At 38.7% G+C, this 72,089-nt stretch overlaps 1 protein-coding gene across 1 annotated transcript; it reads left to right on the top strand.

Annotated features, from left to right (window-relative positions):
* Window positions 1–62,354: 62,354 nt before the first annotated feature.
* On the top strand, window positions 62,355–67,260 carry LOC127104750 (glycerol-3-phosphate dehydrogenase [NAD(+)] GPDHC1, cytosolic). Its single transcript, XM_051041914.1, has 5 exons — window positions 62,355–63,456; window positions 63,573–63,794; window positions 65,591–65,838; window positions 65,931–66,070; window positions 66,595–67,260. Exons 1-5 carry the CDS (start codon window positions 62,787–62,789, stop codon window positions 66,719–66,721), a joined length of 1,407 nt encoding a protein of 468 aa, XP_050897871.1. The 5' UTR covers window positions 62,355–62,786; the 3' UTR covers window positions 66,722–67,260.
* Window positions 67,261–72,089: the final 4,829 nt, after the last annotated feature.

Below are 72,089 nucleotides of genomic sequence, written 5' to 3'. Positions count from 1 at the left end.
CATGAGCACACGTAATGAAGGAATCTCAACCTCTACGGGGAGCACTGCTTCCATACCATAAACAAGAGAGAAAGGGGTTGCCCCTGTTGAGGTGCAGATGGATGTACGATACCCATGCAAAGCAAAAGGGAGCATCTCATGCCAATCCTTATATGTGACAACCATCTTCTAGATAATCTTCTTGATGTTCTTGTGCGCAGCTTCAACAACCCCATTCATCTTGGGTCTATAGGGAGAAGAATTATGATGTGCAATCTTGAAGTCCTTGCAAAGAGCTTCCACCATATTATTATTCAAGTTTGATCCATTGTCAGTAATGATCTTACTTGGCACACCATAACGGCATATGATCTGATTCTTGATAGACCTTACAACAACTTGCTTGGTCACATTTGCATACGATGTCGCTTCAACCCATTTTGTGAAGTAGTCAATTGCCACTAAAATGAAACAATGTCCATTCGAAGCTTTAGGCTAAATCATCCCAATCATATCAATTCCCCACATGGAGAAGGGCCATGGGGAAGAGATAACATTCAATAGTGTCAGAGGAACATGAATCTTATCAGCATAGATTTGACATTTGTGGCACTTCTTCACAAATTTGCAACAGTCAGATTCCATTGTCAGCCAATAGTAACCTGCTCGCAACATTTTCTTCGCCATTGCATGTCCATTGGAATGAGTACCAAAGGAACCTTCATGCACTTCAGTCATCAACAAGTTTGCTTCATGTCTATACACGCATCTGAGAAAAACCATGTCAAAGTTTCTCTTGTATAGTATATCACCATTCAAGTAGAAATTACCGGCTAATATTATCAAAGTCTTCTTATCTTTCAAAGATGCCCCAGGCGGGTAAATCTGACTTTCGAGGAAACATTTGATGCTGTAATACCACGGCTTCTCATCTTTGATTTATTCAACGGCAAACACATGAGCTGGCCTATTGTAACACCTCAAAATTTGCACTCGAATCATGCAGGGGAAAAATGATTTCACTAAGGAAATGCAGACTCAACTCAACTGGGGAAGATAAACTTAACACACAGGAGGAGCGGAAATCTATTATCCACTACCTGTTACCGGGTAAGGAGATAATAAAGATCTTACAGAGAGAACATTTGTCATCAGTTAGGATGAACATATCAAGGATGACTCGTTGAGGACCGCCAGGAGGGGAAATTCATTACCGGTTACTGGGTAAGAATAACCTTGCTGGGGAAACTGCAGAAAAGATAGGATTTACAACTACCAATTATTGGGCAGAAGACCAAGGGTGAGAGTATCTGTCATCGGTTATGATGAACATATAAAGGATAAACTCGACAGGGAAGAAAATCCGTCACCGGCTAAGATGAACATATCAAGGATAGACTTGCTTGGAAATGTCAAGGAGGATACCCGTCATCGGTTAAGATGAACATATCAAGGATATACCAACTGAATAAAAAGGGTAGGAATTACATCTATCGAAAGTTGGATAGAAAACCGTCGGAGAGAAAACCCGTCACCGGTTAGGATAAACATATCAAGGATAGACTCTACGAAGGGAGAAAAATAGGATTTACGACTACCGGCTATTGGGCAGAAAACTAATCGAAGAGAAAATCTGTCACCGGTTAGGATGAACATATCAAGGATAAACTCTGAAATAGGGGACAAAGTAGGATTTATAACTACCGGTTACTGGATAGAAAACCAACCAAAGAGAAGACCCGTCATCGGTTAGGATGAACATGTCAAGGATCGACTCTGATAAGGAGCAAAAATAGGGATTATATCTATCAGTTACTGGATAGAATACCATAGAAGAGAAAATTCGTCACCGGTTAGGATGAACATATCAAGGATAGACTCCGCACAGGGGAAAAGTAGGATTTACAACTACCGGTTACTGGGTAGAAAACCACAAGGAGAAGAAAACCCGTCATCGGTTAAGATGAACATATCAAGGATTAACTCTCTGGGGAACAAAATAGGGATTACAACTACCTTTTTACTGGGTAGAATACCAAAAGAATGAGAATACCCATCACCGGTTAAAGTGAACATATCAAGGATACACTCAAGCAGGGGAAAGAAAGATATCTGTCACCGGTTAGGATGAACATATCAAGGATATACTTCCTGGGGAATAGATCCATTGGGGACTCTACTGAGGGGAAAAAGGGTACTTTTACCGGGTATTGGGCAAGAAGTAACAAACTGCAAACTAAGAAGAATATTACCAGTTACTGGGTAATAGACTCTCAGGGGACCAAAGCATCTATCTAGGTAAGAGCTAGAAAGAAAACGGTCAATCAAGACTCAACCCAATGAGGACATTACTCAAGGGGAGTAATTCCATCCAGATAATCAATTGGGGAGGAAACTGAAATAACAATCATCCACAAGGAAACAAACTTAGTGGGGAAAAAGGAGAAAGGTTAAAGTCTTTCTGCTTAAGGGGATGACACTCTACAATTGAAGGAGGACAGACACCAGATTTAGTATGGGGATAAAATACCGCCATAACAGAGAATAAGAATCTCAAACAAATCAAATATGAAGATGCAGGATATGCAATTATGAAATTATATGATTGTATATGTATATGTATATATGATGATTATGCTGACAAAATGATCACAAAGGATACAAAGGTGTCGCAAAGAATTTGAACCAACGGTACAACCCTCGGTCAATCCACAAAATATGGAGACAACTGTTGGAGAACAAAGAGATCAACATCCCAAAGGTTCAAACCTAGCTAGGGAAGGCAGATCTACTGAGGACAAAACATCCAATCTGTGGGGAATTTTAGGCCAACACCATAAAAATGGAAGACAACCCTACAGAGAAATAATCACAAAAAGATGCTCAGAAACCAGGAGGAAACTCTGACTGGGAGCAAGTTGAATGTGGATTGGGGGGGAAACTAATGCGATCTACTGGGGAAGATGAACCATCTCTGAAGATCAACCCTGTTGAAGAAATACGAACTTCGTTGTACAAACTCCGTTGGGGAAAGCGTAAACTCTGTCGGGGAAAACAACACGCCGTAGGGTATCTGGATCAACCAACTCAGCTGGGGACAAGGAAAGAAATTCCACTGAGGATCAAACACTCCGCCGAGGAACTGAATCAACATAAACGTCTAGGGATACCCGAAGGGTTAACTGCTTGGGGAACCTCTGATGTTTCGCACTTAAGGACTTGATATCCATTGAAATGCTGTTGATATTCCTTTTAATTGCGTTGGAAAAAATTCTTGCTTTTATATATTTAAGAAAAAAACTTGATTTTGATTTAAAAATTTAATTTCAAAATGATGATAATAAAATTTAAAACTATTGTCTGAAGTAAATAAGAGTAGAAACAATTTGGATAAAAGCTCAACTTTATTTAATGGAATGGTAGTCTGTAAATGACAAGACTCCATGGATTTTTACAAAGTTGAAAATGTTAATTTTCATGGAAAAAGGGTTACATCGAATACAAATGATCATTAATCCTTCTACCAACTATTGATATCCACTATGCTCTTGATTGCTACTAGGGATGAACTGATGTCAACCCTTGTGCTCAAACAAGCCTTCAAAACAGTGAAGATCAGCAGAATGCAGTTACTTGCCATAATCCCTAATTTTTGCATAAGTTGCCCCAAAGTGGGGTACTCAACTTATCGGGAAATTCTTTTTGTTTTATGTCTCTAATTTTTGCCTGGATCGCCCTTTCGGGTTTTCAATCCAACGAGACGCTCATTTTTTGCCTAAGCCGCCCTTTCGGGTTTTCAACTTAGCGGGTTATTCTTTTATTTTTTAGGCGAAGTATTTCTTGACTGCATCTGCATTCACAGGACGAGTGAACTCTTCACCATCCATAGTTGTAAGAATTAATGCACCGCCTGAAAAGGCTCTCTTAACAACATATGAGCCTTCATAATTAGGAGTCCATTTTCCTCTGGAATCTGGCTTGAACGTCAAAATCTTCTTGAGTACAAGGTCACCTTCTCTAAACACTCGAGGTCTGACCTTTTTATCAAAAGCTTTCTTCATCCTTTGCTGATATAACTGACCATGACACATGGCAATCAATCTCTTCTCTTCAATCGAATTCAACTAGTCAAACCTAGTCTGACACCATTCAGCCTCAATCAACTTGGCTTCCATGAGCACACGTAATGAAGGAATCTCAACCTCTACGGGGAGCACTGCTTCCATACCATAAACAAGAGAGAAAGGGGTTGCCCCTGTTGAGGTGCAGATGGATGTACGATACCCATGCAAAGCAAAAGGGAGCATCTCATGCCAATCCTTATATGTGACAACCATCTTCTAGATAATCTTCTTGATGTTCTTGTGCGCAGCTTCAACAACCCCATTCATCTTGGGTCTATAGGGAGAAGAATTATGATGTGCAATCTTGAAGTCCTTGCAAAGAGCTTCCACCATATTATTATTCAAGTTTGATCCATTGTCAGTAATGATCTTACTTGGCACACCATAACGGCATATGATCTGATTCTTGATAAACCTTACAACAACTTGCTTGGTCACATTTGCATACGATGTCGCTTCAACCCATTTTGTGAAGTAGTCAATTGCCACTAAAATGAAACAATGTCCATTCGAAGCTTTGGGCTAAATCATCCCAATCATATCAATTCCCCACATGGAGAAGGGCCATGGGGAAGAGATAACATTCAATAGTGTCAGAGGAACATGAATCTTATCAGCATAGATTTGACATTTGTGGCACTTCTTCACAAATTTGCAACAGTCAGATTCCATTGTCAGCCAATAGTAACCTGCTCGCAACATTTTCTTCGCCATTGCATGTCCATTGGAATGAGTACCAAAGGAACCTTCATGCACTTCAGTCATCAACAAGTTTGCTTCATGTCTATACACGCATCTGAGAAAAACCATGTCAAAGTTTCTCTTGTATAGTATATCACCATTCAAGTAGAAATTACCGGCTAATATTATCAAAGTCTTCTTATCTTTCAAAGATGCCCCAGGCGGGTAAATCTGACTTTCGAGGAAACATTTGATGCTGTAATACCACGGCTTCTCATCTTTGATTTATTCAACGGCAAACACATGAGCTGGCCTATTGTAACACCTCAAAATTTGCACTCGAATCATGCAGGGGAAAAATGATTTCACTAAGGAAATGCAGACTCAACTCAACTGGGGAAGATAAACTTAACACACAGGAGGAGCGGAAATCTATTATCCACTACCTGTTACCGGGTAAGGAGATAATAAAGATCTTACAGAGAGAACATTTGTCATCAGTTAGGATGAACATATCAAGGATGACTCGTTGAGGACCGCCAGGAGGGGAAATTCATTACCGGTTACTGGGTAAGAATAACCTTGCTGGGGAAACTGCAGAAAAGATAGGATTTACAACTACCAATTACTTGGCAGAAGACCAAGGGTGAGAGTATCTGTCATCGGTTATGATGAACATATAAAGGATAAACTCGACAGGGAAGAAAATTCGTCACCGGCTAAGATGAACATATCAAGGATAGACTTGCTTGGAAATGTCAAGGAGGATACCCGTCATCGGTTAAGATGAACATATCAAGGATATACCAACTGAATAAAAAGGGTAGGAATTACATCTATCGAAAGTTGGATAGAAAACCGTCGGAGAGAAAACCCGTCACCGGTTAGGATAAACATATCAAGGATAGACTCTACGAAGGGAGAAAAATAGGATTTACGACTACCGGCTACTGGGCAGAAAACTAATCGAAGAGAAAATCTGTCACCGGTTAGGATGAACATATCAAGGATAAACTCTGAAATAGGGGACAAAGTAGGATTTACAACTACCGGTTACTGGATAGAAAACCAACCAAAGAGAAGACCCGTCATCGGTTAGGATGAACATGTCAAGGATCGACTCTGATAAGGAGCAAAAATAGGGATTATATCTATCAGTTACTGGATAAAATACCATAGAAGAGAAAATTCGTCACCGGTTAGGATGAACATATCAAGGATAGACTCCGCACAGGGGAAAAGTAGGATTTACAACTACCGGTTACTGGGTAGAAAACCACAAGGAGAAGAAAACCCGTCATCGGTTAAGATGAACATATCAAGGATTAACTCTCTGGGGAACAAAATAGGGATTACAACTACCTTTTTACTGGGTAGAATACCAAAAGAATGAGAATACCCATCACCGGTTAAAGTGAACATATCAAGGATACACTCAAGCAGGGGAAAGAAAGATATCTGTCACCGGTTAGGATGAACATATCAAGGATATACTTCCTGGGGAATAGATCCATTGGGGACTCTACTGAGGGGAAAAAAGGGTACTTTTACCGGGTATTGGGCAAGAAGTAACAAACTGCAAACTAAGAAGAATATTACCAGTTACTGGGTAATAGACTCTCAGGGGACCAAAGCATCTATCTAGGTAAGAGATAGAAAGAAAACGGTCAATCAAGACTCAACCCAATGAGGATATTACTCAAGGGGAGTAATTCCATCCAGATAATCAACTGGGGAGGAAACTGAAATAACAATCATCCACAAGGAAACAAACTTAGTGGGGAAAAAGGAGAAAGGTTAAAGTCTTTCTGCTTAAGAGGATGACACTCTACAATTGAAGGAGGACAGACACCAGATTTAGTATGGGGATAAAATACCGCCATAACAGAGAATAAGAATCTCAAACAAATCAAATATGAAGATGCAGGATATGCAATTATGAAATTATATGATTGTATATGTATATGTATATATGATGATTATGCTGACAAAACGATCACAAAGGATACAAAGGTGTCGCAGAGAATTTGAACCAACGGTACAACCCTCGGTCAAATGATATGTGTCGCACCCCAAAATTTGACTTTGGCTTTGTTGACCACATCTTGATTAGTCTCGTTGTCTCGTATTCATCTCAATTTCTTAAACTTCGCGTGACAACTGGTTTGATTAGGTTTTGTGCGTTTTCGTTGTTTACCGTGTTGTATTTCGTTGTTTTAGCAAAACCTGGCCGATATCGTCGCCTCGTATTTATCTCGCTTATCTCTGTTGTGCGTGGCATCGCTTCGATTAGGTTTTGTGCGTTTTTATCTATTTAATTATTTGTTTGTCGGTATTTTGACTGTATTTCGAATATATTAGAGTTTTCGTATTGTCCGATTATTTGTGATTGTGTTTGTCAGCGTTTTCGTGATGTCGTGTTGATTTTATTATTGCCTAGGGTTGTTTATTTAATTACGTGTTGTGCCGTGTGATTTAATCGAGTCTGTTTGAGTCGTGTTGTTGATTTTACTGGTTTACCGGTTTACTGGTTTATTTGTTTTATCAATTTGTCTGTTTTGCTGTGCAAATTGTCATCGTTTTTATCGCGTTCGTGTCGCTCGATTTTATCGTATTTTAATCGTGTGCCGCTTAATCTTATTTGTGCTTAATATTAATTGTGTTTAGTTGTTAATTAGTTTATTTAATTAGGATTAATATTATATTAGTTTATTATTATTATTATTATTATATAATATATAAATATATATTATTAATTTATGTTAGATATTTTTTAGGTTTCTTATTGTTTAAGTAATCTAAATATATATTATTAATTTATGTTAGATATTTTTTAGGTTTCTTATTGTTTAAGTAATCTAAATATATATTATTAATTTATGTTAGATATTTTTTAGGTTTCTTATTGTTTAAGTAATCTAAATATATATTATTAATTTATGTTAGATATTTTTGAGGTTTCTTATTGTTTAAGTAATCTAAATATATATATATATATATATATATATAGATGTGGTTAGTAAGAAAAGAAAAAAAAAAGGTGGATCAGTAAGGAAAAAACGTGTGGTGAGAGAAACAGAGAATTGAAAAGAAATATTTTTCCAAAAGCATTACCGTATTTCACTTGTTCTTCATTTTCGGTAACCCAAAATCGTCCCGATTTATCACCGAAACACAAAACCGATTTCATATCATTGAAGTTCGTTGAGTCCAGGTCACAAATATCCAAGTTTCATTTCATTCCGGCGTCGTTTCACCGATCAAAAGCGACGTTGAAGTCAGGTACTCACGAAGGCAGCCAGCACTGCGTCGGTGACGGTTTCCAGCTTTCGGTCGATCATTTGGACGATCAGAAGTTCATCCTCTTCACACAAGTTTCAGCTCGATTAACTCCACTAACTATTCGTAATACTAACTATTCATAGCTAACTGTGTTGTAATAATTTACTTTCTCGCATTTTTTATGTTCTGTATTGTGTATTTAATCGTATTGTTCACGTTTTATGTTAAAAAATCGAAAAATCCAAAAAAAGAGAAACCCGATGCGATTCCAACGGTCGCCGTTTAAGAAACCCTTTTCACACACTCACAAGCTTACTCTTGGGCTTCCTTATAATGAGCCCATTTATTTATTGTTTCAGGGTTTAGGCTCATTCAAATCTTTTGCCAGCTTTGGCTTTTCAGTTTAAAAACATTTTCAAAAGGACGTGTCAGTCTCGAAGCCTCCCGCCTAGGTCGAGCAAGAGATGGCAAGACACGCCAATCTAAAATCAACAAAACAGACTTTCCCCTTTTCTTTTGGGAGAACTACGTGGATTCTGATTTCTCCATTGCGCCTTGGAGATACGTAGGCATGAAGTCTACGACTTTATCGAGTCCAAAAGCAATAAAATCAAGTTCTTTTCTCATCTCCCCAATCAAACGATCAAAGCGAAAAAAGCAAAGCATTCACATAAACATAAGCAAAAAGGTTCCTGTGGAGTACCACAGATGTAGAGGGTGCTAATACCTTCCCTTTGCATAACCAACCCCCGAACTCGTAACTCTAAAGGGATTTATCGTTATTTTTCCCTTCCTCTTTTTTGGATAAAATAAAAGACGGTGGCGACTCTTGCATTTAAAATATTTTTCAAACGGGTTAAGTTCAATCAATACTTAATCTCGTGAAAAATCCCGCCGCGACAATATGCAACAATTAAATTCACAACAAAGGAATACGACTAGATTCGAACACGCGCGCAAGGGATTAAAGAAACGCTCAATTAAAATTTTAACAAAATGCAAAGCATAGGGATCGAACAGAGGTTAAGGCAGTCACAAGCGCTCAAAGGAAAAAACAATTGAGAAAATGAAAAGCACATGAGCGAAGGATCGAACCTATGTGTGGACGGTCAAATGAGCGCTCAATTGAAAAATCAAATTGGAAATTAAAAGCAACAAACGCCAGGTTCGGACAGAGGTTTGTGAGGTCCATGAAGCGCCTGAAGCAAACCCTAAAACGCTGAACCAGACGGCCGGAATAGTGATTCCGGTCGTCTTCTTCGGTTGATTCACGGCGGAGGCGATGAACAAAAATTCCAGAAATTATCATACTATACATCGTTGGAAAGGTCTTTTTACGTAGAACACAGATATCACAATTATTTAGCTTAATTCCTAACAAATCAACCGGATCGAAGAGAAACATATTGCATATCAAAACTTCATATCATCATATCTCACTCAATTCTTAACTATTTCAAATTCTAAAACTATCAGTATCATCAGCATAGCAAGCTCTACAAGATTATATACATGAAAAGGCAAATAATGAGGATCGAATTCCAAGCTTACTTGATGTGCAGTGTTCAAATCCACGTGTTCAAGGCTCCAGAACTCCCAGATCCACTCCAGTAATCTTGATTTGAAGCTTTGTGCACGAATTAACCGTTGAATTCACCTAGATCCAGCTCATCTTCATGCTTCCATGTTCATGTTCAAGCTTTGAATATGCACGATTCTTGACGAAATTCCTCAATCCAATCCTTGATTCCTACTTAATAATGCTCAATGAACCAGATTATGCAAGAAAATTGATGAGTTATGTGAAGAAATTTCAAGTTTGAAGTGAGAGAATTTTTGGAGGGAAAATGGAATTCTAGATCTAGAATGTGTTCTTATGGCAAATGCAGTTAGGATTAGGCTTATATATGATGTGTTAATGATGCTGTAATTATAATTAAGCAATGGCTAATTGAAAATTAAGGAGAAATGAGGTGTATGACCAATTTGGCAAATGTGAGGTGGCATGGCAAATGAGCACGTGAACAGTGCCATGCAAGGTTCATTTTCACTCAAAATCATCCAACAAACATGATGGAATTGGAATTAGGCTTGTATGATTCACCAATTTTGAATTCTCCATTTTCCCTCCAAAATGCACTTGAATGGACATGTGATCATGCAATGCAATGGTTGATTTGGAATCTCTTGGTCACAAGGAGCATTTTGCAAAAAGAGTGGTTCAATTTGGAGTTTTGTAGCCAAAGTTATGTCATGTTGAACTTCCATGTACACATTGTGATCCTTTGCTCATAACTTCTCAACCATTCATCAGATGATCATGATCTTGGACTTTTTGAAAAAAGGAGAGAAAGATCTTAAACTTTCATGTTCACCAAAAATCCATTTGAAGCCTCTTTGATGTTGGAAAGTCAAGTTGAATGTGGTCCAAAAACTTGCCATTTTTGGAAACTTTGAATTATAGTTCACTTTCCGTTTTGGGAAACTTTTGATTTGACTTCAAAATCTTCAATATAGATGTTTGACATGATGAATATGCCTTTTATGAACATGATTAGGATGAAGAAATTCCATTCCTCACTGATAGCCCTCAATGGTCTGCACAGTTAACTTGTATGGTCCTCAGATGACCTGAAAATGCCTTGATGAACATGGGCCTCTACCACCTGGTAAAATGGCTCAGAAGTGAACCCTAGCTCATATAAGCTCAATATAATGATCATGTGGCCTTCATCTCAAGGAAATACTTGCTCTTTTGCACTGAGGATTCTCTTGATGCCAATTCTGATTGATATGGTGCAATGCAATATGGAATGATAAATGACCTAAAAAATGAAATGAATGCATGAATGGGGAGGGAAAATTTGAGGTGCTACAGCTGCCCCTATTCAATCAACTGAGAACCTGAATGGATGAAAGCAGCGGCTATCAGACTTTCAAGGTAAACAGGGATTGAATACCAAAAGAACCGTAGAATTTGCACTCTACAGGTGACGAAGTGAAGGAAAACGATGCCATATACCGATGGCGGCTTCAAAACAGAATTGATATTTGCCGAAACCAAAGAAAGCGAGACCATTTACCGATGGCGGCTTCCGCTGGGGAGGTAAAAGATATTTACAACTGGAACAAGACCAGACGTTTACCGATGACTTTACTGAGGAATTGATATTTATCAAAGAAAGGATACATGACCAGACATCTACCGATGACTGGGAAGAAAGGAACCACGACCAGACATCTACCGATGACTGGGGAGAAAGGAACCACGACCAGACATCTACCGATGACTGGGAAGAAAGAAAACACGACCAGACATCTACCGATGACTGGGAAGAAAGGAACCACGACCAGACATCTACCGATGACTGGGAAGAAAGAAACCACGACCAGACATCTACCGATGACTGGGAAGAAAGAAACCACGACCAGACATCTACCGATGACTGGGAAGAAAGAAACCACAACCAGACATTTACCGATGACTAGGAAGAAAGAAACCACGACCATACATTTATCGATGACTGGGAAGAAAGAAACCACGACCAGACATCTACCGATGACTGGGAAGAAAGAAACCACGACCAGACATCTACCGATGACTAGGAAGAAAGAAACCACGACCAGACATTTACCGATGACTGAGAAGAAAGAAACCACGACCAGACATCTACCGATGACTGGGAAGAAAGGAACCACGACCAGACATTTACCGATGACTGGGAAGAAAGAAACCACGACCAGACATCTACCGATGACTGGGAAGAAAGAAACCACGACCAGACATCTATCGATGACTGGGAAGAAAGAAACCACGACCAGACATTTACCGATGACTGGGAAGAAAGAAACCACGACCAGACATTTACCGATGACCGGGAAGAAAGGAACCACGACCAGACATTCACCGATGACTGGGAAGAAAGGAACCACGACCAGATATTTACCGATGACTGGGAAGAAAGAAACCACGACCAGACATCTACCGATGACTGGGAAGAAAGAAACCACAACCAGACATTTACCGATGACTAGGAAGAAAGAAACCACGACCAGACATTTACCGATGACTGGGAAGAAAGAAACCACGACCAGACATCTACCTATGACTGGGAAGAAAGGAACCACGACCAGACATTTACCGATGACTGGGAAGAAAGAAACCACGACCAGACATTTACCGATGACTGGGAAGAAAGAAACCACGACCAGACATCTACCGATGACTGGGAAGAAAGGAACCACGACCAGACATCTACCGATGACTGGGAAGAAAGAAACCACGACCAGACATTTACCGATGACTGGGAAGAAAGAAACCACGACCAGACATTTACCGATGACTGGGAAGAAAGAAACCACGACCAGACATTTACCGATGACTGGGAAGAAAGAAACCACGACCAGACATTTACCGATGACTGGGAAGAGAGGAACCACGACCAGACATTCACCGATGACTGGGAAGAAAGGAACCACGACCAGACATTTACCGATGACTGGGAAAGAACTCGATGTTTACCGACACCAAAGAAACAGACCTTGCGGGGATCAACACGAACTTACCGGGATCGCAAGGATGACACTACATATGTCAAAATGAGGCAAACACTTGCCGGGGACTGGGGAGTCAAGCTTTCCTTTCACGGACGGGTGAGGAAATAAATCTCTCTGGGGATTATCGATCCTGAATGCTGTCAAGAGCAACCACTGCAAATGTTCTACACCGATGTGGAAAAATGATCCACCTCTGCTGGGGAAATGATCCAAGCCTGCAAGATGCAAGGGGAGGAAAACTCTTGTTGGGAAAGCAAATGATCACTTTGCTGAGCATACAATTCTTGATTCGATCTCCCAACTCTGTGGGGAGTAGCACTGCTAGGGATACTTATTGATCTGACATTCTCGAAACGGCAGAGAAACCAACTCAACTATGGAGTCACTTGTTGGGGAAACACCAACCTCTCGACCATGCTGGAGAAACAAATTCTAAAATTGACCTAGATGACCCAAAATCGCGATGCTAAACTCCTCAGAGTAACATCTTCACCAACCAGCTAAACCAATCCTCGAACGGTAACCACGACTTGGGACTAGCTTATGCTTGCAATGCTGATGCATGAATTTTACAGCGTAATGCTCCATAACCATGGAAATGCTACGCAATTAATTATGCAATATGCTATGCTTCTCTAAATGATGAATGCATAAAAAATATCCCCCTCCGGGGACGGCACGAGCCACTCTGCTGAGGAACTCAATATCACTCCAATCTCCACCCTGCTGGGGAATAGTACTGCTGTTGGGGAAAGGATAATCCTCACTGGGGACGACCCCCACTGCACCCGATCTGCTTGGGGATTTCACTGGGGAAAAACTAACAACGCACACCTCCGTTGGGGAAACAACAACCTTCAGACTTGCTGGGGAAATAACACTCTCAACCCTGCTAGGGGAAACATCAAACTTCAGGCCTGGCTGCTGAAGCGACATCGATCTCGAATCCGCTGGAGAGATAGCAATCTCAAACCCGCTAGGGAACACCGATCTCGAATCCGCTGGGGAGGTACGGAATTTTTGACATGGAACGCCCGTTGACTCGTCGAGCACTGGTGTTCAACATCTAACCACAGTGTCAGCTTTCCACCTTTGAGAGCTCCTAGACTCATCCGGTCTCTTCTGATTCATCCCCTTGTATTCTCGACTTCTCTCTACTTCGAGACAATCGATCTCCTCATATCCGGGCCAACTCTCTAGTCCTCAGACTTTGAAGAGTCTTCTTGATTAACTCTCTAGGATCGTCGCAATCCTTTCGCCATCTTTTCACCATTCTTCTATCCCTCGTCCTTGATTGGACTTCAAAGGATTCTTTTGTCAAAAGGCTTCATATCACAACCTGCAAGTGAGTGAAAATAACCGACAGCACCTGCAAAAGAGATCGTCAGATAAAACGTGCCCCAGGCGTGCCAAAATTTCAACACCTAGGTCACTCAACCTTCCGAATAAGATTTCAAGTTCTCAATCCTATAAACATGCATTGGAAGGGACCCATATGTCTCAAAATGCAAAGATTCTTTATCAAAATAAGCGGATGTTTTTGCAATCAAAGCGGTTATGAAAACAAAAACAAAATTATTTGACTGAATATGCATTTTATTGGTTGAACAAAAGTGGCTCATAACTGAGCAATACACAGGAAGCAATCCCTGAAAAGAGGTAATTGCGCACAAAAGGAAAATCTATCCTAATGGCAATGTGAACCCGTGATCTCATCGAGTTCCAACTCGGTTACACCCCATATGTCCTCAAGACTCTCCGTGCTTTCTGCCTTCTGAACAAGACGCTTCCGATTGATCCCTGCTGGGGATTATCCAGGTGTCTTAACCAAAGTACAAACGATCACGCTAGACGCAGTTGTTCGTTTCACTCCCTCTTTTGCCTGGACCGCCCTTCCGGGTTTTCAATCCACCGGGATACCCATTTTTGCCTAAGCCGCCTTTGCAGGTTTTCGACTTACCGGGTGTACATATTATTTTTATTCTTTATCCCTAACTTTTTTCCGAACCTTTTTTTTTCTTTTTCTTTCGGTTCGCCGGGATGCCCTTTTTTACCTGGACTTTTTTTCTTTTTGTCCAGCGGGTCAGTTTATGCGAAGTATTTTTTGACTACATCTGAATTAACAGGGGACGGAAAATCTTCACCATCCATAGTTGTAAGCATCAAGGCTCCACCAGAAAAGACCTTTTTAACAACATATGGACCTTCATAATTCGGCGTCCACTTGCCCCTGTTATCTGTACCGGGAGGAAGGATCCTCTTCAAAACCAAATCGCCTATCTGATAGCTTCGAGGACGCACTTTCTGATCAAAGTCCCTCTTCATCCTTCTCTGATATAGTTGCCCATGGCACACGGCTGCCAATCGCTTTTCCTCAATAAGGCTTAACTCATTGAACCTTGTCTGAATCCATTCAGCTTCGTCCAACTTGACATCCAACAGGACTCTTAGAGAAGGAATCTCCACTTCCACAGGTAGGACTGCTTCCATACCATACACAAGGGAGTAAGGGGTTTCCCCGGTTGACGTACGTACTGAGGTACGATACCCATGCAAAGCGAAAGGCAACATCTCATGCCAATCCTTGTACGTCACGACCATCTTTTGCACAATCTTCTTAATGTTCTTGTTTGCTGCCTCTACAACACCATTCATGTTTGGTCTGTAAGGAGAAGAATTGTGGTGTTCGATCTTAAAGTCTTTGCAAAGCTCTTTCATCATCTTGTTATTGAGATTCGAACCATTATCAGTAATGATTCTCTCAGGAACCCCATAACGACAAATAATTTATTTCTTAATGAATCGGGCAACCACTTGCTTGGTAACATTGGCATAGGAAACTGCTTCCACCCACTTGGTAAAGTAATCGATATCGACTAGGATGAAGCGATGTCCATTAGAAGCAGTAGGTTCAATCTTCCCAATCATATCGATGCCCCACATCGCGAATGGGCAAGGAGAATTCATAACATTCAGAGGGTTTGGTGGTACATGCACTTTATCTGCACAGATCTGACATTTGTGGCACTTCCGAGCGTATTTGAAACAGTCAGACTCCATGGTTATCCAATAATAGCCGGCTCTTAACAACTTCTTGGACATTGCATGACCACCAGCATGGGTACCGAAAGATCCCTCGTGTACTTCCTGCATTAACATGTCTGCTTCGCGTCTATCCATGCATCTGAGCAGAACCATGTCAAAGTTCCTCTTGTGCAACACATCATCCTGGTTCAAATAAAAGCTTCCAGCTAGCCTTCTTAGTGTCTTCTTGTCATTCTTTGACGCTCCTTCAGGATACTCCTGGTTTTTGAGGAAATTCTTAATATCATAGAACCACGGCTTCTCATCAACAACAGACTCGGCTGCAAACACATACGCAGGCCTCTCGAGTCGATTCACAGCAACGTGTGGCACATGATTCTGCCAATGGACTTTGATCATGGAAGACAATGTGGCTAAGGCGTCAGCCATTTTATTTTCATCTCGGGGTACATGATACAACTTCACTGTCTTGAAGAAAGTCAGGATCCTTCTGGTGTAGTCTCTATAGGGAATCAAATGCGGCTGATGAGTATTCCAGTCTCCATTGACTTGGTTAATCACTAGAGCGGAATCTCCATAAATGTCCAGAGTTTTGATCCTGAGATCGATGGCTTCCTCAATCCCCATGATACAGGCCTCGTACTCAGCTTCATTGTTGGTTACTTCGAAAGTCAATCTGGCAGAAAAAAGGTATGTGTGCACCTTTAGGATTGATGAGTACTGCCCCAACACCATTGCCATTCACATTTACCGCCCCATCAAACATCAACGTCCACTTGTCATCGGGATCCGGTCCTTCCTCGACAAGAGGCTCTTCACAATCTTTCATCTTTAAGTACATGATATCCTCATCGGGGAATTCAAACATCATCGGCTGATAGTCATCAATTGGTTGCTCGGCAAGGTAATCAGACAGAATACTACCCTTGATGGCCTTTTGAGACGTGTACTGGATATCATACTCTGTTAAAATCATATGCCAACGTGCCACTCGTCCGGTGAGAGCCGGCTTTTCAAAGATGTACTTTACTGGGTCCATCTTAGAAATCAACAAGGTAGTATGGTTCAACATATACTGTCTTAGTCGGCGAGCAGCCCATACCAAAGCACAACAAGTTTTCTCGAGCAGTGAATATCTTGTTTCACAGTCGGTAAACTTTTTGCTAAGGTAGTAAATTGCATACTCTTTTCGACCAGACTCGTCATGCTGCCCCAGTACACACCCCATAGACCCCTCGAGGACTGTCAAGTACAGGATTAACGGTCATCCCTCCACAGGAGGCATCAGAATCGGAGGCTCCTGCAAATATTCTTTTATCTTATCAAAAGCTTTCTGACAATCATTGTTCCACCTGATTGCTTGATCTTTTCTTAGCAATTTAAATATTGGTTCGCACGTGGCTGTTAGGTGAGATACGAACCGTGCAATGTAGTTCAATCTCCCTAAAAACCCACGAACCTGCTTTTCCGTTCTTGGTTCAGGCATTTCTTGGATAGCTTTTACTTTCGCTGGATCAACCTCAATCCCTTTCTCACTGACAATGAAACCTAACAGCTTTCCAGATCTCACTCCAAACGTACACTTGTTTGGATTCAGCCTCAGTTTGAACTTTCTCAACCTTTCAAACAACTTTTGCAAGTTTACCAAGTGCTCCTCTTTTGTCTGAGACTTCGCAATCATATCATCCACGTACACTTCAATTTCTTTGTGCATCATGTCATGAAAGAGAGTCGTCATAGCCCTCTGATAGGTAGCACCGGCGTTCTTCAACCCAAATGGCATCACCTTATAACAGAACGTACCCCAAGGTGTAATGAATGTCGTCTTCTCCATGTCTTCTGGCGCCATCTTGATCTGATTATAGCCAGAAAATCCATCCATGAAAGAGAAAACCGAGGATTGAGCAGTGTTATCGACCAATACATCAATGTGAGGTAATGGGAAGTCATCTTTCGGACTGGCTCTGTTTAAATCTCGGTAATCGACACACATCCTGACTTTACCATCCTTCTTCGGCACGGGTACGATGTTGGCCACCCAAGGGGGATAATTGGTAACTGCTAGAAAACCCGCATCCAACTGTTTCTGAACCTCCTCCTTGATCTTGACAGCCATATCAGGACTAGTTCTGCGAAGCTTCTGCTTTACCGAAGGACAATCTTCTCTGAGAGGTAGCCTGTGCATCACAATATCTGTATCCAAACCAGGCATATCTTGATACGACCATGCAAATATCTCCACATATTCTCGCAGCATTTCAATCAGCCCTCTCTTGACCTTTTCTCCTAAAGCAACCCCTATCCTGATCTCTTTCTTGGCGTCCTCAGTACCAAGGTTAATGACTTCCAACTCTTCCTGATGAGGTTGAATGACCATTTCCTCCTGTTTCAATAGTCTGGCCAATTCTTTGGGGAGTTCACAATCTTCTTCACTCTCCTCTTCGGCTTGGTAAATGGGATTATCGAAATCATACTGAGCCATAACAGAACTGTTTTTAATGGAGTCCGCAAGATCGATTCTGCACGAATGATGTTTAATGCCTTTTTTAGAAAAGAGTTCAAGAAAGTCACAAAAACAAAAAACATTTCCATTTTTATTGTTTTGAAAATGAAAGTAAAAACGGAAAGACAGTGAGCACAAATTTGATTGCAAAACGTCCTTTATTAATGATAATCATTGAAAATTCAAACATGATGTGGCCCTACAATGAACCACTACGCCCCGGGCAGAGCGTAGGATTTTTGTGCAAAATGAAAAACAAAAGAAAATTACTCTGTCTGAAGAGTAACTTGGACTATTTCTTCGGCAGTCCAGTTGTTGATCCTCTCCCCTGGAGCACACGGGTGCACCTAACTATCCATATCACAATCACTGTCACCGTCTGCCTGTTGCAAAGACATCACCATGATTCATCAATCCAGCACTGGTGAAGGTACACGGCCCTTTCTGATTCTCCCCACCTTCCACACTATTCACTCTGGGCCCTCCATGCTGAGGCATAAGATTATTCACTACATTCGGAACAGGAGCAAAGTTAATCGCTTTGGCATCAATTAAATCCTGAACCTTAAGGTGAAAAGCACGACAATTCTCAATGTGATGCCCTGGTGCACCAGAATGAAAATCACAACGGATATTAGCATCATACCCAGCGGGAATCCTCGTTAACGGAGCCATGGTGCGAAGTTCGACAAACTTTAATCTGAGCAGTTCAGGGAGCAACTCAGCATAAGTCATTGGCAACGGATCAAAACGACGATCTGGCATTCTTTGTCTTGGTTGAAATTGGCGTTGTTGTTGTTGTGGTGGTGGTCCTCTTTGTTGTTGTTGGGGTTAGGTTGTTGGGATAGTCACAGTAGCAACTTGACGATATTGTTGTCCTCTGTTCATGTTTCTCCGATGGTGTACAGCATTTGTCTCACCCTCTCTCCTTCTGGGTGCCCCCTAAAATGGTTTCTTAGAACTCGAAGAACTTGAGGAACCAGGGTCTTGGATTTTTCCTGCTTTGATAAGACTTTCAGTTCTTTCTCCGCAGATCACAACATCTGAAAAGCTACCAAACGGGAAACTTCCCATACGGTCCATGAACACACCTTGCAGGGTCCCAATGAACATATCAGTCAGTTCTCTCTCCAACATCGGAGGTTGCACTCTTGCAGCTAGTTCACGCCACCTCTGGGCGTATTCCTTGAAGCTCTCACCAGTCTTCTGAAACAAACTCTGCAGTTGGGTTCTGCTCGGAGCCATGTCCATGTTGTGCTTGTACTGCCTCAGAAAAGCTTCACCCAAATCTCTCCAGCTTCTGACAGATTCTCTCCCCAAATCCATGTACCAGTCCAAAGACGCTCCAGACAAGCTGTCTTGGAAAAAGTACATCCACATCTTTTCATCATCAGTATATGCAGATATTTTCTGTAGTAAGCTTGCACATGAGTTCGAGGACAAGAAGTGCGATTGTATTTGTCAAAAGATGGCGCTTTGAACTTGTAAGGAATCCTCAATCCATCAACCAAACCCATATTAGTGACGTCAAAGCCCAAAGAATTCTGGCATTCCATGGCACGAATCTTTTCAGCTAGGGCGTCAACCTTTCTATCCCTCTCTTCCGCCTTTCCCAATTCATCATCATCACTGAGGACAGTGAATATATCTTCCTGTCTGTCAACCAAATGAGCAGGATGGCGGGCTGGAGCACGGGCCACTCGAGCATTAGTAGTCTCTGCAGTGATGGGTTGTCCATTGATTCTGATACCCCTCAATTCATCACCCACAGCATAGTTATTGACAGGGATGGTGGCAGCAACGGTGTCATTAACAGGGGCTCCTTCCGGCGAATTCCGACTGACAGGTGGAATCACGGTTTCTTGTCTCTGGGCCAAGGCTCGAAGTTCCTCTTGCCCTTATGTCGCATTACGCGAAAAACCGGCGGGAAAACAGAACAACAGAGCTGCCACCGTGCGTTATTTATCCCAAAAGAGGGAAAGGAAACGCTCGAAGTAAACCTGGAAAAAGCATGGTCTCGCGACCAAAGAGGTATGGGATCGGGAGTCGGTTATGCGAAGGGAAGGTATTAGCACCCCTACGCATCCGTCGTACTCGACGGGATCCACGCACTAAAGGAAGGAATATGGTTGCTAAAACACTGCTCAAACAAACATCTACACAGGCTGAAAGAGACACAAGAAAACAAACAAAACTGACTCGGCAGGATATCGCATCCTGGGCCCACTTAGTCTATCAAGCATAGACATCAGAGTCGAAGTAGTTCGGACGGGGAAAAACACATGCTCGCTAGGATGTCGCATCCTATGCATACGTATCTTCTCGGACGAAGAAGAATCAGAGCATCCGTAGCTCGGCTCACGCACACAAACAAAACAGACACAGGCAAACGTGGAATCCGAATGCCAATCGCTTGGCTTACATCAAATTCCGAACCAAAACACACACACACTGGAAACCAGATGCCACTTGATGGACTTATACCGGACTCCAAGCACACAACAAGAGGATACGGAATGCCAATCGCTGGGCTTACATCCATCTCCTGACACACACAAAGACAAAACAAAAAGGGCGCCCGGAGAGATCAGCTCATCTCTTGCCTACGTACCTCATCTGGTATGAGGATCAGGGCGACGTAGTTCCCCTACGCAGGGACAAAGTACTAGCCTAACCAGATAACAGAGGGAGACACAACTAGGGAGACTAACTCGAGCCTAGATGTTATCATGCATAATCATCCCTAAGTCAAGGTTGCTATCTAACTTGCACAGGAAGCAAGCTAAACCTAAGCACAGGCAATAGCAAAGCAAACAATCACAGATAGCACACACTATATACACACAGAGTGAGGCTCACACAAGGGTTAGGATGCAAAGGCAATCCAACTGTATCAGGGTGATGTTAGCTCTTAACCTTAACATTGAGAGTTAAGGTGAAGCTGATGAAAGGTGAGTGAATGTAAGACTTCACAGCTCTTATCCCTGGCCTGGGAGAGCTTCAGACAAAGAAGTGTGGGTTCAGAAAGTGGGAACCCTTCTACACTTATGACACTGACTCAACATAGATCTTGGGGTTAATGTCCACAAGGCATCAACATGTGATGTGAGCCAAGGGACGACTCAACAGAATAGCAGGAGATGGATTGCACATCTCTTGTGTCTGCCAATTGCCTTATCAAAGGTCTTTTCCTGCTTGGGGACAAAAATAAACAAGCACAAACATTGCCTCTTAAGGAGGACTTCAGACAGGTGCCTGGCCAAGTAACAGGCCAGGTCTTCCAGACTACATGGAGAAGAGATCATTATACCTCAATGCTCAAGCTAGCAAGCAAAGCAAACACAAGTTCACAAGGGAACTATAGCAACTAAGGTACCTGAAATCAATCCAACATAATCAGTATACCAGACAAACACAAGTCAAACAGAAAATTACAAGTCCACAGCACAAACAGATAACAAGTATCAATGCACAAAGGGGTAAGCCACAAGGCATAAGCACAAGTCTCAAAGCCTACAAAACAAACTCAAAGTTAGTCATAAATAAGCTATAAGCCAACTCCAATTGAGTGCACATCATCAAGCATAAGCAATTGTGCTCTTTGACCTGAAACAAAGCTCAAATGTGAGAACACTAACCACTAGTACAAGACTAGGGTCAAAATGGGAGAAATAAACCAAAACAGAACATGAAACTTATCAAAAATCAAGATCAATCAAATAAGAATCAAATCCAAGTAGTCTCACATTCATATCATCAACCATTATCATTTCATGAAGCAAAGAGTACAAAACATGCAATTTGAAGCTCATAGAACCAAACAGAAAGATTCAACTCAAATCAACTCACAAACATTTCAATAAATCCCCAAAAAAATCATGGTCAAACAGAATTCATAATATGACAATCATACCAAATTTCAAGTCATTTGGACCAAGGGAAGAAAGTCATTTAAATTCATCAAGTCAACACAAGTTCAAACAAGCTCATACAAGGCATCAAAACATGCATCAACTTCAAGCAATCATAAAACAGAAACCAAATATGATAAATGAATGAAACCAAAGCCATGGCAAACTTCAAGATGTCTATAATACACATGCCAAATTTCAAGTCCATCCAATTAACCACAAGGATTTCACAAATCAAATAAAATCATGTCTCACAAGAAGTCCACATTTGGTCAAACAGGGGAGAAATTATCAAACAAATAGGAAATGCATTCAAAAATTCCAGGAAAATTTACAAGCATTCTCAACATTCATAAGTATCAACATGCAAAAATCCAGATTATTTTGAGTTCATATGGCATGGTAACAAAAATCATCAAATTGGACAAGAATGGTGTGACACAAATTGTCACACCTCTATTCAAAAAATCATATCTCATCAACCAGCAATGATAAAATCACAAACTCTATACCAAAAAATCCTTAAAGGTGTCTAGATTGAGCAAAAAAAATTTCAGCCTCATTGGATTAAGCATCATCATTTCACAAGCAAAATGGCATGGAAGGTACAAATTGGATACACATGAACAAACCCTAGGCAAAACAGAAATCCACACGTGCATAATTTCTGGAAAAATCACCATAAAAAGCTAGAGATCATGAGGAACATCATGCAAAAAATCCCACATTATTTGGACAAATATTGAAGGAGTTATGATTTTTCTAAGATTGAAGATGAAAATGAAATTAAAATTTGAAATCAAAATGATTTAAAATGGATTAAATGGAAAATGGCAAAAGCGTAATTCAGGAGCCACTTAAGTGAAACGCCGCGTTTCACTTAAGTGTGTGGCGCAACGCGATTGGCTTCATGGCTTATAAACAATGAAAACATGCAGACAGGCGGCAAGGCGGATCAAACACGCATTTGGATTGAAAACCTAATGAAGTTCATCGTGTTCTTCCCTAAATTTCCAGCTGATGAACAATTGTTCCAGAAATCATCAAACAATATACCATTGCAATCGTCTTCTAGTGCACAACAACAATCTAACAATAATTCATCCTAATTCTTACTCATGTGAACAGATCGAACAGAATAAGATTTAACAACCAAACTTCAAATCGCTCTAACTTCCTGGTTTCTTGATGAAATTCAAATCCACAAAGTGCATGCTACTCTACAATCCAAGATCTACAAGAAGCATAGCACAATTTCAACAATTATAAAGATCGAATTTCTAACCTTCAAGTGATGGCAGAGTTGAATTCGTGGCTTTCAAGCTTGGATAAGCAAAAACAGATGTTACACAACTCTTCAATGGATGAATGGATGAGGATTTGATGCTCAACAATGCTTGAATTCAATGGAATCTCCAACTGCCATAGCTATGCACATGCTCCAACAGTTTTTAATCCAGCTTTGAAATGGCGATTCCTTGCTTACAGAAGCTCAATAATGATTGTAGATGATGAAACAATGAAGAACCAATGCAATGTTCTTGGAGAATTTGCAGAAAAAGTGAAATGAAAAGTTGAGAGAATTGTGCAATTCTTGATCTAGATCTGTTTGAAATGAATGTTAATCCCAAATTCAGTTAGCATTAACATTATATACCATGGATTAGTGAATTTCTTAATCTCAATTAGCCAAATGTAATGGCAATTAGTGAAATCAAGTTTATGTGCAAAATGGCCAAAGTGACCTCATGTGTGGAATGAGCTGCTACAGTGCACGAGTTTCTTGCCAAACACACTCCAAATTTCATTTAAGACTAAATTCAAGTGGAATTATGTGTGGAAAATGCATTCTTTTGAAAGTCACTTTTTTCCCTCTCTTTTTTAAATTCAAATCACTTGAAAAATGCCATTTTGATGTGATGACTTTTGATGAAATGCAATGAATGTTTTGGATAGAGCATGTCAAATGGAGATTGTAGCAAGAAACCCCACTCAATTTGGCCAAATGGTGTGAAAGTTATCCCACTTTGAAGTTCAAAAATTATTGACAATGATTTGATCATAACTTGCCAACCACACATGAGAAATGGATGTTCTTGGACTTTTTGGAAAGGTGAGAGCAAGATATTCAACTTTCGTGTTGGACAAAATTCCATTTGAAGCTTGTATGATGATGTAAATTTGAGGAGAAGACCTTTCCATTTTTGGCAGTTTGAAATTACAGGTCACTTACTATTTTTGGAAACTTTTCATCTGACCTCAAATTCTTCAATCTTGATCTTTGAAATGTCAAATGAGACTTGTATGGACATGAATGAAGCCTTTCAAACCATCTCCCACCTTCAAATCCATGAATTCAGGCACAGTTGACCACAGTTGACTTTCTAGGGTTTTAGATGAAATTCAACTTGAGTGTTGAGCTTTGATCATCCAATCCTTGGTCAAACCACTTCAAAATGATCCTTGAATCATGTGAACTTGTTGAACCAACCCTAGGGCTTTGTCTCAATAAGAATTGCACTTGCTTGCTTGCTTGACTGATTCTCCTGACCAATTGACCTAATCTTGTCTGATGACTTGCACTTGGGCAAAGGACAATGCAATGCTATGCAGTGGACTATGTAATGTTAATGACCTAATATGAAAATGTATGTACAAAATGGGAGGTGCAAATTTGAGGTGCTACACCTTGCACGACCCCTTGCATCATATTCATTAATTGAGCCATGTTGGCCCTCATCTCTGCTAATTCTGCCTGAACTTGATCCATGATCCTCTGTTGATTCAACCTTGTCGCGTAACGGTGCGGACGATGCTCAACAATCCTGCCTAGGATAGGAACCAGAATGAGAAATCTTCTTCCAGAATGCCTATAATGCAAGAATGATATGTGTATGATGCGTATGATGTGTATGTTGTTTTATAATGAATGAACCTGAAAAGGATATGCATATGCGGGTTAACTTTTTTCCTTTTTTATGCATTATTTTTTTTGGAGATAAACATGCTATGATGCAAAATGATGAAGCCATGGTAGGTTGGTTGTGTATCCCAAGGCATAGGACCAGAACTTCAGTATTGGAACCAACGGTCACCAACAGAGGAAGTCATCGTCTGAGCATGTACCCTCAAATTCAACCCGGGGATCCGAAATAAACGGAACCCGTTGATAAATACCACGGACAGAACTCCGGCATCTCAGAAATAAATGTCCATAAATCCGACTGAACCAAAGTCACCATCACAACATCACTGACAGAACCCGTATCTGTAGGAATCAAACCCTCCCCTCACAGGTGAATTCTAATAAGGTCGTCCTAAGGCGGATAATGGTCTCGACAATCGGACAAGATACTCAACGGGTTTGCCCTTTCGGGTGTGCCGTTGCAGCTCTCATAAGATCGTCTAATCCAAAGATTCGGGAAAGAGCGGTCACCGAAGTCAACAACTCAAATGAGATAACCCTACCAGAATGGAATACTCCAAACGGAAGGACTCTCTCAAATGAACCTCGTCCGGCTGTGGCATGTCATGTCTCAACATCATGTCATGACAACATGTGAGGAAACAAGAGACCACACTAATCCTAGGTGTATACTCGGGCCTGGGTTTTAGCCCCACTCAGAACACCCACCCCAAATCAGAGGACCAACCTGTACAGAATCCAGCACAATGATAATATGATGCATGAAACAGTATAGCGCACATAGGATGCAATGCAAGAATGATAAGTATGCAAAGCAATAAATAACTAACACACAATAGACAGTAAACAAACAAACGCTAGGAAAGGCCCGCTAGGGAAAAAAGTACCTCCCCAGCAGAGTCGCCAGCTGTTGCTCCCCAGGATTTCCCGAATCCAGGTACAAACGCGAAAAAGAGTGGCGAGGAGAAAAGAATAGAGTCGCCGGCTATGTACTTTTATCCCAAGAGGAGGGAAAGGTAGTACTGCATAACCTAGAGGGAACGGATAAAACAAAGTCTCGAACCAAAGAAAACTGAGTAAGGGGGCCGGTTACGTGAAGGGAAGGTTATCGCACCCCTTCACGTCTGTGGTACTCCACAAGATCCACGTTTGCTATTTATGTCTAAAGTGTGTATAAAAATCCTATATGCAATGCAAAAGAGAGAAAATCAAAGTAGGGAAAATAAAGAGTTATTGCTCGCACAGGCCCTACCCTGCTGCATACGTATCTCAAGAAGGATTGAGAATCAGAGCACCGTAGCTCGGCTAACCTGTTTCTGTTTGTTTTGTGTTTTTTAGGTGAACGACGTTACTACACAATCTACCGGATGCTCGACCTTTGGAGACTTACTCGCTTGTAGTAGAAGGAGTTAACGTGTCCTTAAGAGAAGATAGAGTTTGTTTGTGTTTTAGGAATGCTCATGCAAGAAAGGAAGTCCTAGACGAAGGAACCGTGCTACCTTAATTGACATGCAAACGAGAGACTGTACGAAGTCTAGCAATCCTATGAGGAGACTATAAGCAAGTCTCATAAGAGAACAACAAAAACTGTAAACAGAATGTCAATCAATGGTCTTACATCCAACTCCACACAACAAACAGGAAACAGAATGCCAACGGCTGGGCTTACATCTAACTCCTCAAACAAATAGGAAACAGAAAGCCAATCAATGGCCTTACATCTAACTCCTAAAACAATGAACAAGCAACAAATGCAAACACACAAAATGCAATCATCACACTCTATATACAAACAAGAGGCTCAGACAAACGGTTGGGCTTTAGTCAAGAGGGGTCATATCAACCTCGACAAACAAGCCAAAACTGTAGGGGTGTTCTGAAGCTCTTAACCACTAACATTGAGAGTTAGGGTGAAGCTGATCAAATACGGAAATGAGGATCAGACCTCATGCTCTTAACCCGGGCCTAGGTGAGCTTAAATCAAAGAAAGCGTGGGGATCCAGAATGAGGGACCCTATTCCACTTGACTGACTCTATACAAAGATCTTGGGTTATGTTCAAGAGCATCAGCACGTAGTGCGAGCATAATGAACGACTCAACGAATAACAGGGGATTGATTGCTAATCCCTTCTATATGTCAATTGCCTCTTCACTTAGGAGGACTTAACAAGTAACATGCCTCAACAAGGCGGTCTTTGGCACAAATCTAAACAAGCACAATCAGAGCCTCATAAGGAGGACTTCAGCCAAATGCCTGCCAAAAAGGTGGCAGGACTTCCAGACTACATGGAGAAAGAGAGTGGTTACCTAAGTGGTATACCAACCACACTCCAAAGCAAAGCTCAAGCAAGAGCTAAAAGCGACTAATGTACCTGTACAAAAGCCAAACAGTCAATATCTCAGACAGAAAAAACCAACAGACAACAACAGTGGAACTTTCCAATATCTACACATGCAAGTCACAAATGCAAGCACTCAAGTGAGTTCATCACATCAATAGACCTACAACACAACAAGAGTTAGTGATCAAAGCAAATGGCATCTCATGTAATGAGATCACATCAACCATTAGTGCTAAATACCTGAAACACAAAACACAATTGGTGAGTACAAACCACTAGTGCAAAGACTAGGGTCAAAGGCAAGTCAAATAGTCAAAACAGAAGTCAATATTTCACATGAATCACAATCAATCAAACAAGAAAGAGTCCTCAAAAGGACCAAAACTAATTCAAAAGGCAAAGCCATCACATGAACATAATAAGGCAAAGGCAAGCAATGTGATCAAAATTGGACATTTAAAATAGAAAATCCACATTAAAACAGAAATGTATCTAATGATCATGATTTTTTTTGTGTGAGTTTAACATGTTATGGACAAGCATCATACCAAAAATTATGTCCAGAAGACAACAAATGGCATATGAATGAAAATGCACAAGTACAAGGTACAAAATGTTACACCAAATGTCACACCATATGTTCATGTGTCCAAAATAGTGGTATTAAATGGTAAAAATGCCAAACAAAAGCCAAAAAATCATGTCACATGTTAGGATCAGGCATGTCAAATTTCAAGGCAATTGGATAAACCATGAGCATTTTACAATCAAATGAATGCAACATAGCAAATTGGCATCATGTTCAAATAAGCAAGCACAATTAAAAATCCAGCAGCACAAAAATCAGGAAATTAACATCAAAAAATAATAGACATCAACACAAGCATGTGGAAAAAAGTTTGGATCAATTTGGACATGTTTTCTATTTTTTATGATTTTTGGAATTTGAAGAAAAAAATGAATTAACATGAAATAATGTGGAAAATAATGAAATGTGAAGATAAAATGGAATATGCAATAGTCAGGTGTTGAACACACGCCAGGCAAGTCAAATGATATGCAACAATTAAATTCACAACAAAGGCATACGGCTGGATTCGAACACGCGGGCAAGGGATTAAAGAAACGCTCAATTAAAATTTTAACAAAATGCAAAGCGTAGGGATCGAACAGAGGTTAAGGCAGTCACAAGCGCTCAAAGGAAAAAACAATTGAAAAAATGAAAAGCACATGAGCGAAGGATCGAACCTATGTGTGGACGGTCAAATGAGCGCTCAATTGAAAAATCAAATTGGAAATTAAAAGCAACAAACGCCAGGTTCGAGCAGAGGTTTGTGAGGTCCATGAAGCGCCTGAAGCAAACCCTAAAGCGCTGAACCAGACGGCCGGAATAGTGATTCCGGTCGTCTTCTCCGGTTGATTCACGGCGGAGGCGATGAACAAAAATTCCAAAAATTATCATATTATACATCGTTGGAAAGGTCTTTTTACGTAGAACACAGATATCACACTTATTTAGCTTAATTCCTAACGAATCAACCGGATCGAAGAGAAACATATTGCATATCAAAACTTCATATCATCATATCTCACTCAATTCTTAACTATTTCAAATTCTAAAACTATCAGCATCATCAGCATAGCAAGCTCTACAATATTATATACATGAAAAGGCAAATAATGAGGATCGAATTTCAAGCTTACTTGATGTGCAGTGTTCAAATCCACGTGTTCAAGGCTCCAGAACTCCCAGATCCACTCCAGTAATCTCGATTTGAAGCTTTGTGCACAAATTAACCGTTGATTTCACCTAGATCCAGCACATCTTCAAGCTTCCATGTTCATGTTCAAGCTTTGAATATGCATGATTCTTGACCAAATTCCTCAATCCAATCCTAGATTCCTACTCAATAATGCTCAATGAACCAGATTATGCAAGAAAATTGATGAGTTATGTGAATAAATTTCAAGTTTGAAGTGAGAGAATTTTTGGAGGGAAAATGGAATTCTAGATCTAGAATGTGTTCTTATGGCAAATGCAGTTAGGATTAGGCTTATATATGACGTGTTAATGATGCTGTAATTATAATTAAGCAATGGCTAATTGAAAATTAAGGAGAAATGAGGTGTATGACCAATTTGGCAAATGTGAGGTGGCATGGCAAATGAGCACGTGAACAGTGCCATGCAAGGTTCATTTTCACTCAAAATCATCCAACAAACATGATGGAATTGGAATTAGGCTTGTATGATTCACCAATTTTGAATTCTCCATTTTCCCTCCAAAATGCACTTGAATGGACATGTGATCATGTGATCTCTTTTCATGCAATGCAATGGTTGATTTGGAATCTCTTGGTCACAAGGAGCATTTTGCAAAAAGAGTGGTTCAATTTGGAGTTTTGTAGCCAAAGTTATGCCATGTTGAACTTCCATGTACATATTGTGATCCTTTGCTCATAACTTCTCAACCATTCATCAGATGATCATGATCTTGGACTTTTTGAAAAGAGGAGAGAAAGATATTCAACTTTCATGTTCACCAAATATCCATTTGAAGCTTCTTTGATGTTGGAAAGTCAAGTTGAATGTGGTCCAAAAACTTGCCATTTTTGGAAACTTTGAATTACAGGTCACTTTCCGTTTTGGGAAATTTTTGATTTGACTTCAAAATCTTCAAGATAGATGTTTGACATGATGAATAGGCCTTTTATGAACATGATTAGGATGAAGAAATTCCATTCCTCACTCATAGCCCTCAATGGTCTGCACAGTTAACTTATATGGTCCTTAGATGACCTGAAAATGCCTTGATGAACATGGGCCTCTACCACCTGGTAAAATGGCTCAGAAGTGAACCCTAGCTCATATAAGCTCAATATAATGATCATGTGGCCTTCATCTCAAGGAAATACTTGCTATTTTGCACTGAGGATTCTCTTGATGCCAATTCCGACTGATATGGTGCAATGCAATATGGAATGATAAATGACCTAAAAAATTAAATGAATGCATGAATGGGGAGGGAAAATTTGAGGTGCTACATGAATGTGGCCTTCATAAATGTTGTATCTCTTTAAAAGGCATTCAAAATGGTCACCAATTTAATGTCATTTGGATTTGAAATGATAGAGTTATGCATTTTTGAAGTTTGGAAAAATCACTTGATCAATGGTATAGGTCAAAAATGACCTATAATGTAACCTCATATCACATGCTCAAAAAAGTTGAATTAGCTCCCACTCCAAACATCAAAGGTTAAGTAGACCTCTTAAATTTTATTGTGCAACTTGAATCTTTCTTCTCATAAAAATTGAGAAAGTTATGGCCTTGGGAAGTTGACTTTCAAATTAGGGTTTAGACAAAATGACCTATAATGTTTCAACATAGAAAATGATTTTCCAAGCAAAACTAGCTCTAGGTATCAACATGAAAGTTGTTTGGAATGTCATTTAGAGTAAGTTTTCTCTTGGAATCATTTTCATATGGTGAAAAGTGTAGGATATAGGGTCTAGGGAGACACAGTTTTGATCAGATGAATTCATTTGGCCAACCACCATCAACCAACTTGCTAACTTCTAATTCTCTTAACTTTATTGGTTCATGGTAGATAATATATGCATAGGATGATGAATTTTGAAGTGTCCCTTGAGAAATTTGATCAATTGGTGAGATAGCTTGTTGGAGAAGTTACTCAAGATACCCAGTCAAACTAGGGTTTCCAAGACAAATCACCCCCAAACTCTTGAAGAAAACTTGATCAATATAACATGTAGAGAACATTGGGACTCATATATGATGCTCATAACCATTCTTGGATCAATCCATGGTTGTGCTCTTTGTTTATGAGGGTCTCAAACCCTAGATGTGAACTTGGTGAATCAATGGGATCATGCCTTTCCTACAAAAGAGTTAGGCAAATGAAAAAGACATATTTTTGTATTTTGGTTAGTAGAATAATAATATACAAGTATGATACAATCACATAGTATTTGGTGATCTCTCCCAAAACAAACCTAATGAAAGAGGGGTAAGGAGGATGCCAAGGTATGATCTCATGCCCATGCATATGATGAAATTGCATGAGGGATCTTAGAGTTAAAATTGGGGTGTTACAGCTGCCCCCATTTAAGGACATTCTAACTGAGGAAACGAAGGTTAAAATCTTCATGTCGACTCAGTAGAATGGGCTTAAATAACAACATAGAAACAAATTTTGGTCCTAAGAGACCTCATGATACATATGATATGAATGCAAAAGTAAATTCCTTGTGAGGAAATATTGCCACGAAGGAAAAGAAATCAGAGAGACCGAAGGTCCGTAGGAGCATAATGCATTTCGTAAGGCAAACTCACTGGGGCGACAGAGACTCTGAGGGGACAAAAGGGGTTACGCGTAGGCCAGGCTACGACTTAAAAATTGTCAGGGGACTCGAGGACATCCATACAAACATGGAAAAGGCTCGGCCGGGGAAACAACAATATATGCAGGGGATACGAGTAAGTCAGGATAAAACTGAGGCACTCGAATCATGCAGGGGAAAAATGATTTCACTAAGGAAATGCACACTCAACTCAACTGGGGAAGATAAACTTCAACACAGGAGGAGCGGAAATCTATTATCCACTACCTGTTACCGGGTAAGGAGATAATAAAGATCTTACAGAGAGAACATTTGTCATCAGTTAGGATGAACATATCAAGGATGACTCGTTGAGGACCGCCAGGGGGGGAAATTCATTACCGGTTACTGGGTAAGAATAACCTTGCCGGGGAAACTGCAGAAAAGATAGGATTTACAACTACCAATTACTGGGCAGAAGACCAAGGGTGAGAGTATCTGTCATCGGTTATGATGAACATATAAAGGATAAACTCGACAGGGAAGAAAATCCGTCACCGGTTAAGATGAACATATCAAGGATAGACTTGCTTGGAAATGTCAAGGAGGATACCCGTCATCGGTTAAGATGAACATATCAAGGATATACCAACTGAATAAAAAGGGTAGGAATTACATCTATCGAAAGATGGATAGAAAACCGTCGGAGAGAAAACCCGTCACCGGTTAGGATAAACATATCAAGGATAGACTCTACGAAGGGAGAAAAATAGGATTTACGACTACCGGCTACTGGGCAGAAAACTAATCGAAGAGAAAATCTGTCACCGGTTAGGATGAACATATTAAGGATAAACTCTGAAATAGGGGACAAAGTAGGATTTACAACTACCGGTTACTGGGTAGAAAACCAACCAAAGAGAAGACCCATCATCGGTTAGGATGAACATGTCAAGGATCGACTCTGATAAGGAGCAAAAATAGGGATTATATCTATCAGTTACTGGATAGAATACCATAGAAGAGAAAATTCGTCACCGGTTAGGATGAACATATCAAGGATAGACTCCACACAGGGGAAAAGTAGGATTTACAACTACCGGTTACTGGGTAGAAAACCACAAGGAGAAGAAAACCCGTCATCGGTTAAGATGAACATATCAAGGATTAACTCTCTGGGGAACAAAATAGGGATTACAACTACCTTTTTACTGGGTAGAATACCAAAAGAATGAGAATACCCGTCACCGGTTAAAGTGAACATATCAAGGATACACTCAAGCAGGGGAAAGAAAGATATCTGTCACCGGTTAGGATGAACATATCAAGGATATACTTCCTGGGGAATAGAACCATTGGGGACTCTACTGAGGGGAAAAAAGGGTACTTTTACCGGGTATTGGGAAGAAGTAACAAACTGCAAACTCAGAAGAATATTACCAGTTACTGGGTAATAGACTCTCAGGGGACCAAAGCATCTATCTAGGTAAGAGCTAGAAAGAAAACGGTCAATCAAGACTCAACCCAATGAGGACATTACTCAAGGGGAGTAATTCCATCCAGATAATCAACTAGGGAGGAAACTGAAATAACAATCATCCACAAGGAAACAAACTTAGTGGGGAAAAAGGAGAAAGGTTAAAGTCTTTCTGCTTAAGGGGATGACACTCTACAATTGAAGGAGGACAGACACTAGATTTAGTATGGGGATAAAATACCGCCATAACAGAGAATAAGAATCTCAAACAAATCAAATATGAAGATGCAGGATATGCAATTATGAAATTATATGATTGTATATGTATATGTATATATGATGATTATGCTGACAAAATGATCACAAAGGATACAAAGGTGTCGCAAAGAATTTGAACCAACGGTACAACCCTCGGTCAATTCACAAAATATGGAGACAACTGTTGGAGAACAAAGAGATCAACATCCCAAAGGTTCAAACCTAGCTAGGGAAGGCAGATCTACTGAGGACAAAACATCCAATCTGTGGGGAATTTTAGGTCAACACCATAAAAATGGAAACAACTCTACAGAGAAATAATCACAAAAAGATGCTCAGAAACCAGGAGGAAACTCTGACTGGGATCAAGTTGAATGGCGATTGGGGGGGAAACTAATGCGATCTACTGGGGAAGATGAACCATCTCTGAAGATCAACCCTGTTGAAGAAATACGAACTTCGTTGTACAAACTCCATTGGGGAAAGCATAAACTCTGTCGGGGAAAACAACACGTCGTAGGGTATCTAGATCAACCAACTCAGCTGGGGACAAGGAAAGAATATCCACTGAGGATCAAACACTCCGCCAAGGAACTAAATCAACATAAACGTCTAGGGATACCCGAAGGGTTAACTGCTTGGGGAACCTCTGATGTTTCGCACTTAAGGACTTGATATCCATTGAAATGCTGTTGATATTCCTTTTAATTGCTTTGGAAAAAATTCTTGCTTTTATATATTTAAGAAAAAAACTTGATTTTGATTTAAAAATTTAATTTCAAAATGATGATAATAAAATTTAAAACTATTGGCTGAAGTAAATAAGAGTAGAAACAATTTGGATAAAAGCTCAACTTTATTTAATGGAATGGTAGTCTGTAAATGACAAGACTCCATGGATTTTTACAAAGTTGAAAATGGTAATTTTCATGGAAAAAGGGTTACATCGAATACAAATGATCCTTAATCCTTCTACCAACTATTGATATCCACTATGCTCTTGATTGCTACTAGGGATGAACTGATGTCAACCCTTGTGCTCAAACAAGCCTTCAAAACAGTGAAGATCAGCAGAATGCAGTTACTTGCCATAATCCCTAATTTTTGCATAAGTTGCCCCAAAATGGGGTACTCAACTTATCGGGAAATTCTTTTTGTTTTATGTCTCTAATTTTTTCCTGGATCGCCCTTTTGGGTTTTCAATCCACCGAGACGCTCATTTTTTACCTAAGCCGCCCTTTCGGGTTTTCAACTTAGCGGGTTATTCTTTTATTTTTTAGGCGAAGTATTTCTTGACTGCATCTGCATTCACAGGACGAGTGAACTCTTCACCATCCATAATTGTAAGAATTAATTCACCGCCTGAAAAGGCTCTCTTAACAACATATGAGCCTTCATAATTAGGAGTCCATTTTCCTCTGGAATCTGGCTTGAACGTCAAAATCTTCTTGAGCACAAGGTCACCTTTTCTGAACACTCGAGGTCTAACCTTTTTATCAAAAGCTTTCTTCATCCTTTGCTGATATAACTGACCATGACACATGGCAATCAATCTCTTCTCTTCAATCGAATTCAACTAGTCAAACCTAGTCTGACACCATTCAGCCTCAGTCAACTTGGCTTTCTTGAGCACACGTAATGAAGGAATCTCAACCTCTACGGGGAGCACTGCCTCCATACCTTAAACAAGAGAGAAAGGGGTTGCCCCTGTTGAGGTGCAGATGGATGTACGATACGCATGCAAAGCAAAAGGGAGCATCTCATGCCAACCCTTATATGTGACAACCATCTTCTAGATAATCTTCTTGATGTTCTTTTGCGCAGCTTCAACAGCCCCATTCATATTGGGTCTATAGGGAGAAGAATTATGATGTGCAATCTTGAAGTCCTTGCAAAGAGCTTCCACCATATTATTATTCAAGTTTGATCCATTGTCAGTAATGATCTTACTTGGCACACCATAACGGCATATGATTTGATTCTTGATAAACCTTACAATAACTTGCTTGGTCACATTTGCATACGATGTCGCTTCAACCCATTTTGTGAAGTAGTCAATTGTCACTAAAATGAAACAATGTCCATTCGAAGCTTTGGGCTAAATCATCCCAATCATATCAATTCCCCACATGGAGAAGGGCCATGGGGAAGAGATAACATTCAATAGTGTCAGAGGAACATGAATCTTATCAGCATAGATTTGACATTTGTGGCACTTCTTCACAAATTTGCAATAGTCAGATTCCATTGTCAGCCAATAGTAACCTGCTCGCAACATTTTCTTCGCCATTGCATGTCCATTGGAATGAGTACCAAAGGAACCTTCATGCACTTCAGTCATCAACAAGTTTGCTTCATGTCTATACACGCATCTGAGCAAAACCATGTCGAAGTTTCTCTTGTATAGTATATCACCATTCAAGTAGAAATTACCGGCTAATATTATCAAAGTCTTCTTATCTTTCAAAGATGCCCCAGGCGGGTAAATCTGACTTTCGAGGAAACATTTGATGCTGTAATACCATGGCTTCTCGTCTTTGATTTATTCAACGGCAAACACATGAGCTGACCTATTGTAACACCTCAAAATTTGCCCTCCTCTTCTTGAGACTAGTTTGACACATTTCATTTCATGCTTAGAGAATTAGGCATTGCATTTTTGCATTTCATATGGAAATAAGAAGGTCATCTTCCAAATTCTTTTCAAAAAATGGAGAAGTTACATGATTCAAGCCTGAGGGTCTCTATGAATTGATTATCAACCATCTGAGGGTATGAGCTTCAATTAGGGTTTCTTGATTCTTCAAAAGGTCTTGAGCATCATCTTGTTTGCAAGCATATATTACCATCATCATGGTTCTATTATCATCAAGGGTTTCATAGTTCATCCTCAGGTTCCTCTGGATTAGGGTTGTGACCTCTGGTCAACCCTAATCAAGGTCATTCTTCCAACTAGGGTTTCTTAAAGAGATGAGGTATTTTTTTGGGATGAAGATCACATGATTGTTATAAGGAGCTTACAAGAGCTAGGGTTTCATTTTTGAGCAATTTCCCCAAGTGGTAGAGGCTCAAGTGGATCAAGGCATTTCAAGGTCATCTGAGGACCAAAAAGTCAACTGTACAGTCAACTGAGGGCTATGAGGTGGGGAAATGAGTTGAGACAACTCAATCATGTTCAAATGGGGTTCATTTATCATTCTAAACATCCATCTTGGAGATTCAAAGGTCATGGCAAAAGTTACTAAAAATGGAAAGTGACCTGTAATTCAAAGTTTCCAAATTTGGCAAGTTTTTGGTCTACTTTCAACTTGACTTTTCAATATCAAAGATGTTTCAAATGGATTTTTGGTGAACATGAAAGTGGAAGATCTTTGTCTCCCCTTTCTAAAAAGTCCTAATTCATGTTCATATGATGAATGGTTGAGGAGTTATGGTCATTTGATCACAAGGTGTGCATGGAAATTCAAAATGGCATAACTTTTGATACAATGCTCCAAATTGGCTCATTCTTTTTGCAAAATGTTTCTCATGTTCAAGACTTCTCAAATGTGCTCATTATTTCACACATGTTCAAATTAAAGTGAATCTTCACCATTCATTTTTAGCTTATGATACAAGCAAGATAGCACTTCAATCTTGGCCATTGGTTGCTTATAAGTGAATTGGAAGCCTTGCATGGGAGGGTGTACCTGGATTATGGCCATAATAGCTCACTTTTCATTTTTTGCAAATGGTTTAATAATTCCCTAATCATGATTAGTAAAGGTCTAAATTGGTTTTCACTGTAATTAGCATGAGATATAAATAGTGAAACCCTAGCCATAACCACCATAACTAACTTTTCAGATCTAGAAATCAAGAACTCTCTCAATTTTCTCTCTCTTCGAATTTCCCTTTTTCTCCACACAAACACCAAAGATTATCACATATTCTTGATCATCATGCTTCACTGATCAAGAATCATCATCTGCTTGGATCAATTAAGCCAGAATTCGAGCAGTTCATGTACATGAGCATGAAGATGGAACTTGGAAATTGAGGCGAATTCAGAAGGTTTCAGCCATAGATTCTTGCACAAAGCTTCAACAGAAGTGTAGTGGAGTAGATCTGGAGCTTATGAGCGCTTGAGAGCACGAATTCAACAACCTTCATTCCAAGGTGACCCAAAATTCATCATCTCTTTTTGTTGTTTTAAGGTTATAGAAATGTAGATCTTAATGCATGGATCATGTACATATGTTTAGATTTAAGAATGGTTGAGTATTGAGCATGTTAGGTTAACTGTAAGTTTTGATCATGAATATGTTTTGCTTCGATCTGGAAAATATGTGAGGAATTAGGAGATTTGGATAGCATATTTGGAATGTACATTGCAAGGCGGTTCGAATGGTGTATGATTTGTTGAATTCTGGAAAAAAATTGGTTGTCGCCACCGGAGTTGGCCGGGGAAGACAACCAGAGCTACAACTCCGGCGTCTGCATCATCCTAGGGTTTGTGCCATGTGTGTTCCATGTGGCTGCTTACGTGTGAGTTTGAGTGGCTACGATTTCGTCGACCTAGCCACGCGAGCGCTGAATGCTGAGTGTGCGTGCCAAGTCATTAAATGAAACGCAGCGCTTTGATGTTCAAATATGGGGCGTTAGATTTGGCGCGCGCTAGATCAAACGGTTGTGATTTATTCTGGTTTTATTCGAATATTTGAATTTCCCTCCATTGTTATTTGTTTATTTCATTTGTTTGGCTGTTTTGAAAAATTCATAAAAAATGCAAAAATAGTCCAATTTGATCCAATTTTTTTTTCATAGTTTTGTTTTGATGTCTAGTTTTTTATGGTATTAATTTCATGAATTGTTGATGTCTGGTTTGTGATGTGTGAATTTTTGAATCCATGTGGTGTTATTTTGATATGTTGCATTCAATGCATTGTGAAATCCTTATTTTTGAGCCAATTGATCCAATTTTTTGTGTGCATGATATTCATATATAATGTGATTTTTTGATCACTGGTTTGGAATTTTTCTCATATGTTATCATCACTTTTGACACATGGAGATGAATGTGACAATGTGTGTCACATTTTTGACATTGAATTTGTGCATTTTTGTTCATCTATCATTTGAACCTTTCTGGATTTGATTTCTTGCATATTGTTTTTTCATGACATGAGAAACTTGTACAAAAAATATCAAAGTCATTGCATGTATTTATAATTTGATGTGAATTTTCTAAGTTAGAAGTTCATTTTGTGCACATTTTTTGTCCTTGCATGACATAGGCCATTTGAGGCATTTGCTTTTTGATTTAATGCTGGTCCTTTTGAGGACATTTTGTGAAGTGTTTGAATATGCATCATGTGGAAGATTGAGTTCTGTTTTGATCATTTGATTTAGTTTTGAATCTAGTCTTTGCACTAGTGTTTTGTACATAAACTAACCTTGTTTTGTGTTTCAGGTTTGGACATTTAGCATTGATGGTTGATTTGTTCTCACTTTGTGAGATGCAAATGATTTTAGTTCTAGCTTTTGTTTGTTTTGTAGGATTTTAAGTTATGTGCTTGAGCTCATGAGTTCATTTGAGTGCTTGAGCATTGTTCATTGAGTTGTGCAACTGTGAATGGTTTCACTGTTTGTCTGTTGGTTTAATAACTGAAGTACTAATTGGTTAGTATTTGTACAGGTACCTTAGTTGCTTGCTTGCTTTAGCTCTTGCTTAAGCTTTGGATTGTGGTTGATACACCACTCAGGTAGTTAGCCTCTTACTTCATGTAGTCTGGAAGTCCTGTCACCTTTTTGGCAGGCATTTTGCTGGCAAGTCCTCCTTCAGAGGCTCTGTTTGTGTTTGTTTATGATTGTGCCAAAGACCTCCAAGATGAGGCATGTGATACTTGATAAGACCTCCAAGAGTTGAGGCAATTGACAGATAAAAGGGATTAGCAGCCGATCCCCCGTTATTCAGTGTGTCGTTCTTTATGCTCGCACTACGTGCTGATGCTTCTGGACATGTGCCCCATATCTTTTGTCTAGAGTCTGTCAAGTGGAATAGGATCCCACTTTCTGGATCCCCACGCTTTCTTTGTCATGAGCTCACCCTGGCCAGGGTTAAGAGCTATGAGGTCTCATCCTCATTACCATTTTGATCTGCTCACCCTGACGTTCAATGTCAGTGGTTAATAGCTACAGATTACCCCTTACAGTTTGGCTTGTTTGTCGAGGTTGATATGACCCCTCTTGACTAAAGCCCACCCATTGTTTGGGCCTCTTGTATGGATATAGTGTGTGATGCTTGTTCACTTGTGCCGGTGTGTTTATCTGCTTTCCTCTTCTCATCTCCATTTCTGTAGGAGTTGTATGATTGATTTCTGAGGAAGTTGAATGCATGTTAGAGACCTCAACTTAGGGATATTGATTGCATGACAACTATTAGGCTCGGGTGTTAGTCTCCCTATTAGTTTGTTGTCTCCCTGGTCTCTGGTTAGGAGAGTGTTTTACCCCTGTTAAGGGGAACTACGTCTCCCTGATTCTCATACCAGATGAGATACGTAGGAAGGAGGTTGCGAGCAATCTCTCCGGGCACCCTTTTTCTTTTTTGCTATGTTGTCTTGTGTGTGTCCACCCTCTTCTTTATTTTGGTGTGAGTATTTGTTTGTTCAACGTGGACATGTGTGGTATGTTTATACCTTGGGGGATTTCTTCTGTTATTCATTTGGGGTTCATCTTCGGGGTTCATTTGTGACGGTTGTCATTCATATTGGGGTTCATCTTTGGGGTTCATTTGTGACGTTTGTGATGATTATTCACTTGGGGTTCATCTTTGGGGTTCATCTTTGGATATTTGGTTACTTTGTTGGGGTTCATTCTGATAACCTTTTTCTTTGGTGTTCGCTGGTTAGCGTTGGTTATTGTTAGGAGTCGGATATAAGTCCATGTATTGGCATTCTGTTTCCTGTTTGTTTGTTATTGTTAGGAGTCGGATATAAGTCCATGTATTGGCATTCTGTTTCCTTGTTTGTTGTTGTTGGGAGTTAGGCGTAAGTCCATGTATTGGCATTCTGTTTCCTTTTGAGTGTTTCTTTTGACGTCTCATTGTCCCTTTTTAGTGTCTTGTTTCGGCGTGCCTTAGCCGAGCTACGAGTGCTCTGATTCTTCTCTGGATAGAGAAGATACGTAGGAATAGGATGTGATATCCTAGCGAGCATGTCTCCCTTTTCCCGAACTACGTCGACTCTGATGTTTGTTTCTGACAAACTACGTAGGCCCAGGATGCGACATCCTGCCGAGTCCGTTTCCTCCGTCTTCTTTCTTCTTTCACCTGTTTATTATTCCAGTATGTGCAGTTTTTTTGAGCAGTTTGTTAGCAACCCTTTTCCTTTCCTTTGAGCTATCTTTTGAGCGTGGATCCCGTCGAGTATGGCGGACGTGAGGGGTGCTAATACCTTCCCCTTGCGTAACCGACTCCCGTACCTTGTAATCTTTGGTCGTAAGATCGTTCCTTTCCCTTTCTTAGGTTAGTCCTGCGCTCCCTTTCCGTCATAGGATGAATAGCGTCAGTGGCGGCTCTGTATTTTTCCGCCGGTTGTTTTTCGCGTTGCGACACCTATCAAGACGCATCACAGACAAATTATGAACTTCACTACAATCATCGATGCCAACATTGCAAGAGCATCTGCCATCCGGTTTTCATCTCGAGGGATATGATGAAACTCAACCTTTGTAAAGAAAGTTGAAATCCTCCTCGCATAATCTCTATATGGTATTAAACCGGGTTGATTTGTATCCCATTCTCCTTTGATTTGATTCACAACCAAAGCCGAATCACCGAAGACATCCAAATACTTGATTCTGAGATTCATGGCCTCTTCAAGCCCCATAATGCAAGCTTCATATTCTGCCATGTTGTTTGTACACTTGAAAGTCAATCTAGCTGTAAATGGTAGATGCGTGCCTTTAGGAGTAATAATCACTGCCCCAATGCCATTACCATACTGATTAACAGCTCCATCAAATGCCATGCCCCAACGGGAACCAGGTTCTGGACCTTCTTCTAGCAGTGGTTCATCACAATCTTTCAATTTTAAGTACAAAATCTCTTCATCAGGAATATCATATTGCACTGACTGATAATCTTCAATCGGTTGGTGAGCCAAATGGTCAGCCAAGATACTACCTTTGATTGCTTTTTGAGATCGGTATTCGATATCATACTCTGATAACAACATCTGCCAACGGGCAATCCTCCCAGTTAAAGCAGGCTTCTCGAAAATATACTTGATTGGATCCATTTTGGATATCAACCAAGTGGTATGATTCAACATATACTGACGCAGACGCTTAGCAGCCCAAGCCAATGCGCAACAAGTTTTCTCAAGCATAGAATACCGAGTCTCACAGTCGGTGAACTTCTTACTGAGGTAGTAAATTACAAATTCTTTCTTTCCAGTCTCGTCTTGCTGACCAAGAACACAACCCATACTATCTTCGAGCACAGTCAAATACATGATCAACGGTCTTCCTTCAACAGGGGGAGACAAAATCGGAGGTTCAAGCAAATATTATTTGATACTGTCAAAAGCTTTATGGAAATCTTCGGTCCAATCACAAGATTGATCTTTCTGAAGAAGCTTGAATATAGGTGCACATGTGGCAGTCATGTGGGAAATGAATCTGGAAATATAATTCAAGCGGCCGAGAAAACCTCTGACTTGCTTCTCAGTTTTAGGCGCATGCATTTATTGTATTGCTTTGACCTTGGAAGGATCAACTTCAATACCCTTCTCGCTGATAATAAAGCCCAACAACTTACCAGAACAAACACCAAAAGTACATTTATTGGGATTCAAGCGGAGTTTATACTTCCTCAAACGCTGGAATAGCTTCAAAAAATGCTCAACATGTTCCTCTTCATTAATTAATTTGGAAATCATGGCATCGACATATACTTCAATCTCTTTGTGCATCATATCATGAAAAAGAGTAGTCATTGCTCTCTGGTAAGTTGCACCAGCATTCTTTAAACCGAAAGGCATACTCTATAACAGAATGTTCCCCAGGGTGTAATGAATATGGTCTTCTCCATATCTTCAGGTGCCATTTTGATCTGATTATATCCGGAAAGTCCATCCATAAACTAAAAGACTTTGAATTTAGCAGTATTGTCTACCAACATATCAATGTGTGGCGGAGGGAAATCATCTTTCGGACTGGCTTTATTCAAATCTCTATAGTCAACACATATGCGGACTTTTCCATCTCTCTTCGACACAGGCCCAATATTGGCCACCCATTGCGGATACTCAGCTGTTACAAGGAAACCGACATCAATATGCTTTTGCATTTCTTCCTTGATCTTCACAGCCATATGAGGATGCGTTCTTCTCAATTTCTGCTTGACTGGCGAGCATTCTGGCTTCAACGGAAATCTATGCTCCACAATCTCAGAATCCAAACCAGGCATGTCTTGATAGGACCAAGCAAACACATCTGAATACTCTCGAAGAAGATCAATCAACCCCTTCTTGACATCTGGACATAGTCGAGACCCAATCTTGACTTCCTTCACATCATCTTCGAAACCCAAGTTGGCTAGCTCAATCTTCTCTTTAAACGGCTGAATAATCTTTTCATCTTGCTCAAGAAGATGAGTCAATTCATCACTCACTTCTACATTACTTTCCTCTTCGGCCTCAAACACAGGGAATTCAAAATTTGGAGAAGGAGAAGGATCATTGTATTCAATGGGGTTAGAAACCAACCTGCATAATGATTTGATATTTTAATTTTAGAGAAGTGAGTTTTGACCAAATATTATGCAGATGGACAATTATATTGTTTATTTATGTTTTTTGTGATTACCATTTTCAGAATAAAGCAAAAAGTAAAACAAACATCAAAGTTGTGGATGAATAGAATTAATTTTATTAATGATCAATTTAAAATGCCCAAACAATGTTCACTTCTCCCTTAGGCATAGGAGAAGGATTTTAAAATATAAAAGCAGTTACTTAGATCGATGCAGAATAACAGGAATATCAACAACAGTCCAATTATTGCACGTCTTTCCATGCGTTACAAAGTTGGTGCGGTCTTCCTCTTCGTCATCCTTTAGTACAACAGCTAAGTGTTGTTCATTGCCATGAATGAACCCTCCGCTACAGAAGCTAAGTTTCATATCTTTAGATCTTGCAATTGATGAGCCTTTCTGGAACCCCAATCCGCTTCTGCCCTTGTTGTCGGAGACCTCTATCATGCGCCCCCACTAATCAATTGTACCTTCTTCAACAATCTTCTGAGCATCTTTTAATGAGGACATAGGTGCCCCAACACTCTTTTCAACAGTAATAGACAAGGCTTGGAACGGAGTTCAACCTCATCCTCAGCTTCAACATAAGAGAAAAATGACAGGTGGCTAACCAACAACTCCTTCTCTCCTCCAACAATCACAAGCTTGCCATTCTTAACAAATTTCAATTTCTGATGCAGAGTGGAGGTAACAACTCCTGCCTCATGAATCCATGGCCTTCCCAGTAAACAGCTATAGGTCGGGTGGATATCCATTACTTGAAAAGTAATCTGAAAATCACTCAGACCTATCTTGACAGGAAGGTCCACTTTACCAATTACTGTCTTGCGCTAACCATCAAAGGCTTTGACGATTACACCGCTATACCTCATAGGCGCTCCTTGGTAAGATAGATTTGACAAAGTTGACTTCGGTGGCACATTCAATGACGACTCGGTGTCAACAAGCACGCTTGACAAAGCATCTTTCTTACAGTTCATTGAAATATGCAAAGCCATGTTATGATTTCTTCGCTCCTCAGGGAGTTCTTCATCACAGAAGCTCAGATTATTGCAAGAAGTGGTGTTAGCCACAATATGATCAAACTGATCCACAGTAACATCATGCTCTACGAGCGCTTGCTCAAGAACTCTCTGTAGTGCTTCTCTATGCGCTTCGGAATTCAAAAGCAGAGACAACACTGAGATCTTTGAGGGGGTTTGGAGCAGCTGCTCCACCACATTAAACTCGCTCCTCTTTGTCAATCGGAGTACCTCATCATCATCATTGGCTTTCAAGTTGTTGGATTCACCAGACTTATATTTTGAATAACCAACCAGATCTACACTAGGCACCTCCGTCTTCTTACCAACAATCGTTTCTTCTTTGTTTTCCGGGGACACCGGCCCAAACACTCGACCATTACGGGTCACCTTCGTCACATCAGCAATGCTAACTACTGAACTAGTCGTAGGTAACGGGACCTCTTGACCATTCTTTATCACTGTAGCAATGTACTAGTACAATACAACCTTATCAGATGAATACGAGATTGGGCCCGCTACCCGTATTACCAACGGTGATACTGATCTTTGACTGACATTATTATTGTTGTTGTTGTCATATTGAATTACCAACCGCTCTTGCTGCTTGAAAACGGGCACTATGACATTGACGTCGTCATTGATCAGTGCATTTTGATGCACATTCTTCTATATTTATACTTATGCATTTCCATATTTTAGTTTGGTTATTTTTCCCTTTTAATGTATTTTTATAATTTATCTTATTTTTACACTTATTTGTTTTTCACAGTTTATTTTTAGCATTAGCAGTCTGCACGAATAAATTCATAACTGGAGCTAGGAGTATCGGATCGAAGCATACTACCAGTCGTTGGAAAGCTAAGAGAAAGAGATACAACTTTCATGTTGAAGTCAAAAGCATATTCGGAATGAATAATGGTCGAATAATTCGTTAAAGTCCCAGACTTAATTAAAATAGTTAGTTTGGACCGGTTTTTGTAATTTTCGGGTCGGATCTCATAAGGGCCCGAATTTCCCTTTTATTATATTAGGTCTTCCACTGCTACATGAAGCTAATTCTGATTTTTGATGATACAATATTGATTAGAAGATTTTATGGAGAACTAATTCCTAAAGAGTTGATCTGTTGTATTTGAATTCCACTTTGAGGTTTTTAATAATTTCAGTTTAATTTCGATTTCTTTTCAATTCTTCCTATAAACTTGTTTGCTTAATTCGATTATTTTCGTTTGCTTAATTCAATTGTTTCTTATAGGATAGAGTTGATTAAATTTGATTGTTTGTATGATCCTTAACTATAATCACGTTAGGGTATCTTTTTCGTTATCGTGTTTGATTAAGTCGCGTTTGCTTAATTCGCGTCTGCTTAAATCCGTTTGCTTAATTCGGAAATATGGAACATACATCATATAATACCAATTTGCGCTTGTCAGTGAATATTGTAATCGAATGGGATTGAATTCGCTAGGGAATTGAAATTATAAGAATCGATGATAAGTCGGAAATCGATACAATAGATTAGCTTATTTATCAATTTTGCTTTTACCTTTAATCATCTTCAATTTAAGTTTTGAACCTTAAAAACTCCTTCTTTCTATTCACTTGGTTATAACATTCAAGAGTCCTTGTGATACGATATTCGAGTGTCGCTTCGTTTTACTACACTTTTAAACTCGTTTTTGACCCGTGTGCGACAGCGGATCAAATTGGTGCTGTTGCTGGGGACTCTTGTAGATCTTAACCATTATTATAGTTTAATCATTATTATAGGTTTAGGTGTTATGTTTTAGCATTTTTTTTGTCCTAACTTTTTTGCGTACGGGTCTTTTTTGCGGTTTAGGAAAAAACAATTTTGTTTTTAAGAAAATCGTCTCAGATTATTCCAATTATTTGTAGATTTATTATGAACAAATAAAGGATCGAAAGCCTCTATTTAGGAACTAAATAGTGGACGCCACCCTAAAAAATCGAAATTCCTTATTTTTCTATTTTTTATGATTTATTTTCTGTTTTGGTAGTTTCCGAAAATTCCGCAAAAATTCTCAAAATTCTTAATTGACGTTATTAGATTAATTTTCGTGTTTTTTTATTTTTTATATTTTATTTTAATTGTTTTTTTTTCGTATTTCAATTGTTTTTACTTAATAGGGATATTGTCGGTATTTTTCTATTTGTTGCTGCATTGCTGAATTACTTGTGTTTTCTCATTGTTTGTTGATTTTTTTTCTTTTCTATTGAGTTTAACATGGTTGACCAAAGAACCCTCAGAGAACTTGTTGCCCCTGATGTTAATTATAATGCTTTATGTATTGAATTTCTTGTTGCTGTTGTACCTTTCGAATTGAAATATGGTTTAATACACTTGTTGCCAAGATTTAATGGTTTTGCAGGTGAGGATCCGCATAGGCATCTAAAAGAATTTCAGATTGTGTGTTCTACATCATTGAGGCCTCAAGGAATTACTGAAGATCATGTTAATCTTAGAGCATTTCCATTCTCACTACAAGGTGCTACAAAAGATTGGTTATATTATCTTGAGCCAAATTATATTACAAGTTGGAATAATATGAAGAAAATCTTCTTAGAAAGATTTTTCCCTACTTCAAGAGCTTTTTCAATCGGAAAAGAAATATGTGGTATTAGACAGGTTGACATGGAATCATTGGCTAAATATTGGGAGAGATTCAAGCAGTTAGTGTCGAGTTGTCCTCACCACCAGATTTCTGAACAATTACTAATATAATACTTTTATGAGGGATTGCTACCAATGGAAAGAAACATTTTAGATGTTGCTAGTGGTGGAGCACTTCTTGATAAGACTCCAGTTGCTGCCAAATCCTTGATTGAGAAGATGTCACTTAACTCCCAACAGTTCACAATAAGGGATAATTTTGTGGTCCAAGCAAAAGGTGTGAATGAGATTCAGGTTTCTTCTTCCAACAAATTTCTAGAAACCAGAATTGATGAACTTACCTCTTTAGTGAAACAATTGATGTTACCCCTTCCACCACCACCACCATATAACCCTCCACAAGTAACCACCTTTTCACCTTCTGAACCTTCACTAGAGAAACTTGTCAAGCAAATGGTTGTAAACAGTCTCCAATTTCAGCAGCAAACAAATTATAGTATTCAGACTTTGCAACACACAAATTGGACAACTTGCCACTTCAACGAGTGTCATGCAACAAGCTCAAGGATCAAACCAACTACATGCCCAAACAGTAGTTAATCTAAAAGGCTCTAATGTGAGTGCAATTTCCTTGAGATCCGAAAAAGTTACATAACCAACCCCAGAAAAAAATAAAAACATTGTTTGTGTAACACCTGAAAATAAACCTGAGCCTTCTATTGTTGTTGAGTTTGAAAAAAAGTATGTATCACCAATCCTTTTCCTACAAGGAGTACTGAAAAATAAGAAGATTGACGAGGAAAAACATTCTATTTTTCAAATAAAGTTGGTTTCTGAAGTTGTTGATGAAGCTTATTCTGATTTGTTTTCAACTGATTTTCCAACTTTATCTGGTTTTGATGATATTTACTCATGTGACGATTGTACTAACACTAACTTTTGTGCTATTTGTGCTGAGATTGATGTTGCCTTGTAGGGTGACAGTGTAAATGAATTTGTTTATGTAGCTGAAGCTCTTGACATTCCGGCTGCCCTAAACATACCATTCATTGAACAACCACATTCTATAGAGCCTAAACCACTTCCCAAGAATTCATATTATTCATCAAAGCTTCAACTTAAGCAGAAACATAAGAAGGGAATTGGATGGACCTTGGTCGACACTCGTGATATTAGCCATTCCATATGTATGCATAGGATCTCACTTAAAGATGAAATAAAAAAGCAGATCACTTTCACGTGCCCATTCAACACTTTTACTTATCAAAGATTCTTCTTTGATCCTGGAATACAAGGCGAATGCAATAATCAAAATTTCAAGGTCAATGGACACTACCCAAAGCTACTACATGAGAACCCGACTTTGGAAGAAAAGTCTGTAGAAAAACTCTCTTTGGGAAAGGCTGCTTATGCAATCACTTATTCGTCTTGACTCATCGGGTGTGTTCTTTCCTTTCTCTCACTCTTATTTTATATTTATGCTCTTTTCATTGAGGGTGATGCTTATTTTATGTGGGGGGGAGGGAAATCGTTTGTTTCATTTGTTTTCCTTGTTTTTGTTAGTGTTTTGTTTTTTTTTCAGTCATAAAAAAATAAAAAAAAATGCATCTTCTTGAAAGTTTTAGGCTATAGACTGACTAATTTGAGATTAGTTTGCGGAGACTTGGGAAAAATTCACAAGATCGGTATCGTCTTAACACCGTAAGTCTTCTGCATATGGAAATTGATTCGAATTCTTATTATGTTTTAGCCTTAAATTCTCATTCTCTGACAGCTTTTGAGTAGTTTATTTCAGCAATCAACACCATCTCACACACACTCTACGCAGGGAAGCTGATGAATATAAGTGAGTGTTCCGAAAAAGAAAAAAAAAGAAAAGAAAAGGGAATGCACCTTCTAAGTTTGGTGACCCTCACCCGGTCACTTAACCCAACGGATGTACGGCGATACTGATCTTTGATTGACATTATTATTGTTGTTGCTGTCATATTGAATTACTAACCGCTTTTGCTGCTTGAAAACGGGCACTGTGACATTGACGTCGTCATCTACATGACGGTATTGAACAATTTGGATCATGGCTTCATCCATCAGACGTTGGATGTCCCTTTTCACTACAACACACCCTCTTGGGTTCATGCTATAAACAACACAACCATCATGGTCATGTTCACAGTCACTCACCAAACAGATATCCTTATGCATCTGCACCAAGGATCTTCGGATAAACCGGACGTCATAAACCTTGAATTCTCCAGGACAACCGTCCACCATATTCACTGAAGAATTCCCATGAGCAGGAAAAGGGTTTGCTTTCACATTTGGCGCGTGGTCCTCAAAGGACACCATACCACTCTTCATAAGCTTTTGAACCTCATAATTCAATGGATAGCCGTTTTCAATTTCGTGTTCGAGTGCTCCTTGGTGAAAAGCACAACGGAGCTCAGGTTTATACCACCATGGAAGTGGTTCTGGGATCTGCGGTGGGTTCCTCGGTTGAATTAAGTTCTTGAGAACTAACAAGGGATACAACTCTGCATATAACATAGGAATCGGGTCAAAAGAGACCTTCTTCCTCTCAAAGTTTTGTTGATGATGATTGTTGTTGGTATTATTGTTGTTGTAGGTGTTTGTCCGTTGTTGCGGTTGTTGTTGTTGACGTTGTGGTTGTTGTTGTTGAATTGGTGTTGCTTGTTGATTAGAAAATACCGGAATTACTCATGACACTTGATGATGATGTTGACGGGATGGTGGATTCCTTCTGATATGAGCCTCCTCTGCCTCCCACTGATTACTGCGTTGGTCTCACTATCTTTCTTCTTACCAAAGTTGCTTCCATATCTCTTGCTTGTTGACGCGTCATCTCTTGACAACCGTCCCTCACGGACTCCTTCCTCAAGTCTCATCCCCATGTTTACCATTTCGGTAAAGTCACTGGGGGCACTAGCGATCATGCGTTCATAATAAAATGAACTGAGAGTTTTCAAGAAGATTTTTGTCATTTCTTTCTCCTCCAAAGGAGGAGTGATCTGGGCAGCCAACTCCCTCCATCTTTGCGCGTATTCTTTAAATGTCTCTTTTTCCTTCTGAGACATAGACCTCATCTAGTCTCTATCTGGTGCCATGTCCATATTATACTTGTATTGCTTCACAAAATCCTTCCATAAGTCGTTGAAAGTGCGGATGCTTGCACTATCCAACCCCATGTACCAACAAAGCGCAGCACCGGTCAAACTATCCTGGAAGTAGTGAATAAGCAATTGATCATTGTCAGTCTGAGTAGACATATTACGGGCATACATCACAAGATGACTGAGCAAACAAGAGTTCCCCTTATACTTTTCAAAGTCAAGCACTTTGAATTTCACCGGAATCTTGACGATGGGCACTAAGCACAACTCAGCAACACTCTTTCCAAACAAATCTTTACCTCTTAGCGTCTTCAATTTCTTGCGCAGCTCAAGAAACGATCTTTCATCTCGTCCATCTTCTCATACACATCTGGATCCTCAGATGGCTCAGAATGATAGATGGTATCCTCTACACGAGGCAAGGTGTTTACAATAGGAGGTGGCACGGACATGACCGGGCTAGATGCCGACATGGAAGCAAATGTAGGCGCAAAGCCTTCGGGCACAAAGTTGGGTGGCATTCCCCACGGGAATCCGACAGGCATATTCAGCACGAAGTGGGCAGTAGCAGCAGGCATGGTAGAGGTAGTCACCTCTGAAGTAACAGTCCTCGCGGGAGGAGTTACAGGCGTTGGAGAAGCTTGATTCTGAGCAGCAAGAACTGACTCCATCATGGATGTCAGGCGGGCGATCTCGTCCTTCAACTCTCTGTTCTCTTGCTCCAAATGCTCCATGATTCTCAGGTGATTGGCTCGGGTATTGTATCGGTGAGTCAGCTTGGCTAAAGCACAGAAGAAAGACCAATCAGACATCTGGCGAAAACCTGCTTGTGCAAATGATGCATGAAATGTAATGCTTGATTATTTTTATTTTCAAGGAACTTACTATATAATTTACAAATATATAATATTTAAATGGCAATTGCAAAAATTTGATATAACCAAAAATCTTTTCATTTATATAAATTGGAAGGATTACACTGAGTACAATTTCAGAAACCAAAAGTAAAAATACAAGAGAAAAGGAGACTAGTCATCCTAAGGATCTCTAACAACAATGTCAGAAGATCTAGCTGTAGGAGCATACTTCCTTCAAATGTGATGGATCTCGGTCTCAAAAGAAGCCTTCATCTGAATCTTCTCGAGGACAAGCTGGTCGACATTCTTCTTCCAAGCAACGGAAGGTTGAGGCATGTAAGAAGATGAAACCTCTGGCTCTCTCTGTCTCTTTGTCACTCGATGTTCAAGTAGCTCAATAAGTGCATCTTTGTCCTTAGACTCCAATTGCAAATTTTCATGCTTCTTGCTCAAAGCACAGAAACACACTTCCCACATATCATTCTCTTGCTTCATCTTGGCGAACGCGTCTTCCAACTCCTCTACATCTTAGTTAGGGAGAGTTAATGGCTCAACCACAACCATAGACATAGGTATTTCACAAGGATAGGGCATCTTTAACTCCAAAGCTCTCTTCTTCACCCAAAGAGTGTAAGCTTCCAAAGCTACACAATTGCACGAACCAAGCTCGGATCTTCCTTTCCTATGCACATTACGCCAAACATGTATAATCTTTTGCTTCAAATGTTAGGGATCTTTACCCTCTTGATAGAAAAGACCTTCTAACAAAGTGTTATTAGGTTTGTCTCTCATGGGGAACCCAAGTTGACGACGAGCCAAAGCAGGGTTGTAGTTAATTCCTCCTTGTGTACCAATGAGAGGCACATTAGAGAATTCACCACAACTATCAATAATCTCCAAACTGCTCAAAGACGGATCATACCAAACTATATCATCATTAGTGAGAGACATAAGTCTCTGAGACCACCTTAGACATTATTTGTTCTCCATAAAAGCAGGTGTCTGAGGAAAGTGAGAAATAAACCACTTGTACAAAAGAGGAATGCAACAGACAATCGTTCCCCCACCCTTAGAATTCCTTAAATTCAAATAGAAATACATATCACCCAACAAAGTAGGCACAGGATTCCCAACCAAGAAAAGTCTAATGGCATTAACATCAACAAAACCGTCAATGTTAGGGAACAAAGCTAATCCATAGATAAGCAACACAAAGATAGCTTCAAAAGTGTCCACACTACCAGCTTGAGCAAAAGTAGTAGCTTCCTTGATGAGGAAAACAAATGGCAACCCAAACAATCCTCCTTTCTTCACCCAATGAGCATTTATCTCAGACTTCTTCAAATGAAGAGCTTCAACAATAATACTAGATCGGGGAATCTCCTCCAATCCACTAAAAGGCACTTTACTAGAAATAGGTATCCCCAAAAGATGAGAATACTCCTCCAAGGTAGGCACAAGCTGAAAATCTGGGAAAGTGAAACAATGGTAGAGAGGATCATAGAACTGCACTAGCACACTCAAGAGTCCTTCAACCACATCAGCAGACAAGATGGATATAAGCTTCCCATGACGTTGTTTGAAGTCCAAAGGATATAATACAAAAGATGTTAGCTTCCTTAACTCTTTCAAGTCGGGACATCTGGAACTGTACTTCTTAGTGTTCCTTCGTCTACAATCCATGGTCTGAAAATATTTGCAAATGATACCTTAGTTCCTTGAAATTTTTGTGTGATGAATGTTATGATGCGCATGAATGCATGAATGCAACAATCACAAATAAGGGATCACACACAAGGAAAACAAAGGTCAAGGGATGAATCAAGTCATTGTCAAGACCAACCATCCATTTTGGTGGATTATGGTTTACACCTTATCAACACCCAAGTTCCATTGATATTGACAAGACTTGATTGGATCAACCAAGAATCAAGGGTTTGTTGTAAGTCACGAGCATGGAGTCTGGGTAAGAACCATCCCAAAGGAGTGAACGAAGGATAAAAACCTGTAAATCATGTTCTAAAAATTTCCCAGAGTCTTAATTCCATCTATCAGATATTACAAGTTAAGATGACTGACTCATCGACCCATAATATTCTCAAGAGAAACTCGTCTAAGTGTAGTATCGCGTAACAATTGTTATCAAGTCTACACTTGAACAGTTTCTGCACTACGTCCTAAATAGGCCAAGATGGGGTAAATGTTCTACGGTCCTCAGCTTCTCGGACCCAATTAGAAATAGTAATGCCTAACCACAAATACTTGTGTGACATTTCCAAATCTAAAGGAGTCTCCACTGAGCGGACGGGTCTCAAGCCGACTTGTTAAGGACTACTCCACACAAGTCGGACATGACTATACCATCCTCCTATCTTAATTGCACTCAAGTTCGGATTAGAACTGATCTCACCACTCAGAGATCACCAAGCACAACAATAAGATTATATCACACGTACATATATACAAACATCACATATATACAAATATATACACACAAAAAGTAGGCTAAACCCACTGGAGACTACTCCCCAACAGAGTCCCCACTTAATTTTTGTAGCGGTAAATTCATGATCATCAAGCTATTGACAAGCTAGAGATCAAACAACAAGAGTCGCCACCGCGCTTTTATTGTTTCCAAAGGAAAAGGGAAAAAAGTACGAACAAAACCCAAAAGAGTAAGAAGTTTTCAAATCAAAACTAATAAAATGTCAGAGATTACAGGTAAAGGGGTTAGTTACACAGAGGGAAGGTGTTAGCACCCAAAGTGTCCTAGGTACTCCTAGGGAGCCCTTTTTGTGTGCATATGTACTTGGTATAAAGTGATGTTTACAAACAAATAGGATAGGGGGATGAGAAAAGAATTCATTAATTGTATTTTTGTGTTTGGCAAGACCTTCGGTCTTGTGCCTACGTACCAACATAAAAATGAGGGATCAAAGCTGGTGCGAATGTGTTTGAAATGCTGAGCATATGAGGCTCTATTTATAGCTGAAACCATTGCTTTTTGCACACTTGAAATCCACTTTCCAAATTTGGTATTGATGATGCATGGGTGCATGGGCGCGCATAGGCCCATAAAATCATTGCCCTAAGTCCACAAATGAGTGTGAGATAGTCTGAATTCAACTTGGATTGCAAGGCAAGTGTGTGTGAAGATTTGAAGTTTGATTATTGCCAAGTGATGACACCATGTTCATGCCATGTGCAGCCTATGCATTCCTTGTCCAAAATGAATGAATTTGAGCTCTTTGGAAAGGTGAGATCAAGAGGAATAACTTTCATGTTCAACACTTTTCAATTTGGAGTTGGTAACTTGAAGAAATTTGAGGTGCAAGTTTGGAAATTTTTGACATATCAAAATTTTTCTAAGTGTCAAGCCATATGTCTCAATGTTTCACCTTACTTAACTTTTTATATGAGCTTCAAATGAGAAAAGTGTCTTCATAAAAGTTGTATATATTTCAAAGACCTTCAAAACAGTCACCAATTTCATGTCATTTGGATTTGAAATGATAGAGGTATGCATTTTTGAAGTTTGGAAAAATCACTTGATCAATGGTATAGGTCAAAAATGACCTATAATGTAACCTCATATCACATGCTCAAAAAAGTTGAACTAGCTCCCACTCAAAACATAAAAGTTGAAGTAGACCTCTTGAATTTGATCGTGAAACTTGTAAATCTTTAATCTCATAAAAATTGAGCAAGTTATGGCCTTGGGAAGTTGACTTTCAAATTAGGGTTTAGACAAAATGACCTATAATGTTTCAACATAGAAAATGATTTTCCAAGCGAAAATAGCTCTAGGTCTCTACATGAAAGTTGTTTGAAATGTCATTTAGAGTAAGTTTTGTCTTGGAATAATTTTCATATGGTGAAAAGTGTAGGATATAGGGTCTAGGGAGACCCAGTTTTGATTAGATGAATTCATCTGGCTAACCACCAATCAACCAACATGCTAACTTCCAATTCTCTTGACTTTATTGGTTCATGGTAGATCATATATGCATAATATGATGAATTTTTAAGTGTCCCTTGAGAAATTTGATCAATTGGTGAGATAGCTTGTTGGAGAAGTTACTCAAGATACCCAGTCAAACTAGGGTTTCCAAGGAAAATCACCCTCCAACTCTTGAAGAAAACTTAACCAATATAACATGTAGAGAACATTGAGACTCATATATGATGCTCATAACCATTCTTGGATCAATCCATGGTTGTGCTCTTTGTTCATGAGGGTCTCAAACCTTAGATGTGAACTTGATGAATCAATGGGATCATGCCTTTCCTACAAAAGAGTTAGGCAAATGAAAAGACATATTTTTGTATTTTGGTTAGTAGAATAATAATATACAAGTATGATACAATCACAAAGTATTTGGTGATCTCTCCCAAAACAAACCCAATGAAAGAGGGGTAAGGAGGATGTCAAGGTATGATCCCATGCCCATGCATATGATGAAATTGCATGAGGGATCTTAGGGTCAAAATTGGGGTCTTACAGGATGTTAATGCAATTATGGTGATGGAACGACGAATGTAAGTAGGGTTAATAGGGATATGGATCAGATGAAAGTTGTATGGGGGTATGGTGATGGATCAAATGAAAGTTGTATGGGGGTAGGGTGAATTTTGGGGTATGACATAAATATGTATTGTTTCTTTTAAACATACGTGTTATTATATTTGAACTTTATGACGATGATGTACTTTTTTTACAGTACCGTGAGACTTTAAAATGTATCAACCATAGTAGGAAGATTGCGAAGCTACAACAACTTGAAAAGCAATGGTTTCATGATGTCATACAACTATCTGGTATCTAAGATTTATGCATGATTGGTTATGGTTATACTATTATTAACCATGGTATGTTGTCTATTTTTATGGAGAGATGACACTTAGAGACGTCATATTTTCATTTTCCGATTGGTGAGATGTCCATCACACTTGATGATATGTCATTCATGTTATATATTCCGATCAAGGGAAGATTATTAAAACACTCTAGAATCTTTAGACCTGATGCAGATGACATGATTATGTAATACTTAAGAGCTGACCTAAATGATGCCCAAAAGGAGATGGATGACACTAAAGGGTGTCATGCTAGTTTTGAATTTACGGAGCATGTGCATTGAGGTTATACCTCATGTATTTGGTTGACACATCATATTTATGGACAAAAGTGATTATTATGTCGATGTCATTTACCTTAGATACTTCATTGAATTTGAGAGGATTCATGAATACAATTGGCGGGGCTCTTGTTTGGCTTACATGTACTCGAAATTAGGTGAAACTTATTTTTGGATGACTAGATAGATGACAATAATCAACAAGTCATTTAAGATATTTGCATCTTTACTGTTACTAATATTTCATAACACTTGTGCTACACTATTACTAATGTATTACTAAACCATTTTCAAGCATGAATCCTATCTTAGTTTCACACATATCTGACCGATCATATGAGGATCAATATAGTGAGGCTTGGGCACGTGCTTGTTCATTCGTGCTGGTTAGAGGGAATAGACAATCAAGCCATTTTGAGTGTTTCTTGATTGCATTGGAGCAGATTATCTATGTTACACATCATACGACGATCACCGTCACACGCGTTTGGATGACATATCCTTCTAATCCTGATGGTTAGCTTATGGGTCATGCCTGATGTATCCACATATGTCTGAGCGAGTCATTTGCCAGTTTGAATTTCTACAGGGTATTGCAAGAGACTCCATCACGTCTTCTCCTTCAACTATTGGCCAAAAATATGTTAATACGATGTTTGATGATTTTTATAATCATCTAATACTAGAGGAAACACGAAGTGTGCCAGTTTCTCAGACATGGAGTGTTGCATACAACTACATCCAATGGTTTTTCAGAGTGTCACATCCTTACATGACATCAGATGCTGAGAGAAAGCCACATATGGAAACTCATTAAGAGATATTAGAGGAAGAGCATGCTAGGGAAAATCACGTCGTTGATGTGTTACCTGTTGGTGTAAGCCCTAGAGGCTAATACTTTGGTACTTGTATCGAATTATTTATTAATAATAAAAGGCTTTTTCTTTATTATGTTTGTTTAATAAAGTCCCTAGAATAGCTAGTCCGTTTAATGTATCAAGTGTGACTTGATCATGAGATCACATTAAACATAAGGACACTATTCTTAAAGTATCCGTAGTCGAGCTTTATTGTGAAGTGGGATAACATTAAAGCATTAAGACTATTATGTATATAGACTGATGATCACATCTCATGAATCATGGATAAGGAGTTACCAAGTCTTAAACATAGGTATGAATATTAAGAGTAATATTTATACTGGATTGACCCGCTATGAGAATACTATATAGAATGTTATGCAAAGTGTCATAAGTTATTCTCATGGTGATAATGGTGTATACCACCCTTCGACTTGAAACCACTATGGACCCTAGATGTAGAGTCGAGTGCCTTATTGTTGATCAAACATTATCCGTAACTGGATGACCATAAAGACAGTTGATAGGTACTCCACGAAGCATGCTAAGGGACATGAGTGACCTAGATGGAATTTGCCTATCCTGCGTAACAAGATAAATGTCTATGGGCCCAATATTGAACTGGATAAGGATGACACGGTCTATGCCTTGTGTTCAATATAGACATAAGGGAAAAAGGGTAATTGTACACATAAGTATTATCACAAAAGGATTTGTCAGATCACATGACATTTTCGTGTCTTGGGTAGCATTGATGTGTTGCTAGATACCGCTCACTGTTTATTATGTTAAATACGTGATTTAACATAATTGCCAATGCCGCGAAAACCTACAGGGTCACACACAAAGGACGGATTGATGAGAGATAGAGTAACTAAGGAACACCGTAAGATACGGTGCACTTAAGTGAATTGTAGAACATCGTAAGGTACGGTGTACTTAAGTAGAATACGAAATATGGTAAGGTACCACGCGCTTAAGTGTTTTTGGCATATTATAAGATATGGACCACATACACTTAAGTGGGCTTTTTAGCTTGAAGTCCACACAAGTGGTTCTATAAATAGAACCCTTGTGCATAAGCATTAAGTGCAGTTGCAATTTAGTTTTCTCTCTCTCTCTCTCTCTCTCTCACACACACACACACACACACACACTCAAAGCCTTCATTCGTAGCAGTTAGTACTGAGATTGAAGGAATCCGTTCGTGTGGACTGAGTAGAGGCGTTGTCATCGTTCAACGTTCGTGATCGCTCCGTAGATCTGCATCAAAGGTTTCAATCGTCACAAGAGGTAACGATTCTATCACTGATCATGCCCATTCGTAAGGATCACTAAAGGAGAAAATTTTAAATTCCGCTGCGTTTTGGATCGCCATTCTCCTTCATTACCTGCATGTCAATATATTATGGCTATTGCTCGAGCATGTATAGAGAGAGGGGAGTTTCTGAAAGGCACTCATGTGAGGTATACTATAGAGATAATTATAGCCGAGGCACAAAATGCCTTCCAGTACAAGAGACAAAGAAGGAACAAGGGGTCAGATATACTCAATAGTTCACTTTTACTTGTATTTTAATAATATTTGTATTATGGTTTCTAATTTGTCAACAATGATAAAAAACCTATTTTGAGAGTATACTTATTATAAATGCCCTAAAATATAAAATTTCTTAAAAAATTTAAAATTTATAACAAATTGATAGTATACTTCTGAATCACATATGAGGGTATGTGCTATTTTTTAAGTGCGCACATAAGTATACCTCCGAATTTAAGAAGGGAAATTTTAGGTTTTACAATGGCTCTTTACCACTAAGAGTGTGATGAGCTGAATTTTTTTGGGAATTACTAAGCCCACCCTAAGTGGTGGAAAACACACAATAAAAACTCGAAAATGCCCCTCTAAATCAAGAGATGCATCTCTACACGCACCATGCGCCTCACTAAAACACGCCTCAACTAAGTGTCACTCCATATGTTTTCCAAAATTTAATATGAAGAAACATCTCCAGACCAAACCTATCGATTTATTCCAATTTCAACAACTCAATGACCTTTTCGGAAGTGCATTTCTTGACTTGTGTAGCGGAAATTTGAAAACTTGCCACCTTTGCATGTTAGTGAATTTCAAAAGTGCATTTATGGAACTATCAAACATGTTTTTTAATAAAATAATACTATGCATGATCAAATTCTATTACCATTTTATTTTCAAAACCCTTACAAAAAACCCATCCATTCTCAAATAAGACTTGCACTCCAAAACTTCATTCTTGTGTTTCGTCACATCAAAAGGAGTAAAAGATGATGGAATTCAAGGTAAAACTCATTTATTTAATTCCTCAATGCTCGCATTTATCTGATTTATGAGCTGAAAAAGTTAGGTTGGCCCGAAGATGTATTTCCAGATTCTATATGAATTCCTCCGGAGATGCATTTTTGGAATCTTTATGTGTTCATTTCAGCTTGTTTTTTGAAATATTTTATGTTATTGTTTGCATTAAATATGGACTCATCCTAATTCAAGATATATCTTGGACTCATCCTGATTCCATAGAGTTGTTTAACACGTTTCTTCTATACTCATCATTGATTCAACATATAAGACCAATAAGTACAGGCTTCAACTATTGGAAATTGTTGGTATTACCTTTATCGAGAAGACTTATTCTTTCGGGTTTGCATTTCTAGAGAGCGAAAAAGAGGAAAATGCAACTTGGGCTTTAGGAGTGTGTCAGACAATCTTGAAGGACAAAAAATATACGTCAAAAATCATTGTCACCGACCGTGATACCGTATTAATGAATTCAGTTGCAAAGATCTTTCCTACTTCATAAGAATTACTTTGCAGGTATTACATCATAAAGAATATGAGAATTCGAGTTAAACCCCCGGTAGGGAGCAATTTTTTTTTGCGTGAAGACGAAAAATTGGTCAAATCTAGCGTAATAGTAGAAAGAATAATGGATGCATGAAATGTGATAGTAAATTAATCTACGGAAGAATTATATGCCGATGTTATTATTCATTTCAGGAAGGTGTCTGAGAAATATCCAGATTTGTTGAAATATGTTGAAAGTAGTATTCTGGATTTGGTGAAGGAGAAAATTGTCTGTGCTTGGACCGATCAGGTTATACACCTTGGAAATACAACAACTAACCGAGTTGAATTTGCCAACGCTACACTAAAGAATTGGTTGAGAAATAGTAAGGGTGGTTTGTGTAGAAATTGATCCTTTGTGAGCCAAATGATCCAAAATAAGAATAATGAGATACAAACATCATTTGGTCGCAACATCATAATGTTGGAACACAAATTCAAAAATAACAATCTATATTCTCAGTTGATCGGTAATATGTCTCGAGTAGGATTGCATTTTATTTTTCACAAAGTCAAATGAGCTGAGAATGTAGGTTCCGGTAACTCAAAGTATGGTTACACACTTAGGAAAACATATGGTCTCCCATGTGCTTGTCTAATTTTAAAGAAGGTGAAACATGATAGCCCGATACAAATGAATGAGATTTGTGCTCACTGGAAAAAGGCTCATGTTTGATGATGATGGTGTGATGAAGTACGATAAATTGAATATCTCTATCTTGACCGAATGGGAAGTGATACAAGAAAGATTTTTGAAAGCTGGTGTGACAATATGAAACTCCGCATCAAAGAGAAATTGAGAAATATTGCTTATCCAGAAACTACTTATTTGAAACCACCGTGTCAATCGGTAAAAACAAAAGGTGCTAGTAAGAAGATCAAACCAATACCGAGTGACAATTCAAAGATACATTCTCCTTTATATTTTGAACATGTTGACAAACTTTTTCCTGATTCTCCATTTTCAAAATCTCAAAAAAGTATTTTCAAAGGAGCTCGCATTAGCAAACCACCTCCTTCACCGTCTTTACCAAAAATCCAATTCATCGACGATATGCGGTTTTTATGCACAAATACATTGAGCGAATCGTCAATGTTAAGGGTGACGATAATTGTTGTTTATGAGTTGTTTATGCTTTTCTTGGTAAAGGAGAGGAAGATCATCCATTTGTCTACATTCAACTTATCAAAAAGTTGAAGGCCCATAAAGAATCATACATATACGAAAAAAAAAGAAAATTTTGATGCAATTCATGAATCTCTTGTTCCTTGCAATAGTGCACCAGTATCGGAGGAAAAATAGACGCGCTTCCTTGAAACACAACACTTTGTTCAAGTTTATTTGAAATCAAGATGTCCTTATACCATTGACATCACCGGAGTGGACAACTCATTCAACAAGGGAAGTTGAAACTTGTCTGAATCATTTTTTTGAATATGGTGCAAGAATTCACCAAGTTGAGCAAGATTGAAAGAGAAACAAGTAAACAAAAGTCAAAGACAGTACCATCCATAGATTTAGACGATGACACATGTTTCGATTTGTTTTAGTTTTTATTCAACGGTATATTTATGTGGCTAGATATATTTTGTATGTAATCTTGCATTAATAATAATGATGCAAAATATATACATTTTCAAAGCTTTCAATACATGTCAAAAACAGGTTCTGTTTCTCACTGTTTTTGAAAGTGATTATGTGTTGAGTGGTTCCAAAAATGTATCTTCGGAATATCAGATAGGGTGGTACCTGAAATGCATCTTTGGAACGTCCCCAGGTATAAGATAAAATTTCTAAGGTCCATAATGACCTATAACTTGTATAAGTATGTGGCTATCATCCCATGCTTTTTTACCAAATCACATTACACTAGAATGGACATCAAATGACATGTCGCATATGTCAACTTCAACAACGCGAAATCCTCGATTGAATTTAAGTTCAATGAGTACACCCCTATTGTAGATTTGAAATTATGGAGAATCTCCTACAATACTCTGACAATCGAAAAATTGTGAAGCTCAAGTACCGTTCATCCTCGATTGATAATAAATGGAAGATTCAGTTCAACAACTTTGAACTAAAGACAGGTAAAGGTTTAAGGTTTATGTGTAATACTTTTTTTTTCATTACGAAAAAAATGTCCGATCGAGCTGGATCCAACGATTGCAAGATCAATCGAAGATATCATGAAGATGTTGAAACATCCTTCTAGATATTGAAATATAATGTTGGATTTATGTTAAGGATTATCTATATAATATTTCATTTTTTTATGTTATCAATGTTCATTTATCTCATTTCAATTTTGTGTTTGGTTCTGATTCAATATCTTTCGGAAATACAACTTAATAAGATTTAGCATTTTCAAATTCAATTCACTCAAATATTTGAGACGTGACTCAAAAACATATAAAATAAATTTGTTAGAAACGCGTCCGAAAATGTATTTCTAAAATTTAAAAATATTTTTAATGTTTCGAGAGGGTGGTTGCAATCAATTAAATTATGAATTTCAAAAATTTAGCCTACTATTAAATGGGATTGCCGGCCCACTAAGCAACAGTAGTCATCAAATCACCATAGTAAATGTGCGCTTAACCAAAACGACAACATACTCCTATACCTATACCTGCTTCTTTTTTTTTTCCTTCTTCTTTCTATTGCTAGTTGCTGAAAATTCCAAGTGAACCGGTTCACATTGTTTTTGACACCAGAAACATTTATAAAGGAAAGCGATTTCAGCTACCAACAAGTTCAACTTCACGCATTGGAAAACACGCTTACGCATTCCTTTGTCGGTTACTGGTTTTTTGGGACTTTATTAGATTGCCAAACTTGTACTAGATTTATTTCTTACCTGTTTAGTTTGAATTGGCGGCGAGGTTGGTTGTTTTCGGTTAGATTTCATTTGTTTTATAGGATTGCGATTTTTGTGGTGTGGAATTGTTCTTATACTAGGTTGATATTTGGGTGGGTTTTTGAACTATTTCTGAGTATTATTCAAATTCAAGATCTTCTTGGCTTAATTTGATGGTGTCATTGGGATCAAAAATGAATGGAACTTCTGAAAATGGATACTCAAATGGTTCTGTTCATAGTATAAACAGTAATTTTGAAGAGAAGCTTGACGAACTTCGTAACCTAATGGGGAAAGTGGATGGTGATCCGTTGAGAATAGTTGGCGTCGGTGCTGGTGCATGGGGCAGTGTCTTTACAGCTATGTTACAGGATGCTTATGGTAGTTTTAGAGATAAAACTTTGATTAGGATATGGAGAAGACCAGGAAGAACCGTCGATAGGGCCACAGCTACGCATCTGTTTGAGGTCATCAATTCCAGGGAGGATGTGTTGAGGAGGCTAATTAGGCGCTGTGCTTATTTAAAATATGTTGAGGGAAGATTGGGTGATAGGGTTCTTCATGCAGATGAGATCTTGAAAGATGGGTTTTGTTTGAATATGGTTGATACTCCTCTTTGCCCTCTCAAGGTTGTCACCAATTTGCAGGAGGCTGTATGGGATGCTGACATTGTGATTAATGGCTTGCCATCCACGGAAACCCGTGAGGTGTTTGAAGAAATTAGTAACTACTGGAAAGAGAGAATCACAGTTCCTGTCATTATTTCCTTGGCAAAGGGTGTTGAGGCTGAATTGGATCCTGAGCCGCGGATCATAACACCTACTCTAATGATCAGTCGAGCAAGTAAGATACAATTATGTTTATTTCATTACTTGATATCAATTTTGCGGAATATTTTTGCTGATTAAATATGATTTTAGTTTTTGATTCTCATTGTTTTTTGATAATATGCTTTGCAGCTGGAGTCTCCATTGAAAACATCCTCTATCTTGGAGGTCCAAACATTGCCTCTGAGATTTACAACAAAGAATACGCAAACGCTAGAATATGTGGAGCAGAAAAATGGAGGAAACCATTGGCAAAGTTTTTGAGACAACCCCATTTTATAGTGTGGGATAATGGCGATCTTGTTACACATGAAGTTATGGGTGGATTAAAGAATGTATATGCTATTGGAGCAGGTAAAATATAGTTTACATTGTTACATTGTAGATAACAGCTTAGAAACCCATAAGAACATACTGTTTTAGGAAAGAAAGAAAAAGAATGTATTTATGCATTGTTCTTGATAAACAATTGTGACTCTGGGACATCCTTCTTATTAGATATTGCCGTGGAAATATCATTTAAGGGGACACCCTCATTCCAGCCTTGTTTATACGCAGAGCCGTCTTAAACTTTTGAGAGGCGCTGCGTAAGAAGTTGGAGTAAGCTTTTGAAATTTTTTTAATGACCCTATTCAACCGTAAATTAACCGTGAAATATATGTATCCGGAGGCCCTTTTTGCCAAAACATAATCTTGAAAATTGTGAGGCCCTTTTTGCCAAAACATAATCTTGAAAATTGTGAGGCCCTGGAGGTTTCCTTGTACACCCTCAAAGATGACCCTGTTTATATACATACAATTGTTTGTTTTATTTTTAAATAAATTTACAAATCTAGCTTATTATTCTTTTTTTTGCCAAATAATATTATAGAGGCCTAAAAGATTAATGGGATGAAGTATTTAGAGAATTTCTACTTGCCTCGCTCCATTCTATTGTAATCTCATGTTTTTCCCTTAAAGAACGCCGTTTATTTTCTTTTTTGAAGTATAATTTTGGGGTGTTAGAGATTAGGGATGAGTTATCTACAACCTACAGTTGTTGTAGGCACTTACTGGTTGATTGAATCCCTACTTTTCAGTCAATTGTCTTTTTTGTTTTTTTGCGTTAAAACATGTGTTGAAGAACTAGGCGACATAGGAGTACAACTTGAAATGATAGCATTAGAGATAGATAGTTGGGGGTAACACCTATTGTAGAAAAGATGGTTGAATCTCTATTTGGGTAGTTTGGGTATATGTGGAGTAGACTTGTAGATGATGTATTAAGAACAGTTAATCAAATGGACTGTAGTCAATTGCTAGAGATAGAGGAGTACTAAGAAAAGCTATAGGAGAAACTATATGGGAAAGAGTTAAAGGTCAATTATTTGGATTAAAATATGATTTATGACAAGCATTATGGCGTCGTTTGATCCAAGTCGTCAACTCCACCCACCGGGATAAGACTTATTGTTATTTTTGGTTTTTGGTTTTACTAGTTCGTTGATTCCCACTGAAGAAGCTTGTTCATTTTATTTTCTTCTGGAAAATATAACTGGGATGGATCTCTTAGAGATCAAGAATGATTTATTAGCCCAAAGTAAGAAATTCCCTGTCACTCACACTACCTTCTTATTTGCAGACTTTTTTTAATAGAAAATATTGAACTCTAGCTTCAGTACAAAATCAGTTTTTTCATTTGTTACAACTTAATCTCAATACCAGTTGTTTGAAAGGATATCTTCAACCCATGGTTCAAATGGTTTCAAATTTCGTCATTTAAAAAATGTATTAATAAAATTAGGATTATTTCAGTCAAGTTTTTCTTAGCAACATTCCGTTACATTGGTTCTACTTTCATAGCTTCAATGATTGATTCCTACTGAGTTAACTTTATCTGATTCTGATACCAAACTTTTTTTTAATGTTTTTTCTTTTCAAAAATATCTCTGCATAATGATGAGATAGAATGGGGTTTAATATCAGCTGAGAATTTGACATTCTTTTATGTTGGAGTTGGACTTTGCTTCTTGATGTTATTTTCTGTGCGTACTTTACTGTTCTTTACTTTGAATTGTTTTTCTATTATAGATTTATAGTACAGTAAAATGTACTCTTGATATTTTCAAATCTTGTAGTAACTTCTTTATTCATGTTGATCAACTTAACAGGGATGGTAGCTGCTTTGACAAACGAAAGTGCCACCAGCAAATCAGTGTACTTTGCTCACTGCACATCTGAGATGATTTTTATCACTCATCTATTGGCAGAAGAACCAGAGAAACTTGCAGGCCCTCTCTTGGCTGATACTTATGTAACCTTGTTGAAAGGTCGTAATGCATGGTACGGACAAAAGTTGGCCAAAGGAGAATTGAGCCTTGAAATGGGTGATAGCATCAAAGGCAAGGGAATGATTCAGGTAAAGATTTTGGTCATTTCATATGGTAGATTTCATTCAAGTATCTTCTTTGCCACTTATTCGTAATGTATATTTTGCCTTGTTTGTTGTAGGGAGTCTCTGCTGTTAAAGCATTCTATGAGCTACTGAGTCAGTCCAGCTTAAATGTCCTAGATCCCGATGAGAACAAGCACGTTGCCCCAGTGGAGCTTTGCCCTATCTTGAAGATGTTGCATAAAATACTAATAATAAGGTAATAAATTTCGCTTCTCTACTGTTCTGTCTTGCCCTCACCTCTTGGAATGAAAAAGCAGCTGGACCCTGAGCTTTAGTAGCTAAAGTGATTAATTTACACCTTCCAGAAATCCTATCTTAAACTTTGTTTCGACCTTAAGTTCACTGCACTTCTGTTCATATAGTATTCTTTAACTATGGACAAAACCTTGAAAACTTACGGAAGACCCAAAGTGGACAGTACCTCTGAAAAAACGGTGCTGCTGACTTGAGGTCGGAACAAACTTACTGCATATGGCCCTTCAATAGAACCTTCTATAATCCTACCTAACTATTGAGGTCGTGTCCCATTTGGAAATATTTTTAAGTCAATTGTTTATTCTTCCAGCATCATGTAACAAATTTACATCACTAAATTGTAATCATGTTACATATTCAGGGTTATTATTAATATAGGTCCGGTATAGAATTACCCGTGCAAAACAAAAATGCAGTTATGAGAAACTAACTTTTTCTGTGGTTTTGCTTACCTCTAATCTTCAGGGAATCTCCGGTACAGGCTATTCTTCAAGCATTGCGAGATGAGACGATGAACGATCCTCGGGACCGTATTAAGATCGCACAGAGCCATGTGTTTTACCGGCCATCTCTTCTTGGTCAGCAGTCTTAGAATCCTAATCTCATGGGTTTGGCAGATGATTTTACAATTGCTGAATGTAAATCCGAGTATCTTTGTGCTTCTTCATATCCACCTCCCTGAAATCTACATTCCTTAAAATGAGTATTTGTTGCATGAGCACAGTATATAGATACGACCAATCAAAAGTTCAAGATATATTAAAATACTATTAAAAAGACGTGATAATTGCACGAGCTATTTTAATAATATTTTGAATATTTAGTTGGTTGTGTCTATAGGGACTGGATTAATGCAAGAATCGCTCCAACAAAGGTGTCTTATTATTTATATGTTGAACTCTGTTATTCATTCGGGCATGCTTCAGAGAAGGCATGTACGTTATCTGATCAAGTCTGTACATGCTTGTCTAGTTATCCCTGTGACTGACTATAGTTATTCCGCTGGTGAGTTAGTTTTCTGTTACCAAATTGGGTGAGTTAGTTATAGAAGCTGTATATATAAAAGTGCATCTTGTAATTGCAACTTTCATTTCCTAATTGATCAAGAAATGAGGATCAAAGCTTCTAATATTTTCTGTGCTTTTACTTCATGGGTCTGTTGGAGCCTTGGATTTCGAAGGCCCTTTGCTTGTTGGAATACTGTCAGAACTTTACATTTTTGATAGTATCTTGTGCTTACGAATGAGCTTTGACTACCAGGAAACACAAATATTCTTGTAATGAACTTCTCTTTCATGGTTTGAAAAAGAATTTGTTCTTAAATCAGAGGATGGAAGGTACTTTGATCGTGGGAATTTTTTATGGCAATCCTATGGGATGGAAAAACACCTTATGGAAAATTGAAATTGCCCATCATATTTCAGAGATGCATCTCCAGACGCACCATGCACCAACGTTATGGCGTACCAAATGAGTGTCACTCTTGATTAATACTAAAAAATATTCCGAAGATGCATCTCTGAGTATTTTCAACAAATATATTCATAGTTGATCAAATAGTGAACATTTCAGAGATGCATCTTCGGAGGTTTGAGGTGGGATTTTGAAATTTCCGTGACCTTTGCATGTCCGATGTATTCGGAAATGTATCTCTGAAATGATTTGATAAATGAATTGTATGATCACACAACCATATTTGTTTTTCACTCTAAACCCTTACCAAAATTTCTTCCATTATCAACCCACATTTTCACTCTAAATCTTCAATCTTGTGTTTCATCACATCAAAGGGAGGAAAATAAATTGAAATTTTAGGTAAAAATCATTTTTATTTCAAATCTTATTGCTCACATTAATCTTGTTTTTAATTTGAAAAACATGCGTTTATTCTGGAGATACATTTCCGAACCGGTATGAACTCATTTGAAAATGTATCTCAGGCATATGTCTATTATCATTTGGCATCTGTCTGTTATCATTTTTCAACTCTGTTTACAGCATTAACACTTATTAAGTGTTTCATTGTAATTATTTTCATTAGATATGGTGCATCCCAAAGTTTTTCCCAAACATTGTCTCCGAATGCCAAAGGTATTGTTGTGAAGATAAATGTTGACAACCAATTTAAAAATGAGCAAGAGTTTGAATTTCGTGATGACATGCTTCAAAGGATTCGTACGAAGGCTTCCAAACTGGAATTTGGTGTGGTAATCGGAAGGTTCGATAATGGTTTGGATAGAAGATGTGCATTTGTGACAATAACGTGCGAAAGAAGTGGGAAATATAGACCTTATCTCCGGAGTTTTAAACGAGATGACACCGGTTTAAGAAAATGCGAGTGTCCCTTTAAGTTGCGTGGTTATATATTGGCAAACAAGAAACAGAGATTTATGTAATATGTGGTTTATATAACCATGACTTGTGTGAAAAGTTAGTCGATCATCCAATTGTGTGTCGCCTCATGCCGGAAGAGAAGGAATGCGATGTAGACATGACATTGAATTTGGTACAACCGAAAAATATGCTTGCAACATTGAAACGTAAAAGGTTCTAAAATATCTCAAATATCAAGCAAGTGTACAATATTCGATACCAAACTAACAAGACGTTGAGGGGGGATAAAACTGAAATGCAATAACTTTTGAAACTATTGGATGATAACAGTTATGTGTCTAGGTACCGAACGTGCGAGGATGGAGCAACCGTTAGAGATATATTTTGGGCTCATCCTAATTCCATCAAGTTGTTCAACACATTTCCTACTGTGCTCATAATTGATTCAACATACAAGACCAACAAGTGCAAATTTCCATTATTGAAGATGGTTGGTGTTACCTCTATTGAGAAGACATATTTTGTTGGGTTTGCATTTCTAGAGAGCGAAAAAAGAGGAGAATGTTACTTGGGCCTTAGAGGTGCGCTAGTCAATATTGAAGGACCAAGAAGAGATGCTTAAAGTGATTGTTATCGACCGCGATACCGCGTTGATGAATTCAGTTGCAAAAGTATTTTCTACTTCTTATGCATTACTTTGTAGGTATCACATGACAAATAACATGAGAAGTCGGGTTAAACCCGCGGTAGAAACAAAACAGATAAAGTACGAAGATGGAAAAATGGTGAAGGCGAGTGTGATTGTGGAAAAAAATAGATACATGGAATGATATAGTAAATTCTTCCACTAAAGAGTTATACGCCGATTCTGTTATACATTTCAGGAAGGTCTGCAGGAAATATCATGGTTTGTTGAAATATGTTGAAAGCACAATTCTTGACCAGGTGAAGGATAAAATTGTTTGTGCATGGACCGATCAGGTTAGACACCTAGGGTATACAACAACAAATCGAGTTGACTCTGTTCATGCTACATTGAAGAATTGATTGGGAAATAGTAAGTGCGATTTGTGTAGAGATTGAGACTCCGTGAACAAAATGATCCAGGACCAGCATAATGAGATACAATCTTTATTTTGGTCGGATCATCACAGTTTTGGAACACGGATTTAAAGACAACAATCTTTATTTTTAGTTGGTCGACAAGATATCTCGAATGATATTTGTACTGAAACTAAAATTTGCTCTGTTTGTGCTGAAATTGAGGCTGCCTTGCAAGTTGATATTCTTACTGCAGATGAGGTTGCAAATAAAGTTGTTCATGTAGATAAAGCTCTTGACATCCCGACTGCCCCAAACACTCCTTCTATTGAGCAACCACCTTCCCTCGAGCTGAAGCAACTTCCTTAAAATATGAAATATGCTTATTTAGAGATGAATGAAAAACTACCAGCTATAATTTCTTCTAACCTTGATTTCGATCAAGAAAATAAGCTTTTGCAGGTTTTAAGGAAGCATAAAAAGGCATTTGGTTGGACATTGGCTGACATTCCAGATCAGATTACCTTCACGTGTCCATTTGACACTTTTACTTTTAGAAGATTCTTTGATCCTGGAATAAGAGACGAAGATACTAATAAAAATTTCAAGTTCAATGGACATTACCCAAAGCTATTCCATGACAGCCCCACTTTGGAAGAAGAAAATGTAGAATATATCTCTTTGAGAAAGGCTGCTTATGTGATCACCTATCCTCCTTGACTACTCGGGTGTGTTCTTTCCTCTCCCTTCTCTCTCTTATTTTATGTTTGTTTCTTTCATTGAGGACAATGCATATTTTAAATGTAAGGGAGGGAATACTTTATTTTCTTTGTTTTTGTTCTTTGTTTTGTTTTGTTTTTGTTTTCTTTCTAAAAAAAATTGCATTTTTTGTTGAAAGTTTTAGGCTATAGGTTACTTTGAGTCGAGTTTGCGGAGACTTGGGAAAAATTCACAAGATCGGTATTGTTTTAACACCGTAAGTCTCATGCATATGGAAATTGAGTTGAATTTTTATTATGTTTTAGCCTTATATTCACATCCTCTGACAGCTCTTGAGTAGTTTATTTCAGCAGTCAACACCATCTCATACACACTCTACGCAGGGAAGCCGATGAATATAAGTGAGTGTTCCGAAAAAGAAAAAAAAAGAAAAAGAAAAGGGAATGCACCTTTTAAGTTTGGTGACCCTCACCCGGTCACTTAACCCAACGGATATAGAACCTTCAAAAAATTGAAAATAAGACTCGTTGTCAGTTGGTTCAGCGGTTTCTGGTGCTGGACTTGGTAGGGCATATTAGGGTCTGATCCCCCGCAACTACAACTGAGTAAGTAAAGGGTTATGCCACGTAAGTACTAGAGTCCCGTGCAAAAAGGATCAAAGTCACTAACCGGTCGCCTTGCTATGGGTGTGTGGAGATAACGAGCTTAATGTGATTGCGCCTGAATGAAAAAGAGCAAAAAGAAGGGTGAGTAAGTTAGGCTTTAACATAATAACATGATTCGAGTTGATTTGTGTATTCAGGAGGTTTATGACTGCACAATTATGGATTAGTGTTCCTACGATATCCTTAGTGTGCAAGATTAGTACCTATCGATGCAAACTTAACCGAAGAAGACTTGTAGCCTAGGATGAGTAACTAATGATGTATTTGTGTTTTCTTTATTTTATTTTAAATTTTGCTCGGAGTGCAAAAGTTCAAGTGTGGGGGAATTTGATCAGTGCATTTTGATGCACATTCTTCTATATTTATACTTATGCATTTCCATGTTTTAGTTTGGTTATTTTTCACTTTTAATGTGTTTTTATAATTTATGTTATTTTTGCACTTATTTAATTTTCGTATTTAATTTTCAGCATTAGCAACTTTCGCGAGAAAAATCATATCTTTAGCTAGGAGTATCGGATTGAGACGTGCTACCGGTCGATGGAAAGTTAAGAAAAAGATCTACAACTTTTGTTCAGAAGTCGAGAGCTGAATCAGACTGTAGTAGGGCCAGAAAAGTCGTTGAAGTTGCAGAATTAGTTTTATTTAAGTTTTGGGTCATTAGTTTTGGGCTTGGGTTGTGTTTTCGATCCAGTTGGGTTGTAAATCAAATTCCTTGTTTTCCATATACCTAACAGCCGCATAACATTAGGATGAACACTATTCACGAAAGACTTGAAAGCTTTGGAAGAATTCTCATGAAGAACTAATCGATCCAAACAATTTGCTGTATTCGGGTTCCGATACCTTGAGATTTTAGTAATTCTTATTCAGGTTTTTTATTCCTTTCAATATTAACATATGTATTTTGTTTGCTTAATCCGATTTACATATGCTATATTGATTTAATCCGATTGATTGTGTGATCCTAACTATAGTCACGATTTCGTTTGCTTAATTCGTTATCGAGTCCGTTTAGTTCATGTTTGCTTAATTCATGAAACTTAATCCCGTTTGCTTAATTCGGATAATAGGAACATACAACTTATACTATCAATTGCGCTTGTCAGTTGATATTATAATCGAATAGGAATAGTTAATCTGCGGTTGGAATTACGATAGTCGATGATAGGCAAAGACCGAATCAGTAAATTGTTGCTA

The sequence above is a fragment of the Lathyrus oleraceus genome, chromosome 7 (assembly GCF_024323335.1).
Source record: "Lathyrus oleraceus cultivar Zhongwan6 chromosome 7, CAAS_Psat_ZW6_1.0, whole genome shotgun sequence".
NCBI classification, from domain to species: domain Eukaryota; kingdom Viridiplantae; phylum Streptophyta; class Magnoliopsida; order Fabales; family Fabaceae; genus Lathyrus; species Lathyrus oleraceus.
This window is presented reverse-complemented; position numbering and strand designations above follow the sequence as displayed.

What these genes read in the sequence shown, in the direction of transcription:
- LOC127104750 (XM_051041914.1), top strand. Translation starts at nt 62,787, where the DNA reads ATGGTGTCATTGGGATCAAAAATGAATGGAACTTCTGAAAATGGATAC. An exon ending in TGTATATGCTATTGGAGCAG is followed by an intron (nt 63,795 to 65,590) that starts GTAAAATATAGT and finishes TCAACTTAACAG; the next exon opens with GGATGGTAGCTGCTTTGACA. An exon ending in AAGGCAAGGGAATGATTCAG is followed by an intron (nt 65,839 to 65,930) that starts GTAAAGATTTTG and finishes TGTTTGTTGTAG; the next exon opens with GGAGTCTCTGCTGTTAAAGC.